The 72,089-nt window shown below is 35.8% G+C and overlaps 2 protein-coding genes across 6 annotated transcripts in view; both read right to left on the minus strand.

The window, feature by feature from the left end:
* The window catches only part of LOC129273020 (probable G-protein coupled receptor No18), a 9,992-nt gene extending 5,343 nt beyond the window's left edge, over positions 1–4,649 (minus strand). Inside the window, exon 1 of the mRNA XM_064107807.1 lies at positions 1–4,649. This exon is cut by the window's left edge and continues 5,343 nt beyond it. Coding sequence (XP_063963877.1) covers positions 802–2,253 — 1,452 coding nt within the window. The 5' untranslated portion in view covers positions 2,254–4,649 and the 3' untranslated portion in view covers positions 1–801.
* A 27,176-nt stretch (positions 4,650–31,825) lies between these two features.
* On the minus strand, positions 31,826–53,920 carry LOC129273684 (synaptic vesicular amine transporter-like). 5 transcript variants are annotated; one of them, XR_010295291.1, is made up of 17 exons: positions 53,736–53,920; positions 52,594–52,713; positions 51,877–52,069; positions 50,051–50,109; positions 49,246–49,329; positions 48,226–48,318; positions 47,138–47,227; positions 46,736–46,840; positions 44,227–44,322; positions 43,589–43,667; positions 42,256–42,307; positions 41,357–41,420; positions 40,503–40,622; positions 39,886–39,931; positions 38,360–38,447; positions 33,460–34,656; positions 31,826–33,366 (listed from the first exon to the last, which is right to left on the minus strand). XR_010295291.1 is itself a non-coding variant. In XM_054910748.2 (16 exons), the coding sequence occupies exons 1-16, from the start codon at positions 53,899–53,901 to the stop codon at positions 34,537–34,539; spliced, it is 1,575 nt and encodes a 524-aa protein (XP_054766723.1). In that variant the 5' UTR covers positions 53,902–53,920; the 3' UTR covers positions 31,826–34,536. The 5 variants fall into 5 exon arrangements, 1 of the variants encoding a protein (XP_054766723.1); XR_010295293.1 differs by having other exon boundaries at positions 31,826–33,373; XR_010295292.1 differs by having other exon boundaries at positions 31,826–32,117; positions 32,838–34,656.
* Positions 53,921–72,089: the final 18,169 nt, after the last annotated feature.

Raw genomic sequence — 72,089 nt, forward strand, 5'->3', positions numbered from 1 at the left:
AAAGAAAAAGCAAGTTATAAATATTGCATTATCATGATTATTTTCGGTTTAAGATTAAAACAAGTGTAAAAGAGCGTAGAAAATAATTCAAAGACCATTACTGTAAGATTATTACAGGAATAGAAGAAGAATGAAGAATTATGTTTCATTCTTATCATTTTTTTAGTTCACTGTGCATTCATTTCCTGCGATTGAAGTCATTACAATTAATAAACTGTCAACCAATTACAAACTAAACATCTATACAAACAATTCGATTTATAACAGCAATTTAAGTGTTCTTTGGCTTTCTCTGATCTAGAAAAAGTGTTGCGTTAGGAGACATATCAACGTGTATGTAAAATCAATGAATATTTCTATATCATTTTGTCATAATGTACAATATTTTTTTTTTTAAACTTCGACTCTATTTTACAAAAAATGCTGCATTCAAACTATTCAGGGGTTTGCTCCACAATGGGTGCAGCGATATACTGAATAGATTCAGATTCAGAAATAAACAAAATAATTAGTAAGGAACAAAGATGACGGTGAAATAAATCCGAGGATTCAGTCCTCTGGGGTCACTGTGTAGTGTTCGCTATTATCTCCAAATTCAGTCACTGATGTCATAGTTTATGTCTATTCACTGGAGTCTGACACAAGTTAGTGAAATTAGTTCCCAGAAATACCCTCGATAACTGAAATACGCACCAACATTAAGTAAGACTGCAAGTCTTTTTCCAACTCCAATTCCTTAAGTAAAGAAATTGCAAAACAAACTCTGTCGTATGCGTTTCTAGATATACCTCCCTGGAATTATCATCGTTTTTTGGGGCGTTTGCGAAAACCAAGAATCTTCTTAAAAGCTCTCCTAAAATCGCGGTTAAAGATGGTGTAGATGATTGGGTTCAAGGCACTGTTGCAGTATCCTATCCAGAAAAAGAAATCGAAGAGTAATCGTGGTATTTTACACGCTGGTCCACATAGAGCGGATATGACGTAAAGTTGGAAGAACGGGTACCAGCAAGCGAGGAACGTCCCCATGATGACTCCTAGAACTATAGTGGCTCTTCGATCGCGGCTCTGTGCCAACCGTCTTTTCTGTTTCTCGATCTCATGCGGGTCAATGCGAGATGGTCGATGCTGCATCTGCGGAGTATCAGGCCTGAGATGATTGTCGCTCATTCTCGCCCCTGGTGGAAGAAGCGACGTCGAAGTCGTTATCGACGGCGGATGTAGAGTGTTGTCCGACGGGGAATGTGGTATCCGGTCATGCGTACTATCCCCGTCCGGGTTACTACTGCTTGTTCCACACGCCGAAGGGACAGGTCTCGCTATGTGCTCGTGGTTTACTTGCAAAGTAGCCATTTGTATATCGGGGTCCGTTTTGTGTATCATTGCGTATGTTTTTCCATCGAAATTTGTCCGATCGTCTACAGATATACATTCGGACGCTATCATGTTCTTACCATTGGTGCGTTTCGATTTTCGAACCGCTGAACGAGCTCTCCTTTTAGCTGCCAACCAAATTTTCCAATATACTATCACCATGATAAACGCTGGAATATAAAACGAGCCCATAGTTGAATAGAGGATATAACCAATATCCTCGCTAATAACACATTTGTAATAACCATTGTCACCCATTTTGATTTCGGATCTCCAACCAAAGAGTGGTGGCACTGAGATGATCATTGACAACATCCACACCACTAGTATCATCGAGCGAATCCTACAAGGTTGCCGCCATTCTGCGTGCTTTATCGGTCTTGTTATGGAACAATAACGATCGATAGATATCAAACATAGATTGAGAATAGAAGCTGTACAGGCTAAGACGTCGAGGACAAGCCATAGAAGACAAACGTGGTTACCAAAGATCCAATGTCCGAGCATTTCATTCACAACACCAAGCGGCATGATGAGGACCCCAACCATTAGGTCACTAGCGGCCAGCGACACCAGGAACCAGTTCTGAACAGCCTGGAGGGATCTCTCCTTGAAGACTGCAATGCACACCATAATATTACCAATAACAATGAGGATGATGACTATTAAGGCCATGAAGGAGCAGATAAGTATCCGAGTCAAGCCGTAACCACTCGGTGGATAAGGCTGCGGCGAGGCGTCAGATCCATTAAGGCTATCACTTGCCGAATCGTTGCTTAGAATCGATGGAGAGGATATAATAGAGTCGTAGTCGGAGAAATACGACGCGGGTGTTGTACCTGCCATCGTCTTGTTTGCTGACCACAAAATCCTCTGATACATTTATTTCACCCTCCCGATGATTTGAAACGCTTCCAAAATTAGTATTCAGCTCTCTACTTGTGAAATAATGATCATGATGGCAACGCACTGTTTTGAGGCACCTATATTTCATAGGTTATCGTTAAACCAGACACTTCATACATTAATATCATTCTGTGCGGTCACTCTAAAAATAGGAATGCCTTCTGGACATTGACGCTTCTTCCAGACTTAATCTTGTAATACGTACCCCTTACTTCATGCCAAAGTGGCTAGGGCGTCGGGTGCATTATGTGGTGCTGATCAGAGAATTGAGCATGAATCAATATTCTTTATGAAAATATAAGTTCATGTATTTGTCATGTTTGAATTATTTTTTAGAATAACAATCAGCAATTAACAATCCAAGATTGACATACTTTTCAGATAATGCCACCTCTGCTCACAATGTTCATTCCAAGGAGAGTGGAATCATTCAGACAGTATCATTCACAATCTCTGAGACACCACGCAAATAAGCAAGAAAAGAATCATCACTAATAGTCCCACTCCTGAAAGAAACCGGTGAAGGTGTAACGGCTCACGTCGTCCGGCTAAAAGCGATCGTGTTTGCTCAGATAACAATTTTTCTGGGGGAAAACATATTTAATCACTGTCAGATTCCCCATCCGAAGTCATTTGGCATCGATTACTCTCTCGCTTGCAACACCTTCTGAATCGTGCTTCCCCCGCTAAGATGGCGTGGCTAGAATTAAAATGTAGTACTATATCTGACTCTATCAGTAGAATCACAGGGAGAGTCTCAAAAGAAGAAGAAGAAATATTGACAGAGTGCCTTTTGTCGTTCTAAATGTTTCGTCGTCTTGTCTGCGATATGTTTGCTCTATATGCATGAGAAAATGGATAGTCAATCACAACTGCTTCGTTAAAGACGTCGAGTTACACGGTCCGAAATTATTTCTTGTAATTAATCCAAAGTTGCCTAATAATATTGATTACGAAGGTGAAAGTCCATTGTTTCGTTCAGTAACAATGGAACAGAAAGTACAATTTTCCTTGTTTTTTCCTCTGGTTATTTTGTCACTGTAGACATGGCAATAACATCACTAAATAAATAACATTTTTTAGGTGCTCAATATTACTAAATATCAGTCAAAATAATATTGTTCGGTGCGTTTGCATCTCTATTCAGGCGAGAAGTATCTTGCACGTCACTGCCGTCACTGTCCCAAAATAAACTGATTCGGTTAATCACAATCTTCAATTGGTTTGTGAAAAATCACGGGAAAAGGCGCGAAAAATCTCACTTGGTATTTGCGCCAGGGGTGAGCTGAGACACGATCATTCCAGCTCATGTATAGTTAAATCCCAGCCATCGTACGACTTCTCGGCTGTTCCGGTGCACTTTTCATGATCTTGTCAACCACTAAATGCACCAGGCGTGCTCTTATCACTAACGTCAGTTCTCCTCCACTTTCAGCTATCAGCTCCGAGATTTGTGGATAGTGTGCTCATTACCAGGCCCGAAATCGAGCAAATCGGTTTTTATGCCACCAATCAAGCCGTCGCTGGAGAAACATTACCAGAGTGCTTCGATATAAAAGCGAAAAGGTAAGTTCAACAAATAGGAGGACCGAGAAGTGTACTTTTAAAACCTTAAACGTGGTTGAGGAGGAGGGCTAAGAGGCGACTGCTGTTCCCTAAGGCTGCTAGCGATGCAGTGCTGCGGAGCATCTTATTTGGTAACCTTTTATACGATTCATTACGGCTAATAAAGCGCATTTGAGCGAGTGAAATAAAGATTATGTTCAAGGTCTATGGAAGCAAGAAATGTTCACGTGATTTTTCGGAGTGCCATATCCGAGAAAGAGAAGGATGCTTGTAGTCTGAACAACTCACAACCGTAATGACAGGTTAAACTATGGTTGGACGCTTCCAAATGTCCTTTCGATGGAAGTGAGTCAGTCAATAATGAACAGCGGTAAAAAGCATTTGATCAGTTTCCGATTCCCTCCCGGGGATCAGCAACAGACATCATTTGGCAAATAAAGACCTACGTGCCCCTCTACTTTGCCCTCCAACAGACTGCTTAGTTCACATCAGGCATACACTCCTCTTTTGACAAACTTAAAGTTCTTTAGGGGGTACGCAAACAGGCGCCACGGCCCCGAAACTTCAACATTTAACTGCTCCAAATCCCAGTCCGAAGAAAGAGGGGGAAATCAGACTTGTCTCCTATTGGTCCCTTAGATGTTTAAAACCACCACTGAGTATTTTACTGGTGGAGATCGTATGCTGATGCACGTTGACTTCCCTCGTGTGTACGAGTACACTAAGAAGAATTTTAATGGTATAAGTAGTGGTGCCTACATGCTGCTGCTTGAGCAGGATCCGTTCTGCGACAAGTTTCTGTTCGGTATACTGGCGATCGCATAGAGGAGGCGCGTTTTATACCGTGTGCGCTGCGTTGTGCCATCGATGACGAAATAGGGCAGCTTAGCCAATCACAAAGCTGTACGACGTGAAAGGGTGAGCGACGCTATCAACAAATCTACTCGAAAAAAAAAAACTTTCTCCCATGTCATCGAAAAACGATAGTGGCAAAATGATCGTGCGGAATTTGAAATTCATCTTACTCGGCTCACAAGAGCTGTGTTCCGATGAGAGAACTCAATCGCTCTGGCGTGTCAAGCAGTCCTTAGTAATGGAATTTGATTTCTTTCCTTGTATTCGAAAATTGCTCCTTTCTCCTATGGCTCATAACATGAGTATAACTCTAATTTTAATCAAAATTTCGAACATATTTACCGATATCCCACTCTTGTCTTTATATATTTTTCTACCACCTCAATGTTTTTTATGATTTTTTTAAAGAGATGTAAAAATAAAGAGTGGAAGGAGTTTGAAAAAAAAAGGGTATTTAATTCGGATAACTTAGAGCTATTATCATGGTTTTATATTGTATGCTTGGACCCTAGCTGGGTGGAGAAATTGTAGTATCAAGCTTGTTTAGCTGCTTAAGGTAAAGCTAGGGATTAAGATAATCGGCGCTTCGTAAATGCTAGATATTATTACTTGTAAATAGATAACTATCTTCAGCAATTAGGAATACCTACAATTTTATCAAATGAAAATAAATCTTTGACAGAAATGATTTCAAAGGTTTGATATTCCCACGAAAAATCTCTATATCAGAGCAGCTTCGCACAACTTCAAAAACATTAACAGAGTACACTATGTTTTGAAAGTGTTTTGTCTGGATGTATGTAATGTATTGTAATTTGTAGTTATACCAGTCACTATCCTTGAATGCGTTGGATGTTTTCTCTTTGCGAAGCCCAACAAGATATTGTACATCGCAAAACAAATGATCACAGTACACGAAACCATATATATAACCAATTTGAAACCAATCTTAGTCTTACTCTAACCAAAAAAAGTATTTATTTATTAACGCCTTGTTGGGTTGAATCGTAGAAATGTGCATTTTTGTCTGTGCGCTGTTAACTGATTTCAAAGGTTTTATTCATGGGAATTCTTTTCTTCCTCTACCATGTGTACAAAACTGTTTTTTCTTCTTTCTTCCTCTGACTCGTAATCCCATTTTCGTTTTCGTCATCTCTCACTGGGACAGTACTACCATAGCTTCAAACAAGGGGGAGGCGCGCGGCCGCTCCATAAGAATGTCCAATTGATTAACAAATAGAGAGAGAGAAGGGGAAGAAAAGAAAAGCGAGAAAACTATGAAAAAAGGAGATGTCCAGTTCGTAGTATATGCAATACACCTACAATTAGTTAATACACTGATGCAAACCCTGGCCTCATACATAAATAAAGATACAGCTTCCTCCAAATCATCTTTTACCCTCTCTCCCCCTACCTCTCCTCTCTCTCTTTCTCAATTTCTCTCTGTCTCTCCCACACACACAACCTCACACACACAACACACACGCACACATACATGTACATACCACCTCTCACACACTCGCTGATAAGAGAGGATTTAAATGAAATAATTGTCTCAGTCTCTCCCTTTTCCTTCTTTAAAAACACCAGCAGTCCAACAATAGCGCACGTTGCATTGCTTTGGGTTTTCCCCCATCATATCCCTTCATGTCCCTCAATTATGTTTATGAGATGTATATACTCACACTTCACATTTTGCATATCTGATTCTATCCCCCTCTCCCAAATCTAAAATTCCCATTCTGGTTTCATCCCTCTCCTCCAAATTTACAAATAGCATTCACCCTGAATTGAGAGACACCTATCCCGTATTACATTTGTATAGACTCAGAGAGGAGTCATTGGGTTTTTTTTTCTTTTTCTTCTTTTTTTCTGATAGTTATCCAGTTCTTCTTTTTTTCGAAATCAAAAAAAAAATCCCCGTAGAACATTCATAACCTGAGGTTCAAGAACTATCTCACTGAAATACACAATAATAGTACGTGTGAAAGAGCACTTTCCCACCCCTACCCCCCCCCCAAAAAAAAAGGGGGGGAAGACATAGATGAATGTATAAATGCAATAAATTTGATGATTAAATGAAATTATTAATTCATTGATAAGTAAATAAACGAAATAAAACAATAGGACTATCATTATGAAACATTTCAACATCATCAACAAAGGGGAATACATTACTCTCTGATGTTCATTAAACTATTTGGGGTGAAAAAAAATTGGGATAAAATCCTTACCCAAATGTTTCTTCTTGGCACGCACATACACCCACACCCACACACACACCCTCTCCTCTATGCGCAATACAAAAATACCCACAATTACCTGCACGCAATATCCTCCCTAATCTTTATCCGTTTCACCCGACTTTATCAGTTCATCTCACTTCCTCTTTATAGTTTATGTATAGCGATTCTTTTCTTTATTCATATTTTTCGCTCATGCATTCTCTCAGTTTAAGAATGAATCCGAAACTCTGTTCATAATGTGGTAAAAAGGAATAAGACAGCTAAAAAAATAGATAGACATTATCTAGAAACCACAGCATCGACATGCGATATGCTATTTCTCGACATCAAACTGATGTGAACTGACATATAGGTGGCGCTACTCACCCTTTATAATGTGGTTGAAATCAATTATGCACTATCCTTCTGCATTATCCTTGATACCTATACAGGCTTACTCCTTCCACATCATTTCGATAAAATCTAATATTAAGTGTATTAGGAGTTTATGATACAACTTACTTGTCTACAAACAATTGTGGCCAAGGAAATAATATGCACAGTAAGGGATATCCTTTAAATATATAAAGCGACAAAAAATATTTGTCAGATACATATGGTTTTCTTGTTTGTAAAAAGTCTACGAATACTTCTGTTATTAAATGATATAGATCGGAATGAAATACTTAAAGTTAAAGACTGTTAAATAATAGTTTATGTTAAATTTGTATTATTATATTAATGATAATGGATTGATAAAAGCCATAAAACATGCAGAGTAAAGCAAAAAGTAATAACGAAATTCGGTTCTGTTCTGTTCATGAGGTAATGTTTTAACATTGCAAGATTAAGATTCACGATGTGGAAAACATGTTTTTGAATTTAAGGAAATTTATAATAATTTAGCTTTGGTGCTTTTTATAATGTATATCATTTAGACAAGCTTTCTTATCTCTTTGACTGAGTTTGTCTATCTTTCTCTCCGTTCCTCTCCCCCCCTCCTTCCCCTTCTTTCTGTCCCATTCTCCCCGCCACCCCCCCCCCCCTCTCTCACTCTCTCACCCTCATTTCTCTCTTTCTCTCATCATATATAAATTTGGTTCTTCTCCCTTTTCTTCAAAGCTATTTAAGAAGTAAACCCATGCATTTAATTAAGCAATATCTAATTGTAAATACGATTTAAGTTGAAATGGATTATCATATTGGAACACCGTATTTGATAAATTTATGTAAATAACTGAATACATGGCTGTGACCTCGAGAGATCACGTTCGAACACTCATGATATTGAACTCGTCACGAAAACTAATTTTCACTTCTCATAAGAAAACCAAATTGCTTCTCTGCACTAAGCTCCACTCGTAGCGGTGAAGGATTAATAATTACAGCAGTGCCAATCATCAGTGCTTTATCCCAAGGGTGAACGATGGCGACTTCGGGGTTTACACAAAAAACCAAGCTAGCTACAAAGATTGTTATATTGCTCCATTTACAGACTCAATTAAAACGATGTTTGCAGGACAATGGCATAACATAGAAAGCCTTGGGGCAAAAAGGAAGGTGTTAAATTCTCGACACGATTCTGATTATCCAGCAGTTTCCACTTGAAAATGTAATTTCCTCTTCGTATTGAGATTTTATCGGTATTTCCTTCAAATCCCCGGATACCGTGTGAATCTCACTGTTAATAAATAAGTATCATGATAAGTTGGGTACATTGTTTGAATAATATTTTGCAATAGAGCTTTTGGCAGTTATTGGAATGGGGCCAATAAGCATGAGACACGAGTAAACATTACAACTGATGATTGAACTGCACAACACATATCGTCAATGAAAACAGCTCGCATCATTCCATGTAATTTATTGATGAGAAAGTTATATAGATTTGAATCTGTTTACCTCTTATGTTATACCCCCCACAATCATTTTGTGTTAATACACAAAATGAACAATGTGGCGAAATGACAGACAAACTTATATTATGACGATAACAATTACAAAATCAAATAAACATATGGAAAGTATACCAAACTTATTTTGATTATTCATTTAATTACATCCGTAGATTTGCTTTTGTTTCCATCTCTACTTTCTTTTTATTACCGTCTGTTGCTTTAAACGAATTGAATTGGACTTTCTCCGTATCTATAATCAGTAAGGAATAAAGATATTATGAGAACGGCCAAGCCAAAAGAATTTCTCTCCCCTCATGCGCTCAATTGATTTTTAAAGACTTTCTGTTCAATTTTGTGAAGGCGCAGATGTGTAGATTTCCCCGAGGAATCCGATACGATCTACCTGTAATCGATATCGATATCCCTCTCGAGAACACTACCCTATTAACCTTTAAAAATATACCCGGTGCCTTGTGGCACAATGTTTGTATAAATGATTTATCAAGACTTAAGTAAGGAAATCACAGTCCAAAAGTTCAAGAGATTCATATTTGATGATAAACAAAATAATACGATCTATTCGTCATGAATTGAACGTCTGTTTTGGCGAGCGGTGGAATGAGCTGAGCGATATAGGGGTGGGCTTGTTGTGTGTTATACTGATAGTCATGGGAGGTGTGTGTGCGTGTGTGTGAGGGTGTGTGCGTTGGTGTGAAAGGGTGTGTAATAAATAAACTAATATTAAATTTGTGCTTATGTAGCGTATAACTAATCATAATTTTGTGGGTGATGGTGTGTGTGTGTTCGTGAGGGAGGGAGGAAGATATTGAAAAAGAGACATCAAAAGAGAGAAAGGGAGAGAAATGGGGGGTGGGATGGAAGGGCAACGGGGGAAGAAGGGGAGGGGAGTGCATAAAGGTCGGGTGACTTTATTTGAGTTCCGTGTAAACTTAACGTACTAAAATTACAATTTAGATCTTGAGTTTAGAAATTATTTCTATTTTTTATGATAATTATTACTACTTTATTATGTTCATTAGAGTGCAATATGAATATAATGGGCGTGAATCAAACGACACAATTGTTAACATCCTTTGCGTATCCTCATAAGACAAATTTAGGTATCGCCGGACCACAAATTAAGATTACAATTTCTGAGAATGTCCATTCTAACCTCCTTCAATAAATAACTTTATTAATACTGCATTTAGGAGGGTGTTAAAAATCAAACCGATTTTTATATGAAATTACATGAAAACAGATGGAATACAAATATCAAGTTGATTTCAAAATTATTTCAATGGTCAATTCACTATATATCAAGAACATTGCATAGTTGCATGGTTTCATTGTGATTTAAATTCATGGTTTAATATAAAGCAGGTCATTTGGGCAATTACATTAATCTTAATTAGCTTCTCTATTTGTACTTCTGATCCTATTAAATTTGCCGGGTAAATTTGTCATATATTAACGTCATGATATAAGAGTCAAGTTATTTGCACAACGCATTCTGCCGTCTTTTGCTGCATGTTTTCTGTCATGTGGTTTCCCCCAACGCATCGAGATGTACGATAATACTTTTTTTTCAAACAATAGTGTTTCATTTTTATATTTTATACCGCAATCTTTGAATCACTATGACTACACTTTTCAGTTTCGGGGGGAGGCAGGAGGGGAAGATGAGGGGGATGATCAAGAATGTTGACAATATCATTTTCACAAAATATATATCTTCATCCAGTAATCGCAAATAAATTGCAGTTTAATTCTCCTATGTGAAATGGGTCGACAAACGGTGTTGATTCCCCGAAGGTTTTGTGTAAAGTACCGCGGCCATTTCTCACCTTTCCAAAAAGATATCTAATTCATACGTGTGACCTTTCTCGTGGGTGCTATGGATTGAATATATAGTAGAGGTAAAATGAAGATCCTGATTATCGCTCCTCTAGATCTGGTTGCACTTTTCAAACGATTTTCTGAGGCCTTTCTGAAGAAAAATAATAATTCAGAGCTATATAATGCTCTAAAATCAGATTGGCATTAGGACAGCAGAGACACGTTTGGTTAAACCTGGGATAAAATGTCACTATTGGTGTATATCATTGGCTTTGTTTTCTTTAAAATATATTTGTATTAACTATGTTATCGCCTTTGTTTATTTTTGTCTGTTTTATTTTCGACATTCGTCGAAACCTTGATTAGATTCGTGCATTTTTCATCAGACTTCACTCGAATAATGATAATACTTAATCATGATCCCTTCGATTAAATTTATGGAGGAAAATCTCAAAACGGAAGTTCGCAATGGCGTTGGGTTGGTTAAAGTGGAAGCAGAAATAAAAAAGAGTAGACAAAACATATTTTCGAAGGGCTGCGGAAATAAAGATAACATAATATTGTTTGTGTCAGAGTATTTCAATTTGTAACACACACACACCCACACACTTACACACACACACCCCCTCACACTAGGAGTTCCCTCATTCATGTCATGTTATGTATATTTCGATATAGAATAATTTTCAAATTCACTCATCAAACATATTTTCTTAACACAGGCGTGTAAGAGCAACCTATATCATATTTTGTATTCCATGCAGAAGTGAAATTATTTTCAAATTGCCCATCTTAATATATTGGGCTACGGTTCGGATGTGGATGTAACGTTACAAAATAAAAACTCTACACTGTAAAAAATGTTGGGTAAAATTTTAACCAGTACGAGGTTTATTATGTGTCCAACCAATTTGGGCAGTATTTTACCCATTGCGGGAAGCATTTGTCCATTAAAGTTACTTTAGAATGGGCAAAATTTTCATCACAATGGATAAAAAATGCCCAAAAGAAATGCCCGATGTTGGGTGGACACATCATTATCCTCATGGAGCACTTTTACCCAACATTTTTTAGAGTATATATTTTTTTAATTCGCCATAATCGCTAAAACTATGTTTAATTACTCTCCTTTAATGAAAACCTACTTCATATCAGGCCCCGCAGAATTGATGTACTATTTAAAACAATCAAAAGGATATTTAAGAAATAGATGTAAATAATCGGTCACATCATCTGTTATGTTGTCCATCGTTCTATGAGAAAGTTATATAACTTCTATAATATAATACGTGCAACAAATGAAATGGCTATAATCAAATATTCCTATTTATTAATATTAGTGAAACCAGACTGTAACTGATTCACAGAAAATTCCTGTTTTGTTTATTATTATTACGCAAAATAGTATGAACAGTGGAATCTAAGAAATTTTGTAACTTAATGTTTATTTCATTGTGATAACACCAACTTTATTACCAGTTTTTCTTGTTTATGATACTCTTTTTCTATTCATTCGATTTAATTAGAAGAAAAATAATACACAACACATTCATAAAATTGTTTCTCAGTAGTAGGTGATACTTACCCCGGTTTTAACACTGCTATTGTTTAAGATGCTGGAGCGGTCATTGATAATGAATGTTTCATATCGGGTGTACGCCTTTGCACATGAGTGGAAAAAAACACTCGCGGAAAAATTGCTTTTTTATCATTTTCCTGTTATCAATTTCGCTCATCTTTTTAACAGAGTAAACATAAAACATTGAGAAATCAGAAAATGAAAAAAAATATATCATAAAAAATTTGACCATTTTATTAGTTTGTCGATTTTTCTAAGTTATTCTATCTGCGACTTGTCTCTCATTTCGGTATGATCTGTCACATATTAACAAAAAAACGCCACGCCAAAACGAAGAAAGTACTACACATTATTTACTTTATAGTTCAAAGGAGTCGCCTCTAAGATATAAACCATTATAGCATGCACCCAATGTGATATTCTGAAATGAATTAGAATTTGTACTGATAACACTACAGTCTCTTCTTTTCGCTCAATATAAATCACTCAGGTAAATAAAAACAGAGCGAAAACAAGGTTTATGTCGAGTTCCTCAGTGCCATAGAATTGATAAAGATAATGATCAGGAACTGTTGTTATTCCCTATACCATTGATGACAGGTGTTCAAAGTGCAGTATTCCTTGAAAAAAGGGAGAATATTCAGATGCACGTCTGGGCTGGATTTATAACCAACGTTGTAGTATCTTTAGGTAAGATACCTTGAAGGCACCAAATAAATCCATGTCTTATCAAGTATCACGTCTCCAGCGAATTTCGGTTTTTTTTTTGGTATGATGATCATGTTTCTTCACTACACCGATGATCCCTGTTATTGATAACCCTCTTCCCCTAGGAAAAGAAAGTTAAAACAAAAAGGGCAGGGGTTAACTGGTGGAACAGGAGATTAGAAGATAAAGGATGACTTTGTTCTTCAAAGAGTTCTCGATTTTAAGACGATGAGGAATAAGAAAGATGGCGACCCACCTGATATGGGCAACGGATGTTGTTTCATTTCAGGTAGTCGTATTTCAATTACAGGAATTCACCAACGGCTATTCTTGAACTCTGGCTAATCCGGCAAGCTATCCACTTAAATGAGAAAAACCATTTAATAACGCATTGACAGGAAATAGTGGAAATTTTAGGGGTTGTTTGCGTTATGGTTATGTCCCTCTTGAAGAATGAGGTTTTATCATACTGAAGTGACTGAATAAGGATGATGTATGAGCATGAATTAAGATATTTGTGCGCGGGAGTGTGCTTCAGGTGGTGGATGTGTGCGTATGTGCGCGTGTGTGTTTGTGATTGAGGTTGGGTTTATCTTACTATTCAAGCTAGGAAAGTGGTCATAAAACATTGCTAACAATGGTTCCCGTATATAAAATAGTTCCCTGACGTTAAACACATACAATTCAGACACTTGAGCCTTCAAAGGACAAGAGTACAAGTTCAGGGGAACGTTTCATGAAAGGACTTGTCGGACTTTTTTATCCGACAAGTCCTGTTTTATCCGACAGTTTCTAGTACAGTAACAGTGCTTCAAAATCAATGAATGTTGTCAGATCTGACGCCTTGGTACATCTTTCTCCGTGTGTCCTCAAGTCTATTCTTATTCGACGGTTGGATGGGTGGGTGTTTGTGTGTATGTTTATTCAAACATCAATACTGTTTAGGTCTGACATGCATGTATTCCCCCATTAGCCTCACAGGGATTTCGGATGCGGGTGAAGATGATGATAGTGATAATGATGGTTATATTGATGATAAGGAGGAAGAGGATGAAGATGGTGGTGATGATGATGATGATGATGATGTTGATGATGATGATGATGATGATGATGATGATGATGATGGTGATGATAATGATGATGATGATGGTGGTGGTGGTGATATTGGTGATGGTGGTGGTGGTGGTGGTGATGAAGGTGATGATGATGATGATGAGGAGGATGATGATGGCAGTGACGATAAAGATGGTGGTGGTGGTGGTGGTGATGATGATGATGATGATGCTGATGAGGATGATGATAATGATGTGTGATTGTTGTGGATTATTAGGATAACTTTGCTGCTGTTGCCAAAATAGCCTCTCAAGAATATCCAATGCGAGCGAAGATGATGGCAGTGACGATGAAGATGGTGGTGGTGGTGGTGATGATGATGATAAGGATGATGATGATGATGATGATGGTGATGATGATGATGGTGATGATGATGATGATGATGATGATGATAATGATAATGATGAAGATGATGATGATGATGATGATGATGATGATGATGATGGTGATGACACTCTCATTTCTCTTTTCATTTACAATGGTGTCGGTGATGCACATAATTATCAATATCATATAAACATCAATCTATTATCAGCCTGTTGATGACCGAATTCTCGTTCACATCGTGTGGCTGGATGTCCTCATTATGCAAGACAGGTCGCGTTGTGTAACGTTGGACAATTGTTGTGCAATGTGTATGCCATTCTCTTAGACCAAACTAAGATACGTACATGTATTCCCCTAATCCCAGCATACGTCTTACTGACAATAGAATACCATCCTTTTCTGGGATACCCTTTTCACATCTTCAATTCACATTGGTTTGGCTTTCAAAAACCAAGCCCTGAACGTGTTTCGAGGAGATGATAGTAATGTCGCCGGTTCCACTTTAGTAGGAAAAGAAAAAGATATCTCCAGGATAATCCTTAAACTGTATTGCTGCAGTCACACTCGTGGAACCAATACCTGACCGACAAAAGCTAAGTACGTTATTACCAGTTACCGGCCACCAAATCGGTTTGGAGTCGGAGCGATGGTGTGACTGTGTCAAAGGGGGCATTTAGAATTGTGCCATTTGTGTTTGGGGATGTGCAAGGGTGTGTGGGTGTGTGTATGGTTGTGTGTGTGTTTTGTAGACGAACTATGTGTGAATGGATGGGGGTGTGTGTTTGGGTGTGGGTTTATAATGTGTTTGACAAAGAGGTATACAGATAGAGAGCAAGAATGACTGAAGTGGAGAGGAGAGAAAGAGAGAGAGAGAGAGAGATGTAGGTAGAGGGGTAGATAGAGAGAGAGAGCCAGAGACACAGAGGGAGACAGAGGAGGCAATGAATGGAGCTCTAATGACCAATTATACAACTGAAAGCTGTCTTATGCAATCAACACGACGACTGTATACGTCGCGACAATATTCACAGAATTCAACTCTCAGGATCCGTAAGGCAGATTTAAAGTGCCATTTGACTCGACAAATATTCAATAAAATTGTTCATGAGAAGTCGACTTGTAAATCAAGTATCTCACCAATTCAACTCCCAAGAAAATATCTAGTTGAATGGCACTTCAAAAATTAATATCCGCAGATAACAAGCACTGATTCATACACGGACGCCATATGTTGCGGATGAGGATGCATTTAAAGGGCAGTTACGTCCATGAAGATGAAAATTTAATCTACTTTTTGAAGCAAACTTTCATAAACCGCAGCGAGGTGTGCGCTAGATCCATATATACCATCCTGATCAGATCGCTCGCTTCGCTCCCTCGGACAATTGCATTATTGAAAATATGACAAATACTTGACATCGAGGATTTATTATGATTTCTTTTCATAATGACATGGATGATCTTTATCAATTCCGATCCTCATTGATACAAAGTAAGGACTTCAGTGGCTGAAGATTTGCTTTAATTCTTTAGACAAGAGAAATGTAGTATAGATCCCCCCATATTCTGTTCAGGTTTTTGGTTCTTCTCCTCGTTTTACTCGTGCTTTAAGAATGCTTCTTACCCATTTTCCAAGCTTATCCACGGTTCCAATCAAACAGCATTAAGCGTGATGTCAGACCCATTCTCAAATGCTAATTGCCTTCTCCAAAAAGAATACGATTGTATTAATCGAATTCCAAATTGCTTGGAAAGATTAGTCGCCTCACTCAGCACTTAATTCATTACCTCTCCAGATCGCATGTCGCTGATGTCTGATAGATTCGATCTTTCCAAATTAAAAGAAAGGGTTTGAAGACAGATAAATTTTATAGGACAAGGCAGTGAACTTGATTACGAGATGCTGTATTCCAAACAATATATGTGGTAAAACATATCATAATTTGTTAATGTTTTTTTTAAATAAATTCATGCCAATAGATCTCGTTTACAATTTAAAGATGTAGATCGGAAATCGTGGATTCGCTTGCGATTGTCGCAAAAATTGTTCGGTATTTTGGTATCGAATCGTACAAAAATCATTCCAATTTAACTGAAGGTCAAAATAATTGTACGATGTATCACCCGAGGCAGATGGGAGTAGCGAATGTAAGATAAAGAAAAAAGTATAATATGCTTTTATATTTTCAAAAGAACGGTAGTAGTAAATCCAGTCTATAATATAAATTCGTTATCAAGATAGATGGCATTTTGTTATCAGTTCATAGAAAATCATTCTGATATTCGAAATCCTTTAAGATAAAGGCAATGGTACGAAATGGTAGCAAAGGTAAGAAAAAATATGCAAAATATACGCTACATTTGGATTGGAATCATAGTATTGATTGCATTTTGATTACGGAGGGCTATGGTGGAAAGCAGTCTGTATGCTGAGGAGGCTACTCTGGATAAGTAAAACAGAATAATTAAATGAATCAATGAAGTAAATTTAATCTAGTCGATTAAACAATTAAATTAATCTATCAAAACTTGATGGACCGTCGACTAAGCTGTTGAACTTGATATTATGTTACAATTTTCCATTATTTTATCGTCAATGTATAATTGCTTGGAAAATGTGTAATAACAAACCCTCTTTTGAGAATACAGGTGAAGATATTAGGCAACAGTTATTATGGGGTAATAAAAACATTTTGTATAAGAATAAGTGTTTGTTTTGGAAGCATTGGGTATGCTCAGACATTCTTGTTATTGGAGATATTGTTAACAACGATGGACTATTGGATATACTGTGTATTCATGCAAAATTAAAGAAAAAAGGAAATTATTTATGTGAATCGAAATTAATTTGGAGTTGTATACCAGAAAAATGGAAAAACATTTTGGTTAATGATAAACATTGCTCAAATCATTCAATTGTTAGCTACTTTCAATTGAAGGACCATGATCCTGTTTTACATATAAAACAAAGTAAACATTTATCTGTTAAACTTTCTAAAAGATTATACAATTTTCTTGTGGATAAAAAGTTTATAACCCCAAATGTTGAACAATATTGGTCACTTTATTTCAAAGAAAATTTGATTTGGAACAATATCTGGAAAGAAAAAGTTACTTTCATTGAAGAATTTCGTTTAGCTGAATTCAACTTTAAATTTTTGTATAAACTTTTGATGTCAAATGAATATTTGTTTCGATTTAAATTGGCAGAATCTCCACTCTGTTTTAAATGTAAAACTATTGAAAACTATTATCACTTATTTTATGATTGCCATTATTCTAGACTCTTTTGGTTAAAATTCAGTAACTTTTGTGTTACCATTAATCTGAATATTAAAAATGTGGATATTAGTTATAAAGACATTGTGATTGGTAGACACGGTGGTAATGGACACAACGTTATATCTTTCTTTAATGTATTAATCAATTTAGCTTCTTATACAATTTTTCAACAAAAAAGAAAATCAAATTTTAAAGAAATATTTGAAATTTTCTTAGAAGAAATAAAATGGAGAGCAAATATTAAAAAAAAAGTATTTTTTGGAAAAATTGTAAAACAAAGATTGAAAAGTCAATTTAGGCATTATGTTTGCTTACTATTGAACATGTATCTAAACATTTTTCTTGCTATATTTGTATAATGTTGTCAATTTTTATGTTGAATTCTAATGTATATCATGCTGTTGTTTTTTATTTTTGTTCAATATACAGTGACGATGTAAATGAGAACATACAAATAAAAAAATAAAAATAAAAAAAAAAAAAAATGTTACAATTTTAAGGATTTTATTGATTATTTTCATTCAAAAAATGTTTCAAAATTTAAATGAATGATACTGGTACATAATATTTCAGTATGTGTAGATTTATTTTCTCCTTTTTTCTGAAATTTGTAAGTCTGGCGTTATTTTGATGGACCCAAAATCATTGACTGAAGAACAAAATCGAATACATTGCAATTTTTTCCAGTGTGAAAAAAATAATCGGGTTTTTTTTAACTTGTGCCGTCAAATTTCGATAAACCGTACAGAAATCAATCATGATTGTGTAATGCAATCTAATCTATATATATTGATCTATATGGTACGTCCTAAAAATTAATTTGGACATTGATGACTCAAAACGTCAGATACAAACTATTTTCATTCACTTCTGAGCACGTGGAAGTCTAGCAATTGCTGGTTGCAATTCAATTCGCATTGACAGTTCACCTAAAAAAATATGATGGATGCAAATGACGTCATAATGCATACAGTAACTTTGGAAAGACACCTACTTAACGAGGGTAAACAACAACATCAATAACACCAGGTAAACAGGTGGTAATTGGTTTCACTTGTTTGTCGATCTTGACCTGGGGCCCGTTTCATAAAACCTGTTATACTAACAAATTTGCAATAACAGACAAAGGCTACTGAAATCATTCAATCTGTTTGGTTGATAATGAATTTTTTATACAAATTGTCTATTTTATATTGTAACTAGTCTTTATGACACGGGACTCTGGGCCCCGTCTTACAACGAGTTATGATTGATGCAATCAATCTCAACTGTATGGAATTCCATCCATACCATAGGTTTTTCTGCAGGAAATTTGCACAATCTACTTAGTATTTAAACAGAAAGAATCACACTAGATCTTCAAGAGAACGATGAATGCATGAATATACATCATATCTAGAAAATATTTTGAACAAACATGCACTTTAGGTGTTGATGTTGCTGGTCGTCTATAGTTGTGGTTGATCGGATCAATCGCAACTCTTTGTAAGACGGGGCCCTGATCATCAACTGGTATACTGCTATGTAATTGTTATTTGTGTAGTCATTCTTGCAGTTTTAATGCAATGAAATAGTTATTTGCCTACGCATTCTTGCCAATTCTAATTCTAACTTTCTCAATAAATATGATAAGACGGTAATGAAGTCGGATACCCCTTTCCTGACATCTCATTGAGAAAGAGATTCATCCTCACCCATTTGAGAGATAAAGATGATTGTGGGACATTAGAGATTTCATAGAGACGAGACGCATTATGGGTTATCTTATTCCCTTGACGAATACATCTCACGACCGTAATAAAGAAAAAAATAGTCAGGGTAATTACGTTGCATCATTGCAAAGCTCTATACGAGACCTCTGATCAAGCAAGCTCTTGTAAGAATAATTGTTATCGTGTCTCGAGGCGGCTCTGTAATACCCTCGTAATTAGCAATATCTCCTAAAATCACCTCTTCGTGTTCGTGGATTTTATCCTGGCAAATGAGAATGGAAGTTTGGCTCAAATCCCTCGTAGGTATCTGTTCCGTTTATATCAAGGCGTGTTTATCCATTTGTTATGTTCGAGCAGATTCATGAGAGCTTTTATCATCATACGAGAGTGAAATTCGTTTCTCACTTGATTGCATTGGTATTGAGTAGTTTGTATTCGAAAACGGGACAGCTAGCGTGACACATGCTTACGATCCCCATTATGATAAGCCAGATCGTTGGTCACTTTCTTCTACTGCGATTTATGCTTCCTTGGTCCAGCGAAAGCTTCACCCCAGTTTAATCGGTGAAACCTCGCCCCCGCAAACACAAATGTTTGCCGTAAATTAATATTGCGATTGAACATTATAATTGGTCAAAGTTTTGACTAAATTAGGCCTGTGATAGTGACTTAAATTGTCAATTGACAATGGTTCATTTCGTATATTGGTTCCCGTTTAACAATGATGAATATATCTAATGAACATAACATAATCAATGGTTTAACCATTGATTTCACACTTTTGTAAATGTCAACCTTGTATTGCCCAACTGGGTCCCGTCTTACGACTGATCCGATCGACCTCAGCTCTATGGTAATCCATTAATGCCATACTACTACAGGAAATTTGCACCTTGTCCTTTGTAAATAAAGAGAAGCACACTAAATTTTCAAGAAAACAATGAATGTATAAAATACTTAAATGGAAAATATTTTGAACAATCATGCAGCTTAGAAGTTGACGTTGCTTGCTTTCGATAGTTGCTGTTGTTTTTTTTAAACAAGTGCACACCTAGCTACCAAGAGCGCGTATAGCATTTTTTTTTAATGCAGGATAAAAGAGAATTGCTCACGGGCAGAGGTACCGCGGCCGGGGATCGAACCCCGGACTTTCCATGTATAGTCAGGCGCCTTAGACAACTCGGCAACGGTTGATAGGATCGATCAAAACTCTTTTGACCAATCGGAATCACTGGATGCTGACGTGTCACGGTACTTTAATTATTTTTGTTATCTTCTTTAGATGTGAAACTACTAGCTCTTTTCCACATATCGAATGATGTAGTTTTAAATATTTCAACTATTATTTTTTCATTATTATATCAATGGCTTTGTAACCTGCTTGCTGAGGCCTCAAATTACTGACGTACTTCATTCATTTTCTCTTGTTATCTTCTCTTGATGTGAAACTACTGTCTCCCTCAGAGATTTTGAATAACTAACTTATGTCATTAAAGTTTGCAGACATTTCAACAATGTTTTTTTTTATTAAGGGTATTATCCTCTTGAACGTTGGTTGATGGCAAATTGTGCAAAGATAATGTTATATGATTTTTTTTTTTTTTTTTTTTATTTATTTCATTTCCAGGCAAGAAAACATGACAGCAATAGAAACATTACAAAAGAAATGTAAAATTGCGCACCAGCCAATGCCTGGGGATCACCTAAAAGAATTGAAAATTCTGTCGAGAGGTTCTCCACATCGGCTGGTGTCTACATGGAATAACACAAAATAGCAATAAATGCAAACATGTAATTACAATACTTCTATATAAATTAGTCTTCATCGTAATATGAATAGAAAAAAAAACAAGGTTATCAAAATTGATACTTTAAGAAGAAAAAAAAAGAAAAAAAATGCAGATTGGGTCAGATTGAATTTTGACAGTCTGAAATGAATTGTTGTATATGACATTTGTCACGGTTATGTGCGGGTTTAACAAAAAATAAAAACAGCAAAGTAAGTATATAACAAATAATGATTGGAAAAAAAAAAAAAAAGCAATCAAGATTCATACCCAGAGTATATTCAAGGACACGACTTTTTAGATATCAACTGAATTCAAGCTACCATGTAAAGAAAAGTAAATGAATTTATGTGTAACAGAAAAAATTTAACAATATGAAGAATGGGAAGGTATGGCAAAGCATTAGAAAATCAAACAATCAATCATATATCAAACACACATTCAAGGCAATGGTATGATGTGACATGAACTAAGTTGAGAGCTTTACACGAAAAGGGGAATGGTAATTAATTAATTATATGAAGGTGTAATAGAATTTCAGTTGATTGAAATACACGTATGGCAAATTATTAGAAAAACAAATAATTAATCAAAATACAAACAAGAGTGTGACATATTAAATGTAAAAAAAAAACTTTCTCAATCTCTGTATACCATTCAAAGCGTTCATTGTTATGGGATTAACAAGTGTCCGTGGGCTGATCGAGTATATACTTCGGAGCCCCGGGTATATATATGGTTCAACAAGTAAAGAACACGGGTAACGTGCCGGCCGATATAGATCAAGTTCACGTTCCCTTTTACTTCGTTGGCAGCGGACAACTATCAAAATGAGATTCCACTTAAATTTCACTTTATGAAGTTGGTAGATGGTCACATATAAAACTCACAATATACACAACGCGTAAACAAATGTCCACAAACAAGAATAAGCGGTAAGCGAGGCCAAGATTCCAGATTTAAAGCAATTTTTCGTAGTAAATTTTGTAGTACGCTTCGAAGTTCGTTAAAATCACGAATATTCCATGTTCGGGTTTTCTCCAATATTTATGAAAAAATATTCGAGAAAAAAAACTTGAAGACATGTTTTAGACAGCTAGCTTATAGTATTAAACATTGATACTCAATTCAAAAGCTTGATTTTGTTTTTCTCTGGAGGGTAAGATTTCGTTTGGGGAAACCCCTGATCATCCCAACTGACTGGGTTACTTGCGGGTAAGTGTGCCCTCAAGCAAATTATAGTCCATTACCGCAATTACGTTGTGATAGATCCTTGAATATTTGAGTTATCATATCTTTGGGCATATTGGTTTTTTTTTGGTTTAGCTTCTATTTTATAGCATTTAAATTTCCACTTTCGTTTACATGAGATGAGTTCAACAACCGTCTATTTCATTCTAGATGTATTTAGCTTGTTCGTTCACTTCCTCACACTCAGACGGGATCTTTTAAAAAACAAAAATGCACGGCAGAAAACCCCTCACTGGTCATGGCGGGAAAGAGCCAATATATATTCCAGCTTATTAGATAGTTGACATGCTCTGAAACAAAAAGGAAAACTAGTTGCTCCATAATCCCCCAACACTCGAAATTAGAATAGATATTTCCTGCGATGTTTGTACAAGAAAGACCACGACACCTATTTATACGTCTGCGCCCGCCTCCGCAAATCTTACAGTCCTCCTTCCGCCATTTTTGGGATGGGCGCTCACCGCCCAAAGACAGGAAGAGCGTTTTGAATTGGGTTCTAACTAGGATAAAGCTCTTCTTCCTGTATTACATGCATGCTATTTCCATATATTGAACTAGTATTCCTCAGACAAAGCAACGTCCTCCTCAGGCTTTGTTTACTTGCACTTTTCTCCCGGTGTGGTTCAAGAGACAATGAATAATTGCTTCAGCTTTATGACTTTATCTCCCCTCTTCTAGAAAGCACACGGGTGCCCTGCTTCCTCCCATTCTTTGCGCCTCATCTAACGTGTCTTTTCTTCTTTTGAGAAAGGTTCTTTCCACAGTCCCGAGCTCAATCCCCTTTTCCTCTCGACGAAGCAAAGAAGTGTTTTTGTATTTAAAAGAGTATTTCAAAGTTTTGCTATATTTTTCTTCTACAAAGATGTTATTTATGAAAACATAGCTTGATTTACACACGAATACTCCTCATTAGGTCTAGACGTTTAGCATTTGTGCTGAAAAAAAAGAAGAAAGTTAGATTTGTTTATACACTAGTTGTTGATTTTCAAAAAAGACTCATTGTAACCCTAAGGTTCCCACAAACTAGTCATTGTATATTTACTACTGAATGAACTTCGGAGATTGACTTGGATCATGTAGGTTATATAAATTTACATCTGGCACAAATTCGATTTCATTTACAAACTTAAATATCCTGATTGGATGGAGATTATACTTCAAACTAATTAGTTAAAATTCAGTCGATGTACACAACCCTTCTTGAATTCCCATTTAAAGTAGAAACGAGACAGGAGCCTTACTAGCACTAACTCAAGTTTTCAATTATACTAAAATCTGGCTTATTTCGTGACCCATAATGCAATATTCTGAGCAATGTAGTCATATAATAATTATGCCCACCGTGTTAAATTAATTACTCAAAACATTTACAACCCATTATGTACCAAGTAACAAAACAATGACTTTTTCTATCAAAATAATTAATTTTCTCTGTATAAATGATATTCTAGGCTATTTGATTCTCTGTATTTATATTGATTGTTGTGTCAAAAGGTATAAAAGTCGAGGTATTCATAACAAACAGTCAATGAGAAACCACGTTAAGTTTTGTTCACTTTGCCCCTCCCCCCCCCCCCCCCCCCGCCCTTAAGTGTCTCATTTTGTAAATAATGATGAAAAGTATGATATTAATGCAAATTTGATAATGAAAACGAACATTCCTCACCAAATTTCTTGTGACAAACCCCTTACTCCATAAAACTGTCTCATAAAGTTTCATTCTATGATTCTACGGAGTTAGAACACAACGACAAAAAATGGCATGTCCTCACCGGTAGCGGCACTGTATGCGAACACCCCGAGTGAAATTAAATCGAGAGTTATTGGTCCGTGTGAAGACATGTTCCAATGTACTCTACTTAAAATAATCAAATGACTGTAAGGAGGTGAACAACCAGACGTGAACCATCTAATAAAAAAAAGTCTTGTGCATTTGGGAGACGTAGGCCAGAGCAATGGCCAGAAGAAAAGTGAAAAAAGAGAGGAGTGGGAAAAGAGAGAGAGGCGAGTAACGGCACGCGGATGAAGAAGGTGAATAAAAGGGAAAATAGACGCAAAGAGAAGCACGAAAAGAAGTCAGAGATATCATAATCATTCTTTCTGGAATCGTCAACCTTCTTTTATTGTATTTATGCCGAATGATAAGAGCCTACTCTTTCTAAATTTCGTTTGTAAGTTTTAGATATTGATTTTTATTTCACATACAAGCCATTTTTTTTTCGATACAGTATTTGACCTTGTGTTAAGTACCCTGCTTGTCATGGAAACTGTTCGGTATGTACAAAGATGATTAAATTGTATTTCCAACATGGTTTATGAGATATATTGCATCCATCTGCATTAATCTGTTAATATTGCACTCATCTTCGACTCGTGTAATATTCATACTGATGAATGCAATATATCTGATAACCACTCCAGTGCATCCAATATCATATAATTATTGATGTGTATGTTCATATAGTTATAGTTTATTGACTTGTATGTTATTGATCACCGCCTCAGATATTCAAAAATTAGACAACTTAATTAAATAAATATACATAAAAAACAGGTGTACATTTCAATGTTTTTTCAGCTAATCCCATGTCACTATATATCACGTTTTATCTAAGAAGATACATACAAGTGAAATGCCTCCCCCATACTACCTACAGGATTCATCTTTAAAATCCTTTATCTCGTTTCTGCCCCTATTATGTTCTCGCCCCTTCTCCATTTCATTTTCTCCCGGGTGTTCGTCTCTCAAATTCTTTTCAAAAAAACAGTTCTAGCTGAGGAGAAGAAATTGGATATAAAGAGGGAACTTTCTTGTCCTGTGCTAGAGGGTGATCTCTAGAATTTGTCAAACTTCGATGCCTGTGCATTTACTGTATCACGATTCTTTGTAATTAGACCTTCGGGTGGTACTCATGTACTACTTTTTCTGGGAGAGACTTAGGGAATTTCGTTAGACCGGTATAAACCAATCATTCAAACACCATGTTTTGCACGAATCCTGATTGTTTCCTTGGGGATAAAGTTTCAATCAAAGCAATTATCCTTCTCTTGTGAAACAAACAATCATGTTTGCCATAGTTTGTGACGAGTTTTGAAGTTGCATAGAAGCACATGGCGCGATGACGTGATGTGTAATAAAATGAAATGGGGTGAATGTCCTGCGCCAGGGGAAATTCAGCTAAAATATATCCCTTCCTACCATCATTTTAAGGGATCAGCCCAACATCAAGCCATTCGTGTGTGAACTTAATTTGGGCATCGTTGATAAGTTGGGCAAAAACTGGATGTCACTTGATTTAAGAGAAAATATAATGCATGGACAAGAGGTGAATGTCCCTCGTGCCATTCCATGCTGACACCAGCCCCAAAGGAAAAATATATAAAATGAATGAATAGGTAAATTAATAAATAAAAAGATAAATAAATGAATAGATAAATGAATAAATAAATCAGTATAAACAAGTGAATTATGAATAAAATATAAGATTAAAATGATTTTTTAATATTTGTTTCCAATTGACAAATTTTTATTCTAACGTCACTTTGCTTAAACACCTTTCCATTTGTTTATGCATGTACACACTTAAAATGTTGGGCTCAACATACTGTCCATGTTGGGTATTGTATGTTGGTAATATATATATATATATATATATATATTCTGGGCAATTTTTATCCAATTGAGCCAATTATTTATTACCCAATTATTAGTTTTTATTACCCAATTTGGGCAGATTTTAACCAATAGTTGTGTGGACGGTATGTTGCCCAAGGTTGGTTAAAAGTATTTTAAGAGTGTAAGAATTGATTCGAACTTATTTCTAACGTAATCGACATATTAAGTACTTCTTGGTATTCGTGTGCTTCGGAACCATATTTTAAGCAAAGGTTCACAATTCGTATATTCTTGGTATCCTTCAGTTAGGAGTTAAATTCTATTTCGCTTTCATTCCTCTATGAATACCTAAGAAAATTTGTAATGCTCCTGGCGCCAGTTTCATAAAGTTTGTTATAATAACAAGTTTGTACACTGCAAAAACTCCGGTGTTGATTTGCTACCAGCCTGGAATCTATATATGTCCACACCAGAGAAATGTTTAACAACACCAGTTTGGTTTTGATCTAACACCAGATAGGTGTTTATACAGCACCAATTAGTATGAAAACAGCATCGGTTTGATTCCAAACTGGTGTTGTTTCAATACTTCTCTGATTTGGAAAGATATAGATTCCGGGCTGGTGGTAAATCAACACCGGAGTTTTGCAGTATGGTTACAGTTTAAAGCTACTGAATTCATTCGATCTGATTGGCTGATAATAAACTTGTTAGAGAAATTGTACATAAATTGTACATTTGCTCTTATAACAAGTCTTTGTGAAACAGTACCCTGATCTGCTGTACCTCCTCATGGGAAGGAGAGATGGGGAGGGGTACACACCAGAAACTCGAGTGCAAACCGGTGTACACAGAGGCCCACACCAATCATTTTTCTCCGGTATTAAATTTACAGTGTTAGTTAGTTTAACGCCCATGGGTGTTATGACACCACATTTGATTGTAACTTAAACACTCTTTGGTGTTGTCTTCAAGTTCTATTATGTACATGTAATTTTAACACCCCAGGGTGCGGACCTCAAGAGACACCAATTGGTGTCGGTTTCAGCACCAAAGTTTGCAGAGTGTAACGTCATACTCTCCGGGGAGTTATTTTCAATTGGTCTAATGCAAATTCGTCCAATGACCAACTCGTCTACTATAATTTGGTCTACCATCAGTTCGTCCACTATCCACATAGTCTAAGTGTCATTTCTTCCACCCACCATTCCGTCTAATAACCAGTTGGTCCAATAGCCATTTAGTCCATATAGTCGAATTAGACTAAGTGTTAATTGGGCGAAATGAATGAAAATAAAATGGATCTGAGACCAACTGGTAGTAAGACGAAATGGTCATAGACGAACTGGTGATAGACGAAGTGATGATTGGACCAAATGGTTGTCAGACGAAATGTTGATGGACGGAATGGCATTAGACTAAATGAAGGTAGACCATGTGGTGAGTGGACTATTTGGCCGTAGACGAATTGGCAATTCACCCTTTCCGGGTATTTTTTTTCTGTTTTTCTTGGCGATGGAAGACAACAGTCTGTTAAAGTGAATATAGGGAGGAGGGCGGAATAGGTGCAAAATATAGATCATTTTGACGGGTCAGTTTTATATCGTATTTCATCGCCCATCGCCAGGGATGAAATCAATGCCAGAAAGATTCAGTTTACCTGCTCGCATTTCATAAACCATGTGCTATGTTTATTCACCTCAAAAGCCTCAAACAGAAATCTGGATCACATCAACAAAGTGTAGCCCTAGATTTTCACCATCGATCAGAGAATTCTATCATCTCTCTCAAATATTTAGAACGGAAAGTTGCCAGCAATACGTTGAAAAAAAAATTGTATTGGATTTTTTAATATATGTGTCTCGTCATCATCGTCGTCATCATCACCATCATCATCGTAGTCGACATCGCCATCACCATCGTTGCTTCATCACAATCTTCATTATCATAAAAATCAGCATCGTTATCACAATGTCATTATTATCATCATCAACATCAGCACCGTCATCATCACGATCATCACCATCACCACCACCAGTATCATCTTTATCATCAGCAGCATAATCATTGTCATCGTCGTCACCATCATCATCATTATTATCACCACTGTCATCGACATCGTCATCTTCATCATTGTCATCAACATCATTAATAATCATCATCACCATCTACATCAACAGCAAGATCATCATTTTCTCCTCGTGCTTCTTTTTCTTTCATTTTCCTGTCGAACTTCACCCTTGCCATTCGTCATCAGGAGATTTCCATTCACTAATAGTACAAAGAGCAAGCAAATTAATAACAATTGTATGCTATCAAACTTTTAATTGGGTGAAATTGTGAAATAAGTTGATAAAGTAAGTCATTCTACACAAAGACTGCAGATTATATTGCAAATTCAATCTCTATCCAATCCATTCCACAAGCATTAATGTAAAGAACACGAATGCTTCTCATCTAATTCATTCAATAATTGTGTTTAATCTCAAAAAGCTGAATCTATTTATATTCACTAAATTCCCCAAACCAAACTTCGTCTGAACTATTACAAAAAAATAATTGTTGAAACACCTGTTCCTAAAATGTAATTAAAGAGCGAAAGCTTAGTGTAATTGTGTGACTGTAATTCGTTTTTGTTCAAGGGGCTGTCCCATTTGCTTTTAAGCCAGCGCATTATGCTTGGTATGTAGAGGACAGGTTATGACATCACTTAAGCCAGTAGCGTAATGACCAAGAATTTGAGAGGACCAGATATGGCAGATGGAGAAAATGTTCGAAAAAGATGCGAGAAATCGAAATAAGTGAGCGAAATTTTTTATTTTTTATACAAGAATCTAATTTTCGGTTAGAATTTGACATAATATTTAGATAGTTATATAACATTTCACTCTTTTCCTTTCCTTTTGTTACTTTTTTTTCTTTTTGTCGTGATCGTGAAACTTTTTTGGGGACCCCCCCCCCCCCCCATCTCATCAGTACATCAGTGAGGTTCTTGGTACAAATCTACAAATCGCAATCACATCACTAATTGATATCATATTAAGAAATTACTTACTTTCTACTGTTTTAAAGATATATATAGAAATATTGGCGATTGAAAAATATTAAATATTATCATTAAATGGCTTGCCAAAATTTACGTCGGCATGTGCTGGCTAATACGTTCTGGGGCCAGCTGCAAAACAGTTGTGATTACACGTAAGTAATAAAACAATCAAGCGCAAGTCATAATGATGAAGAGTTTGTTTGCAAAAGGGGTTAGAGCCACTTAAGACCATTCCGAGAAAATCAAGCTTTTTTATTCTCCCACATTGTAATATTCTTATGCAAAACTAAATTGTCACGATATACTACCCTACCATCATGACCAAGTAAACATAAATTTTGTATAAAGAAAATCTGCCCATTTTTTTTTTATTTCTTTCCAAAAATTACCTTTGTGGATCTAGCCCCTTTTGCAAACAAAGTGAAATGGCTCTAATCCCTTTTGAAACAGGGTGATTTTTCTTTGCCAGTTTTGTCCACTTTTTCATGAGAATTTCAACTTTTCTTTCATATCATCTTATAGAGCTACTGAAAATTTATACATTGGGACAACAAAATCAAATTTTATGAAAAATTGATCTAACCCCTTTTGCAAATGAGCTCTTCATATGCATGTCTGATTGGTTCAAAATGAAGTTGTGATTGATTTTTTAGAGTTGCATCTGATTGCAACACCTACATTGCAACGGTATACCCCAAGTGTGAATGCCCCTTTATATTAGCAGTCTCTAACAGGTATGCACTCCGAGGATTTCGATCTGCCTTCTTGAAAGTATATATAGCCATTGTACCGGGAACTGGTAAATTGATATGTTACTGTTTCTAATTAAGGCAATTTTCTCAATTTTTATGAGTAATTAATGATTCCGTCGTGACTTCGACTCGAATTTTTACGAGAATCAATTCTGTATGCGGATTGCTCAAAATAATTGTATTCATACGTTGTCATTGATGCAATCAGCCATAATAGCCAAAACGGGACTTATGTCAACCGAAGCAGTGCAATGAACTTTACCTTTCAATTCGTGATTCATTACCAGAAATGACGTAAGAAGAATATGACGAAGACGACGACGATGATGTCACTACGTCTACGAGTACTATGTTACTCTTAATAATAATAATATTAGTAATAAAATTAGTATTAATAATAATAGAAGTGACTTATAAAGCGCCAAATCCACTCTGTAGAGTGCTCAAGATCTATACAGAATTAGGAAATAAATTTGAAGAACATTTTTGAAGGACTCAACATAGAAACAATTTGGATGTCTTCAGGAAATCTATTCCACTCTACGGGGCACATTATTGCCAAATGATCCAACCCCCCCCCTCCCAAAGCTTTTTAATGCTTTGGGAACAACAAGAGAACCAGATGTCGAAGAGCGTAGAGACCTGCATGATTGGTATGTACTAATTGGTAAAAGAAGGTGAATCCAATGAATTGAATTGATGTTTTACAATTGAGTTTTTTTCTTCAATTTACAATGAAATCAATCAATATACCCCGATATATATTTTTTTCGGTTCTTCTGTTTTCACTTTATTTTTATAGCATAATTCCCCCTTAATGATGTTTCTGTAATGTGTATGAACCTCAAATTTTAATCTTACTCTTATGTTCTTATTTGCTTATCTTTTGTTAATTCGTAAGAATATTTTCCTTTCATGTTTTTTTTTTCTATTTTCTGTGAACTTATCAGCCTTCGGACTATTTTTACAATGTCTTTCGTATAATAAACCACATTGAAATGAATATTTTGTCAGCAAATTCATGATTTTGATATACTGTGTCTTGATTGCTACATGTACATGTATGTAAATGAGATACAATGCATTCATTATTGTCTTCCTTCATAATTATTTGATTGGTCTGGAATCGATTTTGCTAGTTAGACGGTGGCTTAACGTAGGGGCGGATCAGGGTTTTAATAGGGAGGGGATCGAAATTCGAAATCTTAGGGACAGATTATGCGAACGCGAAGCGCATGCTGATTCTTTTTATAATTCCCTTTTGCTTTCTCTCTCCTCCCTTTTTTCTTCCTTATAAATCCCCTCACACTCTCTTTCTCTCCTTTTCCTTCTTTTTTCTATTTCTCTCTCTCTCTCTCTCTCTTTCCTTTTATTTTCCCTTTGGCTTTCCCTCTCTCCATTTCTTTATCTTTCTTCCCCTTCCTTATCTATACCTCACCCCTTCATTTTATCGTTGTATTTCTCTTTGATTTTCCCCTTCCTTTTCTTTTCCATTTTACACTCTCTTTCTCTTTCTTTTTCCCTTTCACTTTGTTTTAGTATAAGTAGTAGTGTAGTGTTGTAGTAGTAGTAGTAGTAGTAGTAGTAGTAGTGTAGTGTTGTTGTAGTAGTAGTAGTAGTAGTAGTAGTAGTAGTAATAGTAGTAGTAGTAGTAGTAGTAGTAGTAGTAGTGGTGGTAGTGGTAGTGGTAGTAGCAGTAGTAGTGGTAGTAGTAGTAGTAGTAGTAGTAGTAGTAGTAGTAGTAGTAGTAGTAGTAGTAGTAGTAGTAGTAGTAGAAGTAGTAGTAGTAGTATTAGTAGTAGTAGTAGTAGTAGTAGGATGAGGAGGAGTATTTGTAGTTGTTATTTTAGTTGTTGTAGTTGCTGTTTTTGCTGTTCTTGCTGTTGTTCTTGTTAAACAGACAACAATACACTGGTAACGATGGAAAGAGAAAATAGATCACATTCAAAACAATAAATGCAGTTTCTTAAAGAAAGTGACAAAATACAGAACTGTTTTTATAAGGTGCTGAGAATCAAACACATTTATTTCCACTTTTGTGGGTGGTGACACAAAGTACTTTTGATTTGGAGACATCATCTTATAATAAATGTGTACATATCAATCTCTTTACAATATCTTTAGACTCTCAACAAGAACATGAAATGTATAGGAAGAGTAACTATTTACAAGCTGTAAAACGATCTTAATTTCGGTCAAAAGGGATGAAATACATTCAAAGAAAGCATCATTCTAGTAAATTGGCTACTAATGATCACTGGTGTATAGATTGGGGGGGGGGGGGCTTGGGGCCATGTCCCCCCCCCCCCCCATTAAAAAATAACCGTTTTGGTAAACATTCACCGAAAGATTGAAAGTTAATATCATCCCTTAATCGAATGGTTTCTTTTTTTAACACAGTAGCCCATTGTATGCGAAACTGAATATAAAAAACAATAATTGATTTGAATATAAAGGGAAAAATCAAACAACAAGTTGACATTGAACATTTCACTAAAATCGGATGTAAAATAAGGAAGTTATGACATTTTAATTTTCACTTAAATTCACAATACAGTTATATTACCATCCTGGTCGGGATGCCAATGAGTGATATCACGACCGATGACATCACCAAATCATTATTTCGTTTGCATCTTATTATAGGAAATATAAAATATTCTAAATTTTCCACATTATTATTTGAAAAGAAGTTTGATTCCACCCTAACAATAATGGAATTTCCATTGCAGCAACCGATTGTGATTCGATGAAGAGCATAATTATGTAGTTTTAAATTTGCAAAATATCCAAATATTGTTTAATTCATACCAAAATTGCAAAATAATTATTGAGAGGATGACATCATCAGTTCTCTAAAATTCTGAAAAATAAGTGACAATTTAAAAATTTTAAAAATAAATTTAAACCTTCTTATTTCACATCCGGTTTTGATGAATTGTTCAGCGTTCAGCTTATATTTGATTTTTATCTTTGCATTCAAATCAACTTTTTTGGGGGGTGCACTTGAACCTGTAGTATATAATCGCGAAATATTTATCACGTTATCACCTAGGCAACATGCAGTCAGTCAGCTATGGAAGAATTTACAGTATGTCGAAAAAAGATTCTTCCCTTGATCATTATTTAAGCCATATTAAAGACTCATATTTTCCGAATACAGCCTAATAATGACAATAATAATGATATATTCTCTACATGAAACCTTTCAGATAATATCCAGTCTCGTATTTTCATCAGGATCTCGCTAGATATCCAAATAATGATATGAATATTTTCTCTTTTTCTTTATTTTTAATTCTATCCATGTACCTTCTACCCGAGAGCACCAAAATAACTCATTTTAATTTGCGCTAATTAAAAGATCTTGTAGGGTGATGTGCACTATTAAAAAACTTAGCATTTTTTATCATTACTATATTGATTATTTACTATGAGCAGCCGCTTGAATATTGCCATGTATTAAGGACATATCAATGCTGTTTTAATGATTTACTTGATTTTCTACCTAAGTATAGCCTCTTGTCGAGGCTCTGGCGGCTGCTTCCCTAGCGAATTAGGCCTGGCTTCGCTATATCCCTCGCTTCGCTCGGGAAGCAGCCGGCAGGGCCTCGACAAGAGGCTACCTAGGTAAGGCTGGTCTTTAGTAGTATTGGAATTAAGGAATTTAATTCTTACATAATAAAATGATTTTGAGAAACAGAGAGGTAAAATACGAAAAGAATCGGATAAGGAATTAGAGAATTGTGGATCTTTGAGTGTTAACCAATATACTACAGCGAGCATTTATCTATCGATTGTAATTTTTGCATCAGAAATTTGTACTTAATAGCAAAATATTCTTGCAACGTACCCTCAGTATATTAATACATGTAATGATATCAAATAATAACATCCCGCTTAAGTTTCCATAACAAATAAAACAAATTATTCAAATACATTGCGGTATATAGAGATAACAAAGTTTGTGCAACAGAGTTTTGACAATTCTTTGGTATGTTAATTGCAATAATTGTTTGATAAACGATTCATAAAAAATACAACACTCAACCCCCATACTGTTGATAAATCATAATAAATTCAAGAAGAGGTTTTGATATGATTATAAAGAAAATACAGCATCGTTTCTTTTACATAGTGATCATTATCATCTGGATAATAATGATGAAGTTTCTTTCGAAAGCAATCACGCATTGACTTGATATTCATATCACAATGAACAACAAAATGTAGTAAATTGGCCCTGAGCCCTAAATCAAAAGAGCCACGTACATATAACTGTTCCTTCATAACAAAGTCTCCTCGAATTATCAAAAAATTATATTCATTTAATAGATCGTTGTCAAAAAATATATTTGGCTGTTCTTTTTTTTTCCTGTTTCTTTGAGTGGAAAATTAAAGACAAAGACTGGGACCAGTTGAAAAGGAGAGTACCCTGAAAATATTAATATTTTCCTTGAGAGCGTGTGAGATGCATTCGCAACGCTGAATTGAAAGGGCGCCATCTTGCTCTCAAATGCACCCTTGAACGATTTTCCCTATCTCCATCTCCCCCCCCCCCCCCTCTCTCTCTCTCCCTCTTTCTCTCTCTCGTGGACAGGTTTAGAAGACTACATGGACGACAATAACAGACGATGATGCCGATGACGGTGTCAGTGACGAAGTAGACGATGATGGCGATGACGACAGCCATGGTTGGGGGACTAGTCTACCGATTCAACTCCGGATGAATCTCGTCGTCCGTATCGTCCGTCCATCGTCTGATAGTCTCTTTGTTGGTCGGCTGTGTATGACACAGGAATCTGCTCTTGCAGCAGTATACCCTGGGAACAGGAAAATAGATTTGAAGATACAAATGAATTGGCATGATGTGTGTGGGGGGCTGTGGATGTGCGTGCGGATTATTTGTTTGTGAGTGTATTTTGGGGTGAGAGTGGGGATAACTTCATACTTTCCGGGGAGTTATTTTCATTTGGTCCAATGCCAACTCGTCTACTATCATTTGGTCTACCATCAGTTCGTCCAATATCCACGTGGCCTAATTGCCATTTCGTCCACTCACCATTTTGTCTAATAACCAGTTGGTCCAATAGCCATTTGGTCCATATACCATTTGCTCGGGCAAAATGAATGCAAATAAAACGAATACTAGACCAACTGGTTATGAGATGAAATGTTCATAGACGAACTGGTGATTTAGATGTGATGGTTGGACCAAATGGTTATTAGACAAAATTGTTGTTAGACGAAATGTTGATGGACGGAATGGTATTAGACTATATGAAGGTAGACCATGTGATGAGTGGACGAGTTGGCAGTGGACGAATTGGCAATTTACCGTTTTAACAACTTCTCCGTTTAAATTTCTTAATATTTGGCGATCAGTCATAATTGACTATTTTTGCCACACACTGTATACATGAATACAATGAAATATATTCTTAATTTCTCAATTATTTCTTTATCTATTTCCTCATGGGGAAAACGTTTATCCTTTTTATGTCTTTGAAAAGTTCAACGCATTATATACGATGAAATTATTATAATTTTGCCATTATGGTAAAACGAAAAATAAAAAAATCACCTTTTTTACAAAGTAAAAAAAAAATCAGATTTTACTGGTTAGAGATATTTTGTTTAACTTCTTCGATTTTCTTTTAAAGAAATCTTTATAGGTAGCTGTTCAGATAAAATTGATAGAGTTTAAATATGTGATTTTACCAGATCAATAATTATATAAAGAATTGATTTGAAACTATAATAACTAATAATCACCACCAAAACCAGGAAAATGCTGCACTTTAGAATTATGCATGAATTAAAAATTTAAAGATTAATAAGATATAAAATCAAGATACATAAAAGTTATAAGCTATATCTTTTTAACCATATTCTGGTTTCAAAAATATTCATATTGATAGAGGCTATCCGCCTAACACATAACAGAGGTGAATAAGCAGGAACTTTTTTGAAAATGCAGATAATGTACATGTATTTACATCGTAATGGCAATGTTAACATTAAACCTATCTGCCCATAGGCCCGTATTTTGAAGTCAGGTTTAACTTAAACTCAGGTTTAAAGTTGTGGTTTAAGTATGAATAGCCAATTGTTACATAAATCACTAACAGTAGAGATGTCATATTTCAGCTCCTTTGGCTCTCAAATCATTCATAATTATCTAGGAAGTATAAATAGATGATTGTCTTCACCATCGATGAATCAGGAAAGAGCACAGTAAAGATAAGAAACATACAACTTAATTTAAAAAAATGACACGATGGCTTCCCATAATTTTAGCACAGAGTTAGACCATGGTCTCAGTTAAAGATGACTTCAGAATCCGGGCCATATAAAATATATTGCGGTATGATAATGCAACATTGATATGGATAACTGTTAGTACACCTGAGAATGAAGAGGGCCTTCATGATCATTAGAAGTATAAATGCATTATAATGTTATTAAATTGCTGGATGATTGGGGTTTTTGTTAATCTTAATAAGAATGAAAAAAAAACCGTTATCAGTATGGATGAGATAAGTATATTGGGTGATTAATTGAATGCTGGCTATACCTATAGCATTGATGAGATAATGTGCTGGAATTATTTCGCAAATATATTGCCAATATATGATTTCAAATATAGTGTTTGGTTATGGTGTAAGTGGTAAGAGTCTACATCAGGCTTGGCGAATTGACGCTGCCAAGAAAACTAAAAACTCAAAGCTTCTTCCGAAAAGTATTGTCATACGCCCTCTTGTGTTTCCGAAGAGTCAAAAATACTTTTGCTTTTGCTCCATTACGAATGAAATCATACCCAATGAAGATGCAATTAAACATTCAATATCATAATGCATATCCCAAACTACTATTAAGTATTAATATAAAGATAAAGATTAGGGACATATTCTAATATCATGATGAGATGCAAATGTTATATCTGTTAATGATGTAGGACAGTGTTTGTTATAAGTCATGGCACAGGTACAAAATATTACTTGCATTTGCATATTGATGATGTATCCGCTTTTAGTCTGCCTTTGAAATTCCGTACGCATAGTATTAGGTTAAGGTTGGCAATTTGATTATAATTCAGTGAGAATAAATTGTTGGTTGATATCCCAGTGCAGTGTTAGTAAGAATTGATATTAAATTTATGTAGTTAGAGACACATGAATGCAATTTTAGATTGAGTCCTCTTTTTTACCTTAGGTCAGCTGCAAACCTTTGTATTCAATCCTCAATCTTAATTTCAAAACTTCTGCCTGGTCAAATTTCTTCGCTGCTACTTTGTGTACAAGGCTGTCGCAAGAACAATATATCTTACTTCATACTAACGTGCATGTATATAATTTATACAGTATATAGTGTATACGATCATTTGTCATTTACAAATAAAATGTGTTTTATTCACCCATACTCATTACATTGAATATATTGAATGTACAGTTCATACTTGTATAATGTAAACAATACTTTTCTTATTTATCAAGAATTGTCATGTGTTGAATGAAATGGTCATTCATCCATCCCCGTTACCTTTGCCATATTTGCCAAAATCAATATTTACAACAACAAAAAAAGAAAAGAAATTCTTCCATAGAATTTGGCGAGGAAAATGTAAAATTGGCAAAATATACTTAGAAATTCGATGAAAATTATGTTGAAGAAGGTTGATACCACAAGCCACAAAATGTATTTTTTATGAGGGTGGAGGTGTTGGGGTAGGGATGTGGAGTCCATCCAGATAGTAAAAGTGTTTCAGCAATTTGAGCAAATGTGACGCATAAACCATAATTGCCAGCCAATACTTAAATGAAGAAAACCGGCGATAATGATATTATGTTGAAAAGTTTCTTTGTCCAAAATGAATATTTAGTTTTAAAAAGGGGAGGGGAGAGGAGGAGAGGGCTGGGGCTCTACCCAAATATGACCACAGAAATAAAGAATGTATCAAATGTGAAGCTGAAGCATAATTGACATCCTATCGTATGACATACACACATAAACATCTCGGGTCCATCGACCAACAGTCAAAAGAATTTTGACATCAAAATATATGTAAAAAAATTATTGAAAAAATGAGTGACGTCTCATAATTCCGGACTTTTGGCATTTAAAACGGAGTCATTCTCTACAACACACCAATTTCTTTGAAAATGTTTGTCAAATCACAATGGAAAGCTAGCTGAGGGGCTTTTGTCGAAAGTTGGTGGACCGCGGGACGCGAAGCATCGGAATTTCGTGACTTTCGACAACGACACATTTGAAATTGTTCGTTCGGTGCAAATCTTCGGATGATCTGCTGTCCCAATCCAACAACTTTTGACAAAAGCCTCTCAGCTCTCCATTGTGATTTTAATTGCATTTTCAAAGGAATCGATGCGTTGTAGAGAGTTTCCCCGTGCTAAATGCGAAAACTGAAAACTCCCTATTCCCCCCCCCCCTGCGCGACGATACCCATAATCACCGCTCATAGTTTTTATCATGAATTAAGTATTTTAATAAAGACTGGCCGCTTACCTCATTTTCTTCGTTGGCTGGTGGGTTTCTGAGAAATATTAGAAGGGGTGCGTAGAGGAAATCTATAATGGCCACTATTCTTACTAGCCTGAAAGTTAAAGAGATGAACAGTAAATAAAAAACATCAACAAATAATCAAGAAACTACCTTAAAATAATAATCGCAATCATCAGACTTTAATAGAGTAATGTTCATATAGACGCAGCGGATTAGAGTAGTGATGTCGTATATGATGATGGTAATGATGCTGAAGACGGTGGTGGATATGATGTGATCAATGATGAAGATGATGGTGACGATGATGACGATGGTGAGGATAATAAGGCTGATTATGATGATGATGATGTTGAGGAGAATGATGACTATGATGATGATGATGTTGAGGAGAATGATGACTATGATGGTGGTGATGCAGATGATGATGATGATATTGTTGTTGTTGCTGTAGATGATGATGGTGATGTAGATGATGATGATGATGATGATGTAGATGACGATGATGAATATATTATTGATGATGACGATGACGACGAATTATGACTATGATGGTGGTGATGATGATGTAGATGATGATGATTAAAAAAACTTGTAATCATTTATATGATAAAAAAAGTACATATTATCATTAAGTCATATTTGGATGACTTTTTGTTTTGAAACCGCAAACTCAACTCTTCTTGACGACCGATGCATTTTATCAACTGAAACTTATGTCCAGATGATGTCCAGAAATCTAATGTTATAACAGTGTTACAGGTGCGGCAACCAAGTGGGGGGAGGTGACCATTCCCTATGGTTTTTCAAGTAGTGAAAAGGAGAACAATTTAAAAGAGCGAGAACGGAAAGAAAGTAGGACGAAGGGTATAAAAAGGATAGCTGAAGGTGATGTTTCTCCGTTATTCCCCTATAATGCAATTGAGACAAAAATGGCGTGCGAGAAAAAAAAATGTTGCGAAGTTACTTGGTCTTCTTGCGTCCCCCCCCCCCTTCCCCCTTAAATAACCCGGCGACACCACTGCAGTATTATAAAAACATGCATCAGACGATACTACAAAAGAAATTAAAGAGTTATACCGATTTATCGATATATCGCTTATTGATGATTTTTTTCTTCTTTTTTTGTTGTTGCTGTTTTATAACATGTTTCTATTGAAAATCAAGTATACAATGACAATATAAGTCTCATAAGCAAAGTATATAATCATTGAAACAAGTATAATCACAGAATTATACAATTGTAAAACGATTATTGAGAATGACGAATATAAAATGATATTGAAAAACATTAACTTATATCTAATACAGATTGAAATGATGAGAGAGAAAAACAAAGATGAATATACGAGCTGGAGTGAGTGCACCATCCTGTCGAAACCCTGACCCCTTAACTATAAATTGCTTCCTTCTTCTTCTTTTTCTTTTTGAAAAAAAAAATATATATATCATAAATTCCTCACATATAAATAGATAAATTAATTCAAATGACATAATATATATATATATAACAGTTCATAATTAGTTCTTACCATGGGAATCCGATAGATTCAACAATCGATCCACTCAATGACGGACCTGCAGTCGAGGAAGAAAAGATATTGCGTTGTCGATTATCAGCCAATAGTTCAATCGGCTTGATCGCGTGCATTCAACAGGCATTTACTGTAAGTTTCCAATTATCTATTATTACTTTACAAAAAATAATAATAAATCTCCGGTAGCAGGGACAGAGTACAAAGAAGCAGGCCACGTTTTTATGGATTGTTCGAAATAAACAGAAACAGAAACTTTAAGATCAAATTCCATATTTTAAGCTAACAAACATAAGCAGTGAAATCCTCCGTTATTGATTGCATGGATATTTCATGGAAAGTGATATTGCTTTGAATGCATAGAGTATTTCCGTAAAACAGATGATGGAGGCCAGGGCTAGAGCAGGCTTAAATACAGTTATTCATGTCGGTACCCTTATAGGTTTCCCTTTACGGTTCGCAATACGTATCAGAGCTTCCCCCCCCCCAAATATACCTTCTTTCTATTCCCTCTTTTCATTAAAATTGATTATTTCCTCTCCCACTTTCCTGTGATAGAGTTGTGGTTGGGGTGGGGGAGTTGAGAGGGGGAGTTCGGAGGGGGGTACACTTACCGACAGCAAACCCCAGACAAAATGCTACGTCGGCTATGGCGTAGACACTACCATATACTGATACATGACGTATGTCTACCAGGTGACCCATGATGGGCATCATCGATGCATCTACCATGCCTATAGTGAGAGAGATAGAGAGAGATTGGAAGAGAATGAGAGAGTGTGTAAAAGAGAGAGAGTGGGAGGGAGAGATGAGAAGACAAAAAGGGGGAGGGAGAGGGGGAGAGTGAGAAGAGCAAGGGAGAAAGAGAGGGTGGGGAGAGAAATAGAGGGTGTGTGTGTGTGTGTATGTGTATGTGTGATAGGGTGGGTGTGTGCGTGTGTGCGTTTGTGTAGGAAGGAAGAAAAGGGAAAAAAGAAAGAAAGAGAAGAAAAGGAAAGAAATGGACAGAGAGAGGGGGCATGGAGAAGGTGAAAGGAGAAAGACATAGAAGGGAAAGAAATGGAGAAATACAAAAAAGCGAGGTACAGCAGATGATGGATTGGCATGAAAGTGCAAAAACAGAAGTGATAGCATAATATTAGAAAGTTAAGATGGATAATAGAAGGCATGAAAAATACGATTGGCACGATATACTGCTACAAATAGATTTAGGGATGCGTCCACTTGCTGGGACGGGTCCATGAAAGTAAAGTGTAGAACCATAAAGATCACTGAAATAAATTTACCTTTTTGCCAATTTCTGTATTTTGAATTTTTTCTTTTTTCTTGTGAGCCTTTTTTTGTATATTATATGATAATGTTGATGACCACTAAAAACACTTCAGAACAAAAAATATATATATTACTGTCAAATGGAATTGTTGGCTAGCGTTTTCATTTTGTAAATAATATGTTTGTAAAAACTTACCTACACCAAAGCCGACGAAGAAATTGGGGCCTATTAAATGGGGGACTCTTTGTGACAACGGGATCTAAATAGAGGAGAGAATATGAAAAAAATGTTCGTTAAATGTAATTTATCATTGACTATAAATTCAATGACAATAATTACGAGATTCATACTTAGGCCTATGCGCCTATCATTTTATTGCGGACGAAGAGTTTAAAGATTATGGATTTGTATGCAAATCAGTATCTTAAAGGTATACAAAATATATTCGTCCACGGTTTGATGAGATATAAATAGAATGTATGGTTGTGTTTTATCAAACAATGTAAAAATCTCCAGTCAATATTTTTTATTAGGGCTATTGTGTTGTAGAAAATGCATTCCAATTTGATTACTGTCAAACAAGAGAAATTAGGAGTACATCACAATAATATTCAGCGTAATAAAAGATTAACACTCGTGTGTAAAGTCGTGCACTTCATGACAGTTACTTAATACGACCCCCTGAATGTTTCATAAGAATTCTGTATTGTATTTAGAAACTCCCTACTGCTCCCACGTTACCGTGATCCATAGGCCTACACAATAGCGTAATCAGCCAACATTTTTCTGGGGGCTGACTACAAATCCTACTACAAACTGATTTAGAATTTTTTAATGCAAAAATCTAATTTTGTAATATATATTTCCTAGAAATACTAAGAAAATATTTCCATATTTCACCCCCCCCCCCCTTCCGTCCCTTCCCTTTCCCTTTTCTTATTTTTTTCTTGGACTTGAAAATTTTTGGGGCCCATGGCCCCAAAGCTCCCATGGCCCCCAGGCTCCTCAATCCCTTTATGGGCCTACACCGAGTTTATGGGAATTACAAAATGAAATAAAATCAAAGAGTTCATAAAAGGTAACTGCAATCTTACCAACATCATTGCGATACCTCCAATGATCATACCTAGTAGGGAAACTAACCATCTGAAATAGAATTTAAAAAGTTTCATAAAAGAAGGAATTTTATCATTTTACTGGACTTCAGAGATGCATAAATAGGGATGAAGTAACATATAATTTTACAGCAGACATGACAAATTTAATCAAATGAAGCTTATATTGATTATCGAAAAAAAATTATATTAAGGGAAGTTATATACCTGTACATTATTTTTTTTTGTTAGAGATACCATCATATAATGAGAGAGAGTGGATTTGAGAAAAGGTCAGAAAGATATACTGAGTCAAGCCTGTCTTAAAGGCCACCTGTCCGCAGTGAAAAACCAGTCCTGTCTTCATCGACCACCAAAATTCTATCCCATTTGAAAAGAATGTGGCCCGTATTCTGCAGTCAGGTTTAACTAAGGCCACGGTCTAACTTTGTGCTAAAATTATTGGGAGCCAAAAAAAAAATTGTTTATATTGTATATTTCTTATGTTTACTATTTTGTTTCATTTTGCTTTCATAACGAAAAAAAATATCATTCCCAGACAATTATGAACAATTCGGGTCTCATGTGAGTTAATAAATTAAATGTTCACCGTTAGGGATTTGTGCCCCAATTGACTTTCCGTAATTACACCACAGCGTTAAACCAGGGTTTAATTTAAACCTGAGTTCAGAATATGGGCCAGTGTGTTAAAAGGGTGACACGACATTTGCTCCTGTGACATTTTCTCCGGTCTTAATATTTCAGAGGGTTATCGTTGAGTTAGGATTGTAATAGTTCTTTTTTCAGAATACATGTGAATAAATGTGAAGATAAGAATTAGGGGTTTATTTAGTTTTGGACGTTAGGTTTTATGTTTGGCTGAATGTGCAGATTTTACATCGGAGCAATTGTCGCCAGAGGTAATGTCATGGAAACATTTAAAAAGAAACCTGTCTACAATGAACACCTGTCTACATTGGCCACTTTTTCTGTTTCCATCGATCGGTTGTTTGACTGGACATCGTAGTGCGCGCACACGTGCGCAAAAATGCTCCACCCACAAAACACAACCACGAGTCGAGTATAAAATCGTACGCAAGTCTATCCTCATTTCTGTCCCAAACCAATAAAAGTAGAATATCAAAATGTGCGATTGGCAAACATGGTATTATAAAAAAGAAAGTTTTCCATTTCAAACCACTTGACATCTAAAAAAAAATGATAGTGAATAGATTTTTTTTTAATCAGAAGGATGAATATAAATAATTACATTAAAAACTTATTCGTGAACATAATCACTTTAAATACTAGTAAATCTTCGCTAACTCCTTACCTTCCTATTCTATGCCCTAATGCTCCAAAGATGTTAGTACTGATGAGATATGATACACTGGCGGGAAGGAATATAGCACCTGGTAACAAAAGAGAAAAGCACAATAAGACGATGAATTATCGATATATATTATAGGCATGCTGTCATGGTTGTGAATGGGAAGATGAGGGGAGAAGAAGCCCGTTCATTATCATTTTTCCAGTAAAAGGTAACGTTGTAGAACGTAAAGCATTGTTTATAGTTGATATGCTTCTTAAAACTTGATTAAACTATACATATATAATTATGCTGATGATGGTGGTGATGATGATGATGAGGAGGAGGAGGAGGATGATAATGATGATGCTTAATATATTATTGATGATGACGATGACGAAGAGGACAATGATGATGATGATGATGATGATGACGGTGGTGGTAGTGGTGGTGATGGTGGTGTTGGTGGTGGTGATGATGATGATGATGATGATGTTACTATTAAACACGATAAATTGTGAATGTTATTTATGATGTGATATGTTTAACAGCGCATTTCAACAAGTTTATTTACCATAGTTCATGCTATAATATATGATATCATCTCGGCTTGAATATTTGGAGGATTAGTATGTTTTTATCTTCAATTTCTAAATACTCACCAAGTTGCCATTTTTCTGCTTCCATTTTATCCAACATATAAAGCGGAAGCGATGGCTCCAGCAATGCTATTCCCATGTTACCAAATGTTATACAACCTACAGGATAAACAAACAAAAAAAAATCGATTTTATTATTCGTCTGTAATCAGTACAAGCATTTGATCAGGTTATTTAAATAGTTATACACTCTAAAAGAATATTGGGTAAATATGCTCCAGGAGTGTAATTATGTGTCCAACCATCATTGGGCATTTCTTTTGGACATTTTTATTTATCCAGTGTGATGACAATTTTGCCCATTCTAAAGTAATTGCTGCTTAGTTTGTAACCTTACTGGACAATATATGCTTCCCGCATTGGGTAAATTACTGCCAAAAACCCTCGTGCTGGTCAAAATTCTACCAAATATTTTTACAGTGTAACTTCCAATTCACATTACACTTGACGACGGTATACAGTATATGATTTATCTACAGATCATTTTTCTTGCATATACGGTCTTGAAAACCACATCACGAGGTGCTTTTCCAAACTGGTTTGGAAGACCACTTAATATGGCTTCCAGGAGCGCTCCGAGCGTCCCCATTACACGTTAATCTGGTTTCCACTAAACTGGTTTCCAGTAAAATAGTTTAAGGAAGTAGATGTGAACGGGGTCGCGTTCGAATGAGAATGGCGAATGATCCTCTCTCTAAGGAGAGGACCCTAAGCCTTTGATCATCTGGATCCCGTTTCATAAGTTATAATACCAAATTCATAATTTCTTTTACAAGTGTCCTATCAACCGATCAAATTGAATGGTTTTAGTAGCTTTAAAGAGTTCTTGCAAATTTGTTGTTATAAAACTTTTTATGAAACGGGCACTGGGTGCTCGCTTACAAAGCATTTATGCTTTTAAGCAATAAGGTAAAAGAAACTACCTCCAAGTAGTTTGCATAATGACCACGATGTGGCCAATGAAATGCTTATGATAAGAAAAATTAATTGAAAAATATTAATGGAAAAAAGACAGTGAGATGATATATCAATGTGGAATTCGCTGTAAATAAATATGAATACAATGAGCAGATATAGTAACAAATGCGATATTAACTTTAAGTAAACAGGAGTTTACACTTTTTGATTATGAAACCAATAAATTTAGGTTCGAATCAAGCAAAAGTATGATAGCATAGCAAACAACAAAATCCTTATGCAAAAATTATAAATACTTTTATCCGCTCCGCCTCTAGTCTGTAATTAAAAATATTGTATACCTCAATCTGATCTCCATCTTTTCATTTCTTCCCACCATTTTTCCTTTCTTAATATATACACATGTAAAACATCATGAACCCAATTATTTTTACATATCCAAGGGCGATCCATACTTTACAAGCAATGCATTTAGTGGACCCCTCATCATTTCCATTTCCATATGCTCTATCAATACTGATTTTCTATAAAATGTAAATCCATTAATATGTACCTCATTCATATTATTTTGTATTATGTTGAATGGACATGAAATAAAAAAATGAATGAATTTAAATGAATTAAAGAATGGAATTAGGACGAGAGACATTTACAATTTACATTTATTTTTCTGATTGTTTGGTCTGACATATGGGGTAGGGATGCACAAAAACTGTAGATCTAGATACATGCAACAGAGTAGTCTTAAAACAATTAGATAAGGCAAAGTGAAATATATGGAAAATCACATGAAAAGGAACGCTCATAACAACGCTTATGTGTGGGGGTGTCGTGGTCTAGTGGTTACGACTCTCATCTTTCAATCAGAGGGATGTGGGTTCGAATCCCAGTCATGGCGTGTTTTCCTTCAGGAAGAAATGTACCCACATTGCGCCGCACTCAACCCAGGTGAGGTGAATGGGATACCCGGCAGGATGATTCCTTGAATGCAACAGGCGCCTTTAGCAACTGGAACTATACAGCCGAGGTAATATAATATAGTGCGCTCTTGAATAGGCAACTAGATAATCGGCACTTCATAGTTATTTTTATCATATCAATGATGCCTTTCAAGATATGGCGATACAGGATATAATATACGAAGCCACAGAAGATACGATAAGAATAATTTTCAACTGTCAATGGTTTCAATATTTCTGTTTTCATTGTTTCCATTCGAACTTAATAATCCTTCTTACTTTAATTCAGGGAACTGTAAATTAAGAAATGGTTTCTTGACCTGATCAAGTTCTATTGCGTCACTATAAATACGTCATAGCATTGATAGTTTGTTGGGATTCAAAGAACATTGTACGTAAGAGAATAGGTTAAAGGGAAAAGACGCCCTGATGATAAGTTGGTTCTAATAAAAGCAAAATAAAATACCGGGAAATATTTGTGAAGGTTTGATGAAAAAAATCACTCAGAAAAGAAGAAAGTCGTGGATTTTTGAACTGTTTAATTTGTGACGTCATATGCTAGCAGCTTCCCCATTTATCACAAAGAAATCGGATAACTTAAAAAAATGAATGAAGGAATGAATGTTGATAGTTACCTGCAGCAATAAGAACGTATGGGTCCTTTAGAAGTTTAAGAATAGGAGTTCCTTCCATGTGATCTTCTTTTGTCCAGACAGGGTTTAACAGCAACAACTGAAGAACTAAAAATCAATCACATCAAAAATGATAAATACAGAGAAAACAAAATTTGAAGAAAAAAAATCTGTACGTATTTTAGGCTATAAAATAAATTGAGCAACATGAATAAATGGTAACGCACGTTGCCAACTGAAATCCCCCAAATGAAATAATAAATGTTATTCTGCAATTTTTGGCAACAGTACATTATCATTGAGGCTGCTCTGTGACTCTAAGTCTAATGTTTAGTTCCTATAAAATGCCTATTCAAGATATATTGATGTATAACCATATTTCAAGCCAATAATTGTAGTACTTACGACCATCAAATAATGCTAGAATAGCGAGGATAAGGAATGGAGAAGCTTTGCCTACAAACTCGTACATCACTCCTCCAAAAGGGGGTCCAACTGTAAGAGAGAGAAAAAAAGAATTAAATGTAGTCATAACAGTGAAATAATGTAATATTTACATCATGATAGATGGTTATGTAATATATAGATGATGCAAAGATCACACATGCATTTTGCAGCTGTTAACATAAAATTACTTATGTTTCCATACGGTACTTCCATACATTTGGGCTTATCAAAGTATCTAAACCAAGATCATTTCATCGGCATGATTTTGAAGTTTAAAATTTAGATAATGATATAATTATCAATGTGAAACTCATTTTTCTTATATCTGATATATCTGAGAAAACATGTATTTTATTCATCTTTTGAAATTACTATAGTAGGCTTATTTCCAACTAATTTATCAAATGCTTATTTTGTTCAGTAACGATGTATTCGCTTTTCTGTAAGCTGTTAAGCCCACCTTTAAATATTTTTTGGTTGTTTGTTATTGCTTTTCCCCATTTTTTCAAAATGTCTTTCGATTTCTAACCCCTCATGTCATTTTCAAACCTCACTTAAGTTCATCGCTGATTTCCACGATGGTACCTTAAGTATTTATCTTTCCCTCTCCACCATCGCTATAGTATATTTTACTTATCGGTTCTCAAATACTAAGTTTTCTGTTTCATAGAAACACATGGTTACACATCGTTTAGTTTCATTAAGTTGGGATTTTTCATAACTGGATTATTTCCAGTTTGTAAGCCATGACACCATGGACACCTTCACGGTATTAAGCACTAGCGAACATATTTGGGCTTGGGGCCTTCGCCCCAAAGTTCCACGGCCAAGAAAAAAAAACAGAAAGAAAAGCGAAAAGAGGAAAGTAAATAGGATAAAATGTGATTATGTGAAAATCTTTTTAAAAATAGATTTTCACTTTTAAAAATGTTAAAGATTTTATACACCATGTTGCCCTATCCCCATTTGTGTGCTTATTACGCTACTGGTATCAAGACGTTAGGCCTATATTTCAAGAAATTATTTGAAGTGGGCGTGTTACTTACTTAGAACACCGAGAGCGAGTCCTGCTAGAGCAAACCCCATAGCGGCTCCCCGCTCAGCATCGTCGGGAAAGCGCTGGGCCAGCATACCCATCCCTGATACAAATAGAAAAATATTAATGGATGACTTAATTCCATACTTTTATTCAGAAAATAATTATGTATAAAGGAGACAAACAAGATTTACCACATTTTATTTGTTTATTCATATTTGTAATCTATTATGGAGATACGTAAAGGGAAGAGTCATTAAACAATACATTGATCTGAATTAGTGGACAATAATGACTAACAACAATTAACTGCTTGTTTGTTTTGATCGCAGATTCACGCTGAGCAAACCACTTGCTTATCGTGTCACCAAGGGCGATTTAATACACGCCATCTACGTTCGATGATACACGCCATTTAGATCTTAATAAGATATGAACTCTCGCTTTTCTCTTTTTGGCGAGTCTTTCGTTGTCAGTGAGTCTTGCTTGTATTCTACCAAATCGGTTACACTGCTTAGTCGTCAAATGCCTGTATGTCTCCAACAGAAAAACTCTCTAAAGATATGTTGTACACAAAAGTTGATGAGATATAACAAAGTTGTAGAAACATTTTCACCCTTTCAAGTGATACAAACTTTCTAGTAATTCAATGTCAGACATGAAAATATACAAAATTAAAAATGACTTCCCCTTGTAAACTTCGCTATTTTCATTTCCAATTTGTTCGCTAATTCTTTTTAAAGCTAGAATTGACCTTTTGCCAAGATCCTCAACTTTGTTTAAGAGTGATAGATATCTAGCATACTACGTATATTCCTCCTCTAAACTTGTCAAGTCCATTATATCAAAATAACTTCTATAGCTACATCTTTATTTCAAATTTATATACGCCATTACCCCTTGTGATATGGCAAATTTTAAAGCTTAAATATAATAAATTAAATGGGGACTACGGGCTAGTATCCCATTAATGAGAAGTGCGGGCTGAAATACACGAGGTTGGGACGAGGGCATAACCTTGACTTCTCACCTGCTACAGAAGAACACGATGATCCTATACCTTGGATCATACGGGCCACTAGGAGGAGGGCAAAACTCTCACCAAATGCAAACACTAAATCGAAAGAAAAAAAAGAGAATGCTAATTCTAAATTCAAACGGCATGTGAATATAATATCTTTAGAATTACCAAAATTCTTCTTGCTCTTCTTGCTAAACGCTCAAGCAGCAAATTCCCCGCGATGTTCTCAAATTTTATACTGGCACAAGTCTCTTTGTATCAATTTTTTAGTATATCCTACCTGTATTAGCACCGAAATTGGCATTGCCATACACAATAAAAACGATGTTAAAAAAACATTTATACAATGCTGTTCACTATAAGAACTTAACAGAAATTGTTTAACAGTTTAAACAACTGTTTAAAAGTCTAATCAATGGTGCTTTATTTTTTAAGATTAAAAAATGTTACAAATTGTAATGACTTTGTTGCTTAAGATTTTAAACGATTGTTTAAACTGTTAGGCAGCTACTATAAAGCTCATATAGTTAAAACGTCGTATAAAAAAATAAACGACGTTCTTACTGTGGAGCATTCAATATTATTCAACTGTGCCAAATATAACAAAGAAATTCAATAAAATTTATACTACTTTTAATAGAATACGAGTGAGTTCATTCAGTTACAAGTGGAGGGGAGAATTTTATATTCACATTAAGAATTCGTACATGTTAAATAAACCTTTTTCTAAAGTTATTGTACGTAACGGTAATACATATCCGTATTTTATTATAAATGATATATCTTATGAAATTATTTAGTGAATGAAACTCACCTAACGTTGAAGCAAACATGATAAGAAACCCAGTAAACATAGGGAGGGAATACCCTATCCTGTAGACAAAATATAGAAAATATAATGATCACAACAACAATAATGATAATAATAATAATAGAAATAATGATGATAATAATAACAATAGCTGAATTTATGTAGCGGGATTTTTTTCGCCTGAGGATACAAAGCGCTACTATTTAATAGGCCTACCCCGGCTTTCGCTGCACCGCCTATATATTGATAGGTACAAGTTATACATCGGAAAAAGAAATAGTATACTACAACTTTGCAAGTTACAATTGAAATTCATAGAGAATATTGAATTAGAAGAAATAACTGGAAATGTTATTTTTTATCATTCTTATTGACGAAAATATAAAAGTTATAAAAGTTTGCTTGATGAATTTTCAAAGTCAATTTTCATTTTTAAAAATAAAAGGAAACATAAAAAGAGAAGTACTCATGCAGGCACTGATTCCTTTTGATTGAAATTCTATAATTTTAAAAACATCGAACATTGCACACTTCTGCTCAATTGAGTTATAATTGATAAGTCTATGGTATAACACATGAAAATGTTCGTCCACCGGTCTTTATACCATGGATCCTACTATCCATTTTTAAATGGGAAAAATTGATATAAATACTCCACACGTGGACATGCCTTTCATGAAATTGTTTATTCCATAAAGACTGTAAACATTCTACAAACTATCCCATCAAACTTTTAAAATACCGAGTTACAGGGTCAGTCTTTACAAGAGGCTGAAACCTTAAAGTCAATATGATTATTCAAAAGCAAAATATCATCGTTGCTCTTTGAAAAGATTGACTCTATCGAACCCTAATGTGGCGACCCCAACGTTTACTTACCAGTTAGCATCGTATTGGCAAGGTAAATATTGAAGGCTATTTTAATTAATGTGACTTTTGAACGTAGCGACGCAGTTCTTTCTTCTTTCATTTCCCTCCAATTCACATATGACTGTTGGCCGAAGTAATTTTCATTTCTTTTCTTTCTTTTTGGGGTGCTCGGAACCAATAAATTCATTATTAAACAAACTTAAATGAAGCACGTCCTTGGGAAGTGATAAATTTCAGTCTGTCCCTCTGCTATCCGTTCATTAAAACGTCGACAAATTTTGGCAGCCCAATTAATATCAATCATGGCCACCCATACTGGCGGATTTCGTCAAGCCACATATATTTTTTTTCAGTGCCATATAGAAACAAGATCTTCAGATTCTATTCATTTCCGTTAGTAATCGAAAAATGCAGACAGTTACATTTACTTATTTATATTCCTTTTAGAGGAATGGAAATAAGTAAATTGAAATAAGAAAAAAATTAAGGAAACTTCTTCCCTTCTCGAATTATCCTTACTCATTGCTATAAGTAAAAAAATATCTTCAAGTTCTTTTTATTCTCATCATCAATAGAAAAAGAATTTATTATTGAATTCAGAAAATGTATCTAATTTCCATATCCATATCAATAAAAAAAAATAATATATTCGTTGCATCTACTTTTTCAACTCCTTTCATTTCATTTCGTTTCAATCATCTTATCTAAGCATGGAGCCTACCTCAACCTACAGACTGTTTTTTCGCAAGGGCAAGGCCGTGAAGATGACGGGGATTGAAATAAAACGATGTAAATCCCAACCTTTCTTCTTTTCCCCTTATTCCACGCCTTCCTTTCCGTATCAAACCATTCCTTCTCATTCAACTCCACATCTTGCTCATCCTTTTTCATTTCTTTCTCTCCTTCTCCTCTTCTTCCCTCTGTCTTCCTTCTTTCGAACCTTCTCACTTTCAACTCACCTGTTAGTTAGAGGGCCTATCAAGGGATTGGTTATCAGCTGAACTATGGACTTAGACGCAAACAACAGTCCTATACGGACACTCTCGTGTCTAAGTATATCGTTGTACTGGTTTTCTATTGACGCGGCTGTGGTATTGGCAACCACACTTGAACTATTCAAACAAACGACTGGAGCCGACGTCGTGTTGGCGCCTAGGGTATTTTGAGAAGAAAGAAGAAAATGCGCAAACGTAATGGATTTATGTAGAACATGCATCACTTAAAGTGGATAATGTTTTAAGTGTATTTACGGTCATAGAAGCCGGTGAAGAAAATATGAATGAAAGAATATTTTCTGAGAAATTTTCTTTTAAATGCTCACAAATGCGTTCATGACTGACGGCATAAAAAGTCGATATTTCATGTCTTGAGATTATTTTAAAAATGCTTATTCATGGCTAAATAAGGTTAAACATATTGAGGCATAATTAAGAAATAATCTTTAATTTCACTAAAATTGCGTAACTCTAATAGTTTATGATACATATATTATCAAAAATAAGAGAAAAAACGAAAAAAAAATCAATTTGTATTTTTTTTTTTTCAACACTTAGTGATGTAACTTTCCATAATCATGATAATGTATTTCGCACTCGAAACATTGAATATGTTTATAATCATTGTGATGGAACATTGTGAATCTCTATTTCTGAAATATTGTTTGGAGGAATACATACGTGATATTTCCCTTGGGTTTGGGGTTGTGATTAGGCTACAATTGACAGGTATCGAGTGATTAGGATGACGTTCTAAACCTGGATTCTCTTGGTGGAAGATGAAGTCAGGAATAATTGGCACTGCAAGAGGTGATAAGAAGCAGGTTTTTTAAAATAAAAATAGATAGAAATTATAATTACAAATAAATAAACATAGTTACAGTCTTACAGACATATAGCACTTATTACATTATGCTACTAATCGCTTTACAAGTCCCTATATACACCGGTCGTCAGATCTTGGCATGCCAGCACACAATGTATGCAACCCTCTGAAGACATCGATTCGGCAATAACAAGTTTGCAGAGGTAACAAGAAAACAATTAATACAAAATGAAATAGACATAAATTATCCCCAAGGACACTCGTTCAGCCATAACCAGCATTGCAAAGATTTACAAAACAAATCGAATATCTAGAAAGGATTATCATAATATAAGCAGCTGGGTCCCTTGAAAAAGGACTTATGGTTGTGGTCAAGTGGCAATATTATGGGAAGTACTGTGTAAAACCTCGAGTTTTATTGGAGACGTACACAACAATTAAGATCGGTGTCAATTCGGCTTTGCGACGTATAGAAGATTCAAGAACATAGAAAATGTATTGGCAATATTTCCGCAAGTAACGTTTCTTTGCACATAATAAGCTATGTTCACGATCAACATGAAAATAATGGTCTGTTCCGATGATGTCCTTCCCTAAGTAATTGATGACAATATAAATCAAGACAGTCTGTCACTTAGATATATTTTTTTTTCAAAAGTTATAGATGAAACCACGCTTTTTCATTGATATTTATACCTCAGTCACATTTCCCCTTCGGCGGCCGTAGGCGAGTCAAAAACACCGTTTTATTTATTTTTATTAAAATCACCTATATGTAGCTGGTATACAAAACAAATTGACTACTTTGATACAAAAGGCTATTTTTGATAGATTTTGACAATAACATTTCCAAAACCAATATGATATATGATTTCAATCTTTCCTTTTCCTTTTCCTTCTCTCTTTTCACTTTTTTTGGGGGGTGGTAATTTTTGGGGGGTTATGCCCCCCCCCCCCCTCCCCAAGAGTGCGAATGGTGAATGGACGGGTTTCTTACCGACTACAGTTGTCAACATGTTATCTAAGAGGAGTGCGACGAAGACAATGAAGAGGACTAGTTTCCTGGATGCTCGGAGATCCCGGATGCATTCTGCCAAGGAGAACGATTGCCACCAACTACCAAAACCAGTCTTGGCTTTATCAAGGTATAGCGCTACACCCATGATGGTGCTGTCTGTTTGGTGATCTGTGAGAATAAAGATAATAAGTTAACAAATGTTTTCGTTTAACACCAAAACTTGATGAAACTGTGGAAAGGAAAGTTTGGAAGACAGAACATACGAGGGGGCGGGTGGGGTTAATGTTACCATAGCTATACTCAGCGTGATGAGCCATCGATTTCGAGTAAGCACAGCATGGCGGATGGGTCAACATTTCTTAAATTTCTCATTTTTGGGGAGATTTTTGCATAATATTCAGATGATAGTATAATATTTCACCCCTTTCCGCTCCATTTTCTTTTTTATTTTAGACAAAACTTTGGGGGTGTGGGGATCCAATCCCCCCCCCCCATCTATCAAGTCTATACGCCAGTGACTATACTCATTTTAAGTATTATGCGATTTATTGTGTGCTTGTTTAATAAAATGAATATATATTTTTTGCTTAATATACATGGAAGGGTGGGTGTGTTGGGGTGTTTGTAGGGTATGACAGGCCGTTCATGCCATAAGCCGTCACTCATTCACTAACTCGAGTGAGTGAGTGAGTGAGTGATTGGGACGTATTTACCATCACTTACTCGAGAAAATTAGTGATTGTACAGATTTATCCAATCAGAGAGTTAGAATCGCTCTAGAGCCCCCCCCCCCCTCACTAAAGTGGATAAACGGTCACTCTCTCATCCAATGGTGAGTGGTTATACATCCATCCGAGTGGAAGCACAACCATCTCAGTGGGGGAGGGTGGGTTCTTCAAAACGATTCTAGCTCTCTGATGAGAGGAAACTACAATCACTCGCTTACCCAGGAGTCCCAAGTGAGTGATGGTAAAATACGTACAAATCATTCCCTCACTCGAGTGAGTGAGTGATTGAGTGAATGACGGTTTATGGCATGAACGGCCGTTCATAGGTAAGGGTTGGTGCCACCCCGAAGATGGGGGGGGGGGGGTTGCGGGTGCGCGCGCGTGTGTGAAGGTGGAGGTGAGTGTGCTCTCGGTTAGGCAAATTGGGTTACATGGATATAAACGGCCCGTCTATGGATTGTGCTATTTTACGAAACAAATTGGAATGCTACCTTTTTCGGAAGAGTCTAGCCTTTGAATGAGTGTTGGTGTTTTTTTTCTTAAAGGTCAAGTCCACTCAAGAAAAAGTTGACTTGAATCAATAAAAAAAAATCAAATAAGCATAACGCTGAAAATTTAATCAAATTCGGATGTAAAATAAGAAAGTTATATGACATTCTAAAGTTTCGCTCATTAAAAAAAAACCAGTTCTATGCACAATTCAGTGACATGCAAATCATGCGAAAGTCGATGATGTCCCTCACTCACTATTTATTTTGTTTTATTTTTTGAATCATACAATATTTCCACTGTTACAGATTTGACAATAATGACCAATTTTACTGGACCATAAAATGTTAACACAATAATAATTCAACATGTTCAGTGAGGAATAAAACTTTGTTATAGGGAACAATGAGGATAAAATTGGAATATTTCATATTTCATGTAACAAAATACAAAAAATAGTGAGTGGGTGACGTCATCAGTCCCCTCATCTGCATACCGACCGGGATGCGCAATTGTTTTGTGAAATTGAGCGAAACTTTAAAATGTCATAACTTTCTTATTGTATACATCCGATGTTGGTGAAATTTTCAGTGTTATGCTTGTTGGAATTTTCTTTTTTGATTCAAATCAACTTTTTTAGGTGGACTTGTCCTTTAAATAGCCATCTGGCGCCATGTAAATGTTGTCATGTTGTGATTTAACAGTATGTGTTAGTAAACTGTATCTCTAATTTTGTTTGTCATCTCTTGGGTTCAGTTTTCCAATTCAGTCTAATTTAATTGTTGTTCGCTTGACGAACATTTATTTGTTCTTTCGTTCGCTTTTTATATTCTTCAATATGCGTTTGAATTTCAAGTATCAGATCAAATGATACTCATTCCAGGACAAAATTGACATCTGAAACATCATCACCACACCTACCGGTTACCAGATAACATGAACAAAGCAGGCAAAGTTGAGAGCAAAACTCACGCCGCGTGGGCTGGCAGACGGACACATAAATACGAGTCTTATGAACAAATCTAGATCTGATCGTTAATTAGTGACCACCATGGGTCCATTAATGGTGGATTGGATGCCATAAACGGCTACCTATGACACCTGTTACAGTCCCGTAAATATGACCGTTACAGCTGCCACCAAATAAGTGCCATCTTCGCCCGATGTTTGATTAAAATTCTCGGGCTCTTTCTTCTTTTATTGATGTCGTGTTAATAAAAGCTCGATCGATAATTCTTCTCTTCTAGCCAAGCTGCCTGAGGCACGACCAATCTTTTCCCCCCTATACCTATATACTGCTTCTGTTTTCTCTACGTCATCGGCAAGCCACGAAGATCATCGCGACTCCATTTTAAGAAATTCAGACATTTCATATTCAACAGGTTATCATAGAAGCATTTTAAGAAATAAATTTAGCAAGAAGCTAATTCAAACTTCGTATTGTTGTAACAAAATATTTCCATTCATAAGTATTTTTGAAAACAAACGTTTTTTAAGAAAACTTATTTTCATGACATACAGAGTTTGTCATTATGTATTGTTCATACAAAATCAAGTGGCTGTCAAATAACTTGAAAATTTACCTGATTTATGTACAGCAGTAGGCGTGGCTCTCCAAAGTAAAATCTTATGGCGAGATACATTGTAATACAAACTGCTTAACGGACTAAGGCTTCATCGGGACTTACTTTTATTCAAATTACAATCCTTTACTGGAAGACAATATATTTTCGTATCACAATAATCATTAATCAAAAGTGATTTTTAGAACCATTTCAAATAATCACTCTCTGTCAAATTCTATATTACATCAACATGTTTAACATGAACCATTATGATATTTTAATCTTAAATTTACGAATTAGCGTCATGGAACTTTCGTTCTGTTGCTGTGTACCCGTGATGATGATGATGATGAACTGAATATCTCACACACGGAAACATCGATAGTCACAATTTTACACAGAAATGTTTTTACTTATAATTGCAATGCTTTGCATTATCATAAAAGAGTCCTTAAAAGTAGTTGAATTTCACGAATGTCACATGAAGCGCACAAATACTTCAAAAATGCAAACAGAAAGAGTTTTCTTTCTTTTTCGTTTTGGCTTTTGTTTCCTTTTGCTTCGAAGTTGCAGCAGACTTGAATCTCAATGTTTTGCTGGGTTTCCTAACATACTATAGTCTCCAAACGAGTTAGCCGATATTTTCTCAAGCGAAATTATACACGACTCTCTGGTTTTGTGGTTGACAGTTTTGGTGATCATTCATATAATGAGAAGAAATTAATATCGATGAACTTCTCATTAGTTTAAACAAAGTTTATGGAAAAAAATACTCTTGACACTAAACAAAATACACTGCTATTGATGTCACATATCGTGGGTTTTTTAATGATATTTTCAATTCTCATCATAAATATCAATGTAAGTTAGGAACTAAAGTAGAAATTCTATTTTCGACAAAATGAGATATTTAACTTTAAACTTCTAATCATGGTTACTCAACATTTTCGAGTCGGGATTTTTCCTTTTCTATCTTAACTCGTCGAACTCTCACTCCCCTGCAATAAATGTACAGTGTATATTCGATTATCATATAGGCTTACATGAAAAAATGCAATTTTCCCCCTTCTTGAAAAACAACTTTGCTTTTTTAAACAGCTTTCTTAAAATACTTTGTAAAAATTAAGTATTTGTCATATAAATCATTTTATTTTCACCAAATGTTTTGCATACAATGCTCGTTCATTCTCAATTTACTAACTTTATACTGATGATAACAGTGAAATATGGAGTGGAAAATTACATTAATGATAATAATTATACGGATAATGATAATGTAAAAAGACAAGATCTGCGGAGAGCTAGAAAAAATCACTATGAAGGGCAAACATATTTTTTTTTTTAATAGAGGGGTGTGGGTAGCACTAGGGATGAGAAAGAAATTACCACTCTAGACACAATTGGCCCGTATTCTGAAGACAGGTTTAACTTAGAACATGGCCTAACTCTGTGCTAAAGTTATGGGAAGCCAACAGTTTAAAACAAATATTAAGTTGTATGTTTCTTATATTTACTGTGCTCTTTCCTGATTCTTCAATGGTGAAGGCAATCATCTATTTATGCCTCCTGGACAATTATGAATGATTTCAGAGCCAAATGAGCTGAAATATGATATCTCTACTGATAGTGATTTATGTAACAATTGGCTATCCATACTTAAACCATAAATTTAAACCTGAGTTTAAGTTAACCCGACTTCATAATACGGGCCAATGACTGGAGAGTTAAAAAGAAATCAATATATTTTGGAAAAAATAAACAGATGAAATGTGGGACAGAGAGAGAGAAAGAAAAGGAGAGAGTGTGGGTGTGAAGTAAGAGTGTGGGTAAAAAGTGAATGATAAAATATAAAAATAAAATGCCAACAATTAATTTTCATTAATCAGCTAGAATCCACCCACCTAAAGGCTAATTACTTTGACGCTTGTACCGCATACGTCACTTAACAATAGCATTGTAAAAACACTAGGGGACAAGCGATTGAATTTAGTAAGATTTAATGAGCCTGTCGTGTCTGTTTAGGTACGACTATTTTGATACTCTGGATGAATCACTTATCTAGGACCAAGTACGTACTTAATATTCCGAGAACGATTAATTTGATTGATTACGTAATATATATCGTCAGTCTCTATTCATTAGAAGCTCGTATTCAGAGTTATGTAGCCTTTCCACGATCCCAGTTGGTATTCTGGTAAACTGCCGATTCGTCTATTGCCAATTCGTCCACTCATCACATGTTCTACCTTCAAAGTCTAATGCCATTCCGCCCATCAACATTTCGTCCAACAGCCATTTAGTACAATAATCATTTGGTCCAATAATCACTTCGTCTTATAACCAGTTGGTGTAATGCCCATTTCCTTTTCATTCATTTCGCCCGATTAACACTTAGTCCAATTAGACTAAACGCTATTGGACTAAATGGCTATTGGACCAACCGGTTATAAGACGAAATGGTGAGTGGACGAAATGGCAATTAAACCACGTGAATAGTGGACAAACTGATGGTAGATCAAATGATAGTAGACGAGTTGGGAATTGGACGAATTGGCATTAGACCAATCGGAAATAAACAGGTAGTTTACTTACTTTTTGCGTGTGTGGACATGTATGAGTGTTGGTGTTTACCCCCAAAAAATTGTTATTTTATCAAATGGAATTACCATCTCCCAGCTGATTTTCTAGGCAAGAAATTGTTTTTTTTTTAATCTATATTTTTGACGGATTCTGATATTCTAATATGTCCTCTTTCACTCACTTTCATTTTTTCCTGGGGGGTCTGTCGTGAAACTGTAGAGGGGAGGCAACAAGCCAACATCTGTACGCAATAACGCAAGTGATTTTTTTTTTTTTTGGGGGGGGGATATTTTGTCGAAAATTATGCATGTTCCTTCCGGAAAAACTAACCCCACCTGCAAGATAAATATATAGACCAATCATGGAAAGGGTAAAACTGGATGTTGTATTTTTGTAAGTGCATTAGATTATCCACAACTATGGACATTTCATTGTTGTATTGGCATTGTATCATAAAAGATAACCATCGTTTAACCACTAAGTATATGGGCTTTCTTGCAGTCTTTTGTGACACACTAAGAAAGAAAGCGGTGAGTCAACGAAGATCTTTGTTATAATACACAGTAATGTTGACATTTTGTATGATATAACGTCATTGATTTTTCTTTTCTACGTTTCAGTGTTTTTGATGCCGCATTTCGGTTAGGCGTGGAGGAGGGGGGGGGGCTCCTGTGGCCCCAATCCGGTGGGGTTTGGTCTGTGGGGGCCGGTGTATATGGCCTCGTGGATGTGCGATTGGCCCCGTTAGGATCAGTGTGTTAATGACTTGGCTCTAAAGTTCTTAGTGAGTTGGATGATACATTGATTCCTTTTGGGCTAGTGATGTGTTTGTGGGGTTGTATCTTTGCCCCCCCCCCCCCGCCCCATGGACTGGTTCCCGTCGGGTTTGGGTTGTGGATGGTATTCGCTCTGACCCGTTGGGTTGTGCAGGGCGCTGGGTGCGGGGGTCGTGACGTCATCACTTCGGTGCTCTATTTGTGTGGAGGTTTACTTTTACGTTACTTTGATCTTATCTCACTTCTTACGTTTGTATTTTTGATGGTTTTACCCTTAGCTATATTTCATCATGGACCTACTACATTCATAATGGTTTTGTACTTTTTACTTTCAGAAAATGTATGAAATATAATGTACAATGTAAATGTAAAACTGTAAAACAGACACGATTCAGCCTTCGGGCTGCTATGCATTGTTATCTTTCAATAAAACCATTGAATGAAAAGCTTGTATGGTGAAGCCTTATCGGTGTGTCTTTAATATTTTCATCTCGAGTGTAAAAAAATATGAGTAACAAGCTACTCGAGAAGACTTAAAATATCTATCATTCGAGTGATTTTGCTTATCTTCGCGAAAGGTCAACTTACTTGCACTTCTTAATAACAAAACTGCGTATAGGCATCTGCATAGTCACGTGCCGATTAGGATTGAACATACTAAGAGATGATCATTATATTCTTGAGCAGGTTTTCATAAAATGGCAAATTCACGATCGAAGGTCTTCGGATTTCAGCCTTTGAGCCGAGCTAGATCGTTTTTATTGACCTGCATACGATCCATACGATAGGTGCCCCATTGCTTGGAAAACACGGCAAGGAGCGTGTAGTGCCCTGAAATCCAAACTTTTCATTCTAGTTTAAGTGGATGGCGGGTGACGCCGAGAACGCATCGGCGAGAATCGGAGAGTGTTGAGATAGATAGATGAAAGAACCACAATAATACGTCGTTGAGAGAGAAGGAGAAGAAGGAGAGCGATAGAAAAACAACTGTGTTTGGGTGCGTGACTGTGCACTGTGTGTGGGTGTGTTGTGTGAGGGTTCACGCGCGCGTGTGTGTTTGATTATCTAGATATAGGGAGTGAGTGGGTGGGGTTTTGTGTGTATGAGAGAGAGAGAGAGAGAGAGGAAGTAGTATGGAGATTCTCGTATACCAAACTCTTCGTTATGTATAGTTTGAAAGCAAGTCAACTATACGAAGGAGTTGTGTAACATGGTTAGAAACGCTGGGGAGGTACTTTTATCATTCATTCATTTAATGTAGAAAGAAACAATAGAAAGAAAGAAAGAAGTTAGAGATACATATATATGAAAATGAGAGGGGAGAGTGAATGAGAGAAAGTGAGACTTTATGAAAAAGAAATGAAATGTTAAATCATGGACCTATAAGAAATGGACGATTAACGCGAGCATTCTTTTGATGCAATCATAGTCGCCGTCTCCTGATTATGTGCATATTAATGATAACATACAGGTGCTTTGACAATAGCGACTACCAAGGCGAATCTGATCTTCACAAAGGAATGTTTTGCTCTTTTTGCCGTTTGTTGGCTGATGTCTTGTAGCAGATTATACCTTTCAATTAAGATGTTTCAGATTTGGAACAGCAAATTGAGAAGCAGACGATTTTTGTGATATCAAATTATTATCGATTTGCACGCTTCTGCACACTCATAATGACTTTTCTAACAACGAGAGGGGGACGACCCCTACAAGAAACCCACCATGTTTCTCTGGAATATTATGAGGAAATCTTTAAAATGTGATTATAAATTACAATCAATCAATTTCATTTCAGCCTCTATCTTGAAATATTCATACATTTTTCCAAATAAAAACCATGGAACTAAGATAACCATTTGTAAACCAGAACTGCACATTAATTTCCGAGAATTTAGGTAATTTATTACCTTCTGCGCATACAGTTTGTCTAATGTTAAATGTCTAATCACCGAAAGCTTCTGTAACTCATGGTTTAATTGACGGCGACCATGATGGTATCACAGGAGATAAATATGAAGAGAATGTTATTCACATGACAATGACAGTCAGATGTTAGTGAATTCATTAACTAACCGATGAATGTCCAGCTTTCATAGGTCCATGGTTAAATCAACCATTGAAAGATTAAAGGTGTGACAAACTTATCTAAATGTTGCAATTACCACTTTACATGGTTCAACCCAACACTTAAAGAGATATTCCAGTAGTTGCAGTAAACACTGATTTCATGAGAAAGTCTGTAAAACAAGGCTTAATTGTCAGTATATAATCGAGGATCTAGATCTGGTACAGTTACATAAACAGAACTTTGTGAAATCTTGAAATCTACGCTGAAAAATGTTCAGACTGAAGATCCCCAACACAGATAAGCGCACGTAGGATAGTGTATAATTATTGCTTTGAATGTCGTGCCCGACGCTCTACCTGAATCCTGTGCTTATTTGCTGATTTCTCAGCAATTACACAATTTCTTCCAGAATCCTTTGGCACATACGTTTTATTTATACAAACAGACACTTTGGTGGTCATTTCATTGAATTATGTACGAACTCATTTTGATATCGTTACCAAAACTAGCATTTACCTTTAAACTGCCAGATGCAGCTTTATGCAAGGTTGGATGTAACACTGGCAAAAGGTCACTTCTCCATCCTGTCAATTGTTCATTTAACATCTTATTTTTAGAGCGTAGTACCCATGCAATCCCACACATAATTTATCAGATAAAGATATTATAAAGGGTATAGAAAGGCGACAACGTAATGAGGGTGCATGTGTGTTTTACTGCCGGATGATTGAGAAAGAGCAAGAGAGGAAGAGAGTAATAAAAGGAAGGAGAGAGAAGGGGAGAATGAGAGGGAGAGAGGGGGTGAGGGTGAGATAGAGAGATTCAAACTGACACGAAATCACTAAAACATTGAGGAACCTATTATGAAAAACATAACTGACAACCACGTTTCATGGATAAACATTTTATGATAAAACTCTTTATTGATAACAGAAACGACACTGTCAAAAAGGGTCCTTAGATCTTGGCAAGTGATTGGCGGAAGGAATAGAATTGTAAAGAAATCTAACAAATGATATTTTGGGGGAAAAAGTATTTAGAAATTGACATAAAATGCATAGTAACAAGAAAATAAGTCGTTTGGTAAGATAGAATTATCGATGTCTAGCATCTTTCATGACTTTCATCTCCCGAATTTAAATTTAAAAAAGATCCAATCGATTAAACATTTTGAAAAAAAATGAAAAAAAGAAAACTCGTTCACGAATATGAGTTAAAAAAAAATTATTTTCAAATGTAGATTAGGTATTAACTTCATACTGAATAAAAGAACTGTGAAACAAAAGTGACACCGAATAAATTATCAAACTGACATTAAAGGGGGTAAAGGCAGATGCTATAGAATGAGATGCTTGAGAGAAATAGAAAAATCCTCCCAAATGACGGGCGTTCCATTAGAGAGATGACCAACCCTTCTCACTCGGTGTCTTCAATTACAGTTTGAAATGAAATCCAGGTTGACTGACTTCTACTTGTTGTACATGATCTTGAAAGGTGCGCAAATTTACCTTCGTGTGACACGAGACGAGCTTCGCGATGACGGCCAGTATAGTTTTGAGGATCGAATTTATTGCCCAATCCATAAACTGGACGATGTTAATTTCGCTTCCACTGATTTTTTTTCGTACAAGCAATGTGCAGAGATAGATTTTAGTGTATTACAGTATTTTTAATATTATGTCCACCCATTATCAATTCAGCGTGATCTGTAGGGGAGTCCAATTGATTCATAATGGATGAAGGAATTAATGTCGATTTTTTTTTTTTGATGGGGAAAATATTTGACTCGTAAATGAAAAGAGAGCCGGAAATAATTATTTAGAAAAGAAGTATATCTTTTTTTACAGGATTTTGGAATAAGATTTATCATGAACAATGAGGGAGATTGAGAAGCAATAGAGAGTGAAGACGTAACAAAAAAGAGGAAAGATATATGGAGGAGAGGAAAGAAAAGGAATAAACCGACAAACTTGAACGGGTGAACAACGAACATAGCATTAAATGAAGCAGAGAGAGGGGGGAGAGAGAGAGAGGGAGACGAGCAGAATGGAGGGAAGTGTGTGTGTAGTGTGTGTAAAGGGTGTGTAAAGGGTGTGTGTAATGGGTGTGTGGGGATGGGGTGTGCGTTCTTTCCCAGTGAGAGAGATAGAAAGAAAGAATCTCTCCGGAAGTAGGGAAATGACGTCACATCCTTTCCGTCCCTACTCGCGTGGTAAACGACACCTTGTTCCACATAATTACCCGGAAACTATACAGCTCTGCTTTCCTTCATTCCACTAGAACGTCGTCGTTTTCTTAGCTCATCTTTTTTGTTTATTTGGGGATTTTTTTTAATTTAAATTTTCTTCAATGATGAAATGCTTGAGTGCATTAAATTTCTCGTCAAGTTTAATTCAAAATGAAGTTTCAACAAAGAATAATTGATTTGCCTGAATATAAGTGAAGATATACCGCGTTGTTACATTTTTATATTTTTTAAAGAGAACTTGCAAAAAGAATGTGCAATTTTATCCAGAATTATTGGTATATGCTGCAAGCTTTTAATCGTGTATCATTTGTGTCCGCAAAAAAAACCTTGATGAAGTTAGATGTCCACCAAAAGAGAAATACACGACAGACCTTTAATCTCCCATGCAAGTTAAATTTTTCCAACATAGAATATAACAAAACTGTTAGGATATTGATGATGAGACGAACTATCACTTCTATAAAAGAAATACCTCCTCAGAAGTGAAAGTATCTTCCATAACCTTCAAATAGCAGTTACATGCGGAATACTAAATTCTAGCTTGTAGGTAACGTATTGCTAAGGAATAAACGTTTGAGAATTCCTACTTTGTAGTTGAAGCTGCATTGCATAAAACATGGACGTGAACTCGTATCATTGTAATCATCAAATCGGTTAAAGCAATTACGGCAATAACAAGGACAATGTTGAGAACAACAAAGAATCAGATCAGTTGTTGATAAGTATATTGCATTCTAAATTGTAGGGAATTAAAATAATTCTAGATTTACTGTTGTCAGGGACAACCAATCGAGTTCTGGATTTAGTTTGAATCCTACAGATTCATTTTTAAATCTCAACGGATTTCAATTCAAATCCCTCGAGATTTAAAACTGAATGTTTAGGATTCACTCTACATTGTAAATCCAGAATTCGATTGGTCCTGACTACAGTCCATATTGATTTACTTTAAATCCCTACAATTAAGAGTGTGAGTGATATCTAGGAATAGAAATCTACGGTAGATGGTAAACCACAGGAAAGAAGTCGAGACCGGAAGTTGGATCCCTTATTAGTGCACGTGACTCGGATCGGGGTCAAGACCGGAAAAGACTCCATCGAAGGTAAAGGAGGTAAACATTTGACAGTTCGAGGGAAAACATGGAAAATGAAATTGAAAGCTAAAAATAGTTGTGTTGACGTTAACACATCCTGATTCATCATCCACAAAATTATATCTTTGATCCTAATGCAAATTGAAAATCTGTAAAAAAATAAATATATATATATATATATATATATATATATATTTACCTCCGAACTTTCGACTGAACGCTTCACTCTTCAGGATTATGAGCCGTCTGATCACCGCCGGAAAGCGTAGCGGCAATGGACATCCTGTTTCAGATAGCTTTTTTAAGTAAATGAAACCGTATATGGTATAAACCGGGTGAATAACATGTTAAAAGAAAACGTGGGTGCTTTATTTCCAAAGACAAATAAAAGAGGATATCCAAAATAAAAATAATAAAGCGTATTTTTCCTTTTGGAGAGTACAGTAGAAGCAGGAAACGTTGATATTACAAAGACAAGTAGAGCACTATAGATATACTTTGGATGAGAATAAAACGTAATTTTTCAAAATGAGTTTATGGGATGGTTTGGCAGAAACACCGAATCGGTTTAATATCCGACAGTCACGCTGGTCATGGCGAAACCGACTTATGATGAATCAAATCTACAATGTTGTTCCAATTATATACTATCAGTCGGTTTTAAGTCAGTTTCGCTGATGTGACGTCATCATTAATTAATGAGCCAGAATGCTATTCAATACGTTCTCAGTTGATTCTGACCAGTTCATTCTCCATCGGGTACTTAAAATGAAGACTAAGTTGTATGGGCCTCCGGCACAAAGTGTGTCTTAGTACAAAAACTCCTTACTTTGAACGATCAGAAATAGATCAATTAATTCGTAAATTTTTTTCAAATATTGTATTTTCTTTTTCTTTTTCTTTCAAAGAAGAAGATGAGAAGAAGTTGAATACTTGGACGCATATTCTGAAAACAGTTTGTTCATTGACAAAATTTTAAAAAAGTTATATGAATGTTGTAAAGATTAGGGTAAAATCATAGCATATATGTATGTTTCATCAGACTACGTGATGAAAATGTTGCTCTTTTCATGGGCCAGGAAATTTGAGCGTATTTTCAAATGAACGTGGCGTATCAGTTTTAAGTGAATCATGATTGACTTGAGATTAAATTGAGAATATTGAAGTAACAGCTGGTACATTCTTAAACCGGTATAATCATGATCAATCCGTACATTTAATAGCCATACTTATAATTATATTCCCCCCCCCCCTCTCTCTCCTGCCTTTATCTTAATTTTTCTTATCTTTGTTTGTGGATTTGTTTAATGTTTACGTTTATGTATCGTGTAATCTTTGTGTGAATCAAATGACATTCTAAATTATTTTGTGCGAACAACTTGAATCTCCATTTGTACCTGATTGCATTACGGGCAATAAAAATTTCTGAATCTGAATGAATCTCTAGATTACCTATGAAGAAGTGATGTACATAATGTCTAAGATGTCATGTACTGTGCATACGTATTTAAAGGGCTCGAATTGACCAACACTGTTTGTGGTCTCTCAAAGACTGAATGTTACAAAAAGCAAGTCTAAAAATGCACCTTTTGAGATAACTATCAATACAGAGGATAAATTAGACCACAATTTTATTTTTTTATTCAAAACTAAAACGTTTTGAGAGGAAAAGTACTTATTTTGTTGCTTGATAAAACATATTCATTGCGATGAATTCAGTAAATTAGTGTGTTATCATTCAAGTGAGTGTAGATTACAGCTTACACTCCTCGGAATGTTGCATTGTGGGTGAGGAATCGACCAGATTTGAGTGATTGAAGACCTGAAGTGGTGCTATATAATATACCAGGCTGTTGGTTCGTATTTGCTTTAAGGGTAAGCATGTTGTGTTTACTCTACATATTCCCATCTCGACCCCCACCCATTTTAATCTATATTATACATTTGTCGTCAGTAGATTGGCTTTGTAAGTTTTCTAGATTCTTTTTAATTTTAATATAAGGGACGTTTAAGTTCCGACCTTTTAAATTATTTTTTTATTGATTTATTTTCCTTTATTGGTCCTCTTTCCCTATAGACCTACATGTAACCGCCGTACGGTGTGGTGCAGTTCCCCCCCCCCCCCCCCACAACAACAAAAAAAAATAATGATAATAATAATAATAAATTTATTAATTTTAAGATAAAGAATGAAAGCATAAATCTTTGTACTGAAAAATTTCTCAAAATGCTGCAAAAGTGTGCACGAAATCCTCATGTTTTCTGCTTCGATTCCCCCTTTAGGAATATCTTTGCAACTTGAAAAATCATTGAAATGGAGCAGTAATGTGGCGCCGCCTCTGCATGGACTAGTATACTGTTTATACATGTGTTTTGTTATCAATAACCTACGTAACTTGTCCTAAATAAAGGGCCTATTTCTATAAGAAAATAGTGCTGATTTCATCATGGTTGAGTGAATCATTTCATTGATATCAATGTGCCCCCCTTCTGAAAGCCGAAGAAGAAGACCTAAATCCTTCATTACAATATACCCCCGTGCACCCTATAACTGTCACGCACTGAAGAAGTTTTCCAATACGCAGTGCAGACTAACGATCGGCGAGCTCATATGAAGAACACGGCGCGGCGTGTTGAATATACCAGTATCCCTCAGGCATGCGATCGAACTTTCTCCATTGATTCCTCAACAAGTGGGTACGAGGGAAGGCCTAATACCATGCGTAGGCCAGTGTCTGCAGTATAAATTTGGAAGCATTTCCACACTTTATTTATTGCTACCGGGCCACGACAAAATTGTGTATTCATAAGATATGTAATTATGTGAAGGACATGCTCATATGAAGGTATGTTAAGATGAAGGGAAAAATACTTCATGAATAAAACTTTCATCGATTTCTAAGATGAATTATGCGACAACATCAAATCTGTAACATTCGTCCACACTCTATTGAATATCTTTATGTGAAGACGATTAATATTGTGGTGTTATAATATCTTAATGATAAGTTTTACTGGCGTCTGTTAGGGATATGAGTTCAGATAGTACCCACCAGATAAACATGACTTGAATGTAAAATACTGGAATGTGACCAAGATCGAGCTTTCGTGTGTTATCTCCTATTCAAGCTTATTTATAATAATAATAATAATAATAATACAGGTATATTTACCCAGGGAAGCCGCTTCAGTTCCGAAAACTGTTCTCCCAGCGGGCCCTGCTATTATTATTACCCCGGCTTTATTTATCTTTATTTATCTTTATTTTCCTATGTATAGATCATTTCTAAGATGGTGGCAAATAAAAGCAAGCAATCAACTAATCAATAAAAACACATTTTGAAAAATGAGATCATTTCAACGGGGAAAAAACAAAACTAGAAGTATACATGAATTATCTCACCGTGAAAATGATTACGTTGGATGAGATGTGTTTTATCATGGGAGGATGATACGGGAGAAACCGGAAGCGGAAGTTATTTTGTCGGAGGTATTGAATTTTATGATGATCAAAGGCCTTCTTACTAAAATCGTGCTAATCAATTTCTTTATAAGAAGTATATTACATCTCTACAAAAAAGCAGCATAACTCTAGCAGTGCAGTTATATAATGCGCTTTTGCATTTCAAGGAATAACTTCCCATCAAGTGCCTATTTACCGCACCTGGGTTGAATGCAACATAGTTTGGATATAATATTGAGAAGAACGGAACAGAATAATGCCAAGTAGATAAGACCCAAAGTGAAAACGAACATCCACGAATATCAACAAAAATCCCTTTAAAAATAATAATTTACCGTAGTATAACATCATGAAATATAGTATACAAATACCCTAAATAAATAAATCAAATACAAGTACCCCATCGTAAAATGTAAATACGTTTTTTTTTGCCTGTTCTTTTTTTCTGTACCATGTCTCATTATTGATGTTGACTCGTCGTTGAAACATCTTGGATGGTGAGTTTTTACAATCCCGACTGGGACGGATGCTATGACATAGAAAATCTATCGTCAAAAACCTTTATATCAAAGCAGTCTTTGTCGAAAAGCAGTGAATCAAAACAGCAGTTTCGTCCTTGTCTTTGGACAGACGACATAATTTATTTTCAATTATCCTTCAGCTTAGAATATGACGAGGATCAGCTGTCCCATCTTCATCAATTTTCGACAAAGACCTCTCAGCTGTTCATCGTGATTTGACGGGTATTTTCAATGGATATTCTGTGTTGTAGAATTCGCCCCGTCGCGATTGCGAAGAATTCGCTATCATCAAAATAACGAACGCTTCGACTTGTCTTCTTGTACTTGAATATGGATGGGGGATATTCATTATAACAAGGTCGGGATAAGTACATGTACTTAACTTTGTCCCCAGGGATTTTAATGTTTAATATGGAGTTAGAGGCTAGAGAACGAGTAATATCAACTGACAGCTATTGACGCGTAGAAGCACATCTCGTCCAATGTACTCACGAGGATGAGACCTACAAAGAACCGGAAGTCTTTAGAATGAATTCTTCTTCCTCATTTCTTGGATTCCTTCCGGGGTCAACATAAACTTCAAGGCAAATTTTATATCAGTATCTGTGATATATTGTTCGGAAATGAGAACAAAATTATGCATGAAGTCGAGGAAACAGCCAACACAAGATTCGTTCATGTGATGTCTGTATGTGTCTTTTAAACATATGTAGATGAGATAGACTGTAGTCGGGCAAGTGATGCCTTATAACAAATATTAGGCTCTTCAATGTTAAATTCTTACTCATAGCAAGCTTAGAGATGTATCTTACTTGCATACGGATAGATAATAGCATGTGTGTAAATGTAACAGGTTGTTTATCATAATGTCGCATACTTCATCCATACAAATCGATGAAAGTTTTTCATTATTAGGTTTTCGCTCTTTCTAGAAAGCTCTAATTTCACGTTGGGCTTCAGGTAACATGAACTCAACTTTTAAAAATGATGAGATCGGTGTAGAGAATACCATATAGTATTAATTAGCATATTTCCATCATGGAATTTATGGAAGCTTGAAAGACACGTCCGTTTATACATAATCATGGCTTGATAATCATGTATTCTGCTATGGAACAGTTCTTCTTACACAAATTAGAATCAATCCGGACGGCTTTGTGGGTTTTCTTTTTTCTTCAAATTCCCGAGCGCGCGAATCGTATGCAAACTGGTCGCATGCAATTAACTACTAATGATGAGCAGATGGGATTTACATGTGAACTGATACAGTATAATCTGTTGATGCTTTGTCAACGACCGCCTCTTGAAAATGGTGTGTTTAATTCTCTTGAGGAGGGTCAATGGTCTACGTTATCCGTGACTTTAAAGAGTGAAGTGATTTAATAGGCCCATGGTACTATAGCGGTCTGAGGATTTGAAAGAATGCATGTGTAAGATTACTGACCACGAGTGTGACGTGTTGTGGGTGGATTTTGTGAATAGAAGAGAATCCATATATTTGTTCGGATTGTGACCATCCTCACGGAAATGGCGGATTAATGGTCACAATATATTTATATCCACACATATATATATATATAACCATGGAAATCCATGATATAACAAAGCATACTCTCTCGAAACCATATTCATGACACCGGGTGGTTAAAGCTATCGCAGGCCACGGAAGAAAGTGACGTAACTTGATCATCTTGTGGATGATGAATTGAATGTCTTTATCCCCTTGAGCTAGAATCCGAAAGAACATTCCATTGTGTATTTCTGAAGTTTCAAACATTTTCAGTAATTGTGTGAATTCTTTGAAATGACCGATATTGTGTGTTGGCGCTGTGCTTGGCTTGTACGGGTTTCGTGTTGTTATAATAATAATGATTTCACAATGATCTTGTCTTACTTTCCCCGCTTTCCACTACTTTAACCTTCTCATCAACCCTCTCCCCCTCTTCTCTCTCTCTCTCTCTCTTTCTCTCTCTCTCTGGTTTTTTGTGTGTTATGTCTCGCTTCTATTCAGTCGAAAGAAGTGCAACACCAAAATCAGGAGGCATATCTCTGTGCATTTTTTAAGATACCATATTCCGTTCGTGCACATCTCCGATACCTCTCACTGAAAGTCCGACTGTGTGTGTTGAATAATTGTTAGTGCAAGTAATTACACCTCCTTGTGCATTAAGGTTCCGTTTGGTTTTAGAGGATGTCTGGGGAATATTGAGTGATTATTATGCGGTAATTTGTACTGTGGATGCATTAGTAGACAACATCGACACTTATTATCTCATAATTTTCATCAGGCAAAAATGTATGAGTGTGTGTGCGCGCGGAAGGCGTGGGAGCGCTTACTGAGCAAATGTGGGTGAGTATGCGAGAGAGTGGGTGAGAGAGAAAGCGGTAGGAGAGGAAGACGGAGAGATAGTCAGAGATAGAAAGAAAAAGAGAGAGAGAAAGATGGGGAATGTGATCGATAATACAAAGATGTACGCGTGCAATAGAGAGAGGTAGAAGTAGAAAGGGTATACACTGACACAAATGTATAAATTTGAAATGGAATATCAATAAAACTAAATCAATTAATGATGAGCATCACTATGATGAATATTATTATTTTCTCCGTTTCCCATCCCTTCATTCTTTATATCACTATCCCCCTTCTCTCTCTCTCTCTCTCTCTTTCTTTCTATCGTTGGCACAACTCGTTTTAGCTTCTTTATACTGTAGATCATTCAGCACACACCTTATATTTCTATTACCTATCTTCCTTTCTATGTCCCCAGATGTTCTCATGTCGAGAGAAGTAACTCTACCTT

The sequence above is a fragment of the Lytechinus pictus genome, chromosome 12, assembly GCF_037042905.1.
Source record: "Lytechinus pictus isolate F3 Inbred chromosome 12, Lp3.0, whole genome shotgun sequence".
NCBI lineage: Eukaryota > Metazoa > Echinodermata > Echinoidea > Temnopleuroida > Toxopneustidae > Lytechinus > Lytechinus pictus.

Coding starts and splice junctions, on each gene's coding strand:
- LOC129273684 (XM_054910748.2), bottom strand. CDS start 53,901: ATGGGTGTAGCGCTATACCTTGATAAAGCCAAGACTGGTTTTGGTAGT. Junction 50,110..51,876: donor ATAGGCCCTCTAACTAACAG/GTGAGTTGAAAG, acceptor TTTTGTCTACAG/GATAGGGTATTCCCTCCCTA. Junction 34,657..38,359: donor CAGCCAACGAAGAAAATGAG/GTAAGCGGCCAG, acceptor TCCTGTTCCCAG/GGTATACTGCTGCAAGAGCA.